At 38.5% G+C, this 72,089-nt stretch overlaps 2 protein-coding genes across 4 annotated transcripts; one reads left to right on the top strand and one right to left on the bottom strand.

The window, feature by feature from the left end:
- Nucleotides 1–30,889: 30,889 nt before the first annotated feature.
- On the top strand, nucleotides 30,890–32,815 carry LOC103999639 (transcription factor ILR3). Of its 2 annotated transcripts, XM_009421441.3 has the most exons (6): nucleotides 30,890–31,307; nucleotides 31,552–31,690; nucleotides 31,831–31,893; nucleotides 32,049–32,126; nucleotides 32,199–32,361; nucleotides 32,432–32,815. In XM_009421441.3, exons 2-6 carry the CDS (start codon nucleotides 31,569–31,571, stop codon nucleotides 32,651–32,653), a joined length of 648 nt encoding a protein of 215 aa, XP_009419716.1. In that variant the 5' UTR covers nucleotides 30,890–31,307; nucleotides 31,552–31,568; the 3' UTR covers nucleotides 32,654–32,815. The 2 variants fall into 2 exon arrangements, with proteins under 2 accessions (XP_009419716.1, XP_009419715.1); XM_009421440.3 differs by lacking the exon at nucleotides 30,890–31,307 and having other exon boundaries at nucleotides 31,426–31,690.
- A 780-nt stretch (nucleotides 32,816–33,595) lies between these two features.
- Nucleotides 33,596–54,706, bottom strand: LOC103999638 (delta-1-pyrroline-5-carboxylate synthase 1). Of its 2 annotated transcripts, XM_009421439.3 has the most exons (21): nucleotides 54,550–54,706; nucleotides 52,879–52,950; nucleotides 52,657–52,760; nucleotides 52,458–52,560; nucleotides 52,195–52,356; nucleotides 49,570–49,847; nucleotides 47,016–47,166; nucleotides 46,746–46,910; nucleotides 46,461–46,538; nucleotides 46,284–46,373; nucleotides 44,925–45,011; nucleotides 44,706–44,792; nucleotides 44,520–44,616; nucleotides 44,284–44,387; nucleotides 43,436–43,511; nucleotides 40,030–40,180; nucleotides 39,839–39,907; nucleotides 38,482–38,548; nucleotides 38,328–38,398; nucleotides 34,968–35,042; nucleotides 33,596–33,893 (listed from the first exon to the last, which is right to left on the bottom strand). In XM_009421439.3, coding segments are annotated over exons 1-21 (2,139 nt in total). In that variant the 5' UTR covers nucleotides 54,601–54,706; the 3' UTR covers nucleotides 33,596–33,892. The 2 variants fall into 2 exon arrangements, with proteins under 2 accessions (XP_009419714.2, XP_064941919.1); XM_065085847.1 differs by lacking the exon at nucleotides 46,746–46,910 and having other exon boundaries at nucleotides 33,662–33,893.
- Nucleotides 54,707–72,089: the final 17,383 nt, after the last annotated feature.

Raw genomic sequence — 72,089 nt, 5'->3', positions numbered from 1 at the left:
AGAATAAAGCAATAAAGAAATCACCAACTACATACTAATGGCCATCAGAGATAAGGTAAGTGGTTCATTAGATGTAAATTTATCTTTCAATGAGCTTTTAAGTACTTTTCATGATTTGTTCGATGAATGTAGAATAATGAGCAAAAACTATAATTTTTTAAAAAAGGAGTATACCCTTTTAAATAATAAAATTAAAAAACTTAAGCATGATAATATTTCATTGCCTCAATGTACTAAGTGTGAACACTTAGAGACACTTGAGAAGGAAAACTTGCTACTCAAAGAAACTCTAGAAATGTTTAAGGTTGGTAGCAAATCCTTGAACATGATCCTTGCTAATAAGGGTCACATTCATAGAAGAGGCAGAATCGGATTTGTGAGTAGCTCTCATTAAAATCCAACCACCTTTATTAAAGGTCCTAGTAACATCTCCCATTTTTAAAAATTTAGTAAAAGATTTGTTTGTAAAAATAAGGATTATTTAATAATTATTTTATATTAAATGATATTATATTAAAAGTTTATGGCTAGGGACCTAAGAGTAAATATTAGAAGTTTGATATAATTTATGATGACACCTAGCCCCGTTCATGCATGCATGACACCTTGCAACTTTTGCATTAGCCAAAAAAAAAAAAAAAGAACTAGATGAAAGGTTAAAGAAAACAAACATGAGGAGTTGCAGCCAACGTGAGTTTGAGAATAGAAGGGAAGAAGAAGAAGAAGAAGAAGAAGAAGAAGAAGAAGAAGAAGAAGAAGAAGAAGAAGAGATTGAGGTTTTTCATCAATTTTCCCACATTTGGGATTCAAATAATTTTAAGGCAAGTGTTCTAACCCCATCCCACAGTAACCTTAATCTCTATTTCTATTTTTATTCTGCAAAATTTGAGAGATTTTAACTGAGAACCAGACCTTCTTTCATTTTGATACAAAGCCATGAATCTGTAATTTTTCGGTAATCTGACCTCTATACAATGTTTCGGTCATAACATTTTGTAATAAACTCTGATTTAGACAACAGATTCTACGAAACAGGGACTGAAATTTCTAACCTCTTGTTGCTTAACTACTTATAACTTTCTGCTGTGAACTCAGATTCATACAAAGTATGATTTATTCGAAGCTAGACTCAAAATGGTTTCTGTATATATCTGATTTGAAATTTTTGGAGTACAATGGCTAACTAAAACATCTGCTTTCATCGACCCTATGGATTCAGTAAAACATAGCTAATATTTTCAGACCTTTCGCTATGAAATTATCTATAACTCCCTGTTGTAAATTCCAATTCTTGTAAAATTGATTTTCCTAAAACTAGATTGACAAAGCTTTCTAATGACACCTATTTTGTATAAATTGGGGTATAATTGGTTATCCAAATAGTTCATACAATGTTCCTATCAAATTCCGCTAGAATCGAGCTTTGGTCGATTTCGACTTTCCTTGTTTCTTCTCTTTGGAAATCGATTTCGACAAAAACTCTTACTTCAGTTAAGCTTTACATTATTACCTTAAATTCCTGTATACTTTTGTCCTTTATTTATTTGTACATTTGCAGCTATCATCTAAAGATCATGTTTGCATCGTAATGATTCGGCACATGCATCCCATTGTTCCGCATTTGCTTTCGATATGTGCCTCTTCCAGTTTTATTTCTTTGGACATTGAATTCATCTAACTTTCTTATTTTAATTGAGCTATATGTGATTTCTTAAAATCCTTGTATGCTCTTGCTTTTGTTTCCTTTCAAATCTGAATACATTTGTGAAAGATTATGTTTGTATCGTATTGACTCGAAAGACATATATACATTTCGTTGTTCCGCATGTGCTTCCAATATAAGCTAATTTCATTATTCATACTGTCCCTTTATACTATAGTGTTTGTGGGATAAATGTGAATCTTTGCCAGAAATGATAAAGGGAGTTATGCTTAGAGCCCGCGATGCTCTACCGGTCCCCTATGATTTCACTCAGACGTGGGTGGATAGAGCTCCCAGACGTGGGAGACTTATATTTGGTGGTCATTCAGAAATGGATGGACCATATTATGTTATGATCCCACTTCACCTTCTATGTGTTTGATATGATATCTAAAGCTTTGGCTATGTTTCTATGCATGCTTTGGATAAGAATGAAATGAATGCATCGTCATGTGACATTTGAGCTTCTATTCATGTTTTGTTCTTTGATATGTTTCCGAAATGTTATAAGTCTTTGTTATACCTTGAAATTACCATATGCCATGGATATGCTCCTTATGTCATTGATATGCTCCAATTACCCTTCCTCGATTATATAAACAAAACATGCTTCGAACGAAATGACATCGTAATTCTGCATTCAAACAACACATGCTTCTGTTTCATCTTGTATCTCTACTTTGTATTTTTGATACCTTATTTGTTTGAAAAACTGTCCTCTTTGCTATGGATATGTTAGTCGCTTGCTGAGCTTTATATGCTCACCCTGTTGATATATAAATTTTTCATGATAGCTTATCGCTCGCTAAAATATATAGTTTGGGTTGAGGCAGTGGGAAACTAGAAGATTTTGGGGCAAATCTTTCGTACTTGATATGTTGATGTTGTATAAGTTCCTTTTGTGTGTATCAATGACAAATCTAGATTGATGTATCCTGTAAATATTTAAAAAGTACCTCTCATGTTATGATTTTGGGAATGTTTAGTTAAATTTATGTAATGAATGATATAAACATGTGGTACATGTTGGTTTTGTAAATGTATAGATTCTCACAACTATGGATTTATGATGTGGTTATGGTTTAGTTAAGTTGCCTCTGGATTTTAAGAATCATCTAGTGATATGATGTATGATTATAAACTGCACAGGTTTTGTGAATTGTGGATTGTAAAGGTGAATGACTTGAATGTTTTTTTCTTAGTGACCTCAAATATGTGATTGGATCCTGGATTGTTTGTTAAATTATAATATTATTAATTTTGAGTTAGGTTCACACCTCCTGAATGAAAATTAAATTCAAGGGGGCGTGACATACCTTGCATGTATCACTCTACATCAAATGCAACTTTTGTTGCAAATTGGATATGTTGCTTATAAATGTCCATTTAAGAGATATAGTCTACACAAATTTATTTGGGTTCCTAAAAGAAACTGCAAAGAATTCCATACAAAACGATTAGTTGAGTAGATCGATTTTTGAAGCACCCAAGGTCAAATGGATACCTAAAAACATATTTTTTTATAGAAATATATACCATCACAAACTATGAGCAAGAGATAGTACCTTGATAGTGGATGCTCAAGGCATATGATTGAAGATCCATCTAAATTCTCTAAGCTCACTAGCCTAGACGAAGGTTATGTCACATTCAGAGACAACAATAAGGGTAAAATCATTGGCAAATGAACCATAGGTAACAAATCCAACTTTTTGATTGAAGATGTGTTGTTGGTTGATGGCTTAAAGCATAATCTCTTGAGCATTAGTCAATTATGTGACAAAGAATATATCATTAGATTTGAATCCAATGCTTGTATTATTAAAAAACCACACAAAAATATATCTATGATTGCCTTCAAATAAAATAATATATACACTATTGACATTGATGATCTTTTAATGAAATGTGTTTTTTGATTTTGAGAAATGATGCTTAGCTTTGGCATAGGAGATTAGGTCATGTTAGCATAAAACTAATCTCTCAAATCTCATCTAGAGAACTTGTAAGAGATATTCCTAACATTCAGTTTGTTAAAAATAATGTGTGTGATGCATGTCAACTAGGAAAATAAATAAAATATAGTTTCAAATCAAAAAATCAAATAAGCATCTCTTAACCATTATAATTGATCCATATGGATTTGTTTGGACCAATTGATACAACAAGCCTAGGAGGTAGCAAATACGCCTTTGTAATTGTAGATGATTATAGTTGATACACTTGGACATACTTTTTGGCACACAAAAGTGATTGCTTTAAGTGTTTTTATAAGTTTTGTAAACTTATTCAAAATGAAAAAGGCTTTATGATTTCATCAATTCGGAGTAATCACGGTGATGAATTTCAAAACTATGATTTCTGAAACTTTTGTAAATATAATGGATATAACCATAATTTCTCTACTTCGAGAAATCATCAACAAAATGGAGTAATAGAAAGAAAAAATAGGAGTTTACAAGAAATGATAAGAACTATGTTGAACGAATATAGTCTATCCAAATATTTTTGGGCCGAAGCCATTAATATGGCATGCTATGTCATTAATAAGATTATAGTAAGATCATTACTTTGTAAAACTCCTTATAAATTATGGAATAATAAAAAACCCAATGTTTCATATTTAAAGATTTTGGTTATACATGTTTTATTTTGAATGAAAAAGATGTCTTAGGAAAGTTTGATGCAAAATTCGATGAAGGTATTTTTCTTGATTATTCTTCTATTTCTAAAGCCTTTTGTGTTTTTAATAAAAGAACATTAGTTATAGAAGAGTCTATTCATGTTGTCTTTAATGAAGTTTCCGAATTGAAGAAAAACGATTTTGATGATGATCTTAATTTTGATGCTTTGAATTTGAATGAAATCTCTCATCCAACTAGCAACTTGGATACATCTTCTTCCAAAACATCCTTACCTAAGGAATAGAAGTATGTAGATGCTCATCCTAAGGAGCTAATCATAGGAGACACATCAAAGGGAGTTCAAACTTATTCTTCTTTTAAAAATTTTTGTGTCAATACCGCTTTTCTATCTCAAATTGAACCGAAATGTATTGATAAAGTCTTGAAAGATGATTCATGGGTTATTGCAATACAAGAAGAGGTAAACTAATTTGAGAGAAATGAGGTGTGGAAGCTTATTCCGAGACCTAATGACTATTTAGTTATTGGTACTAAATGGGTCTTTAGAAATAAGTAAGATGAATTTGGTATCGTGGTTAGAAACAAGGCTAGATTAGTAGCCAAGGGTTTCAACCAAGAAGAAGGTATCGATTATGAAGAAACCTTCGCTCCTGTGGCAAGATTAGAAGCTATAAGGATGCTCATTACTTATGCTAGTAGTACTAATTTTAAGTTATTTCAAATGGATGTCAAAAGCGCTTTCTTAAATGGGTTTATTTATGAAGAAGTATATGTTGAACAACCACCAGGGGATTTGAGAACTCTCTTTTTCCAAATCATATGTTTAAGTTAACTAAAGCTCTTTATAGATTAAAACAAGCCCCAAGGGCTTGGTACAAGAGATTTAGCTCCTTTTTTATTCAAAATAATTTGTTAAAGACAAGGTCGAGACTATATTATTTATTAAAAATTTTGAAAATAACTTTATTGTTATTCAAATTTATGTCGATAATATTATTTTTGGTTCTACAAATGAATTCTTATGTGAATCGTTTGCCAATAGTATGAGCCAAGAGTTTGAAATAAGTTTAATAGGTGAACTAACTTTCTTCTTAGGCTTGTTAGGATCAAGAACGACACTAAGTGTCACGCCTCTCAAATATATCCATAATTTTTAAAACAATTTCAACACAGACCAATCCATCCAGGATCCAAACTAACGTTTGAGGACACTGAAAAACATTCAATCAAATTCACATCCATAAAACCTGTGCATTTAAAAATCATATATCACATCACTCGATAATTAACATTTATGGCAACCCAAGCCAACTTGACAAACATGAACAACATTTATAAATCCACAAGCTAAATAAATTATACAATCAGAACTCCAACTATTCACCACAAGTTCATATCGTCATAAATTAGACTTAATATTCCGAAATTCCAAATAAGAGAGATCTTCTAACACTTTTACACAGTATATCCATTTCGATTCATCGACAACATTTCATTACATACAAAACATACTTATACAACAATATCATAATAACCACCCAGACTTGCCCATAATTCTGAATAGCTATCCACTGCCTCAGCCCAAATCAACCTCTCGAAGAGTGACAAGCTGACCTGAAAGATTTATATAACAACGGAGTGAGCCAAAAACGGCTCAGCAAGTGACAAAGCATATTCAGAACAAAAGGAACGGTTTCAAACGAGTAAGGTATCATAATGCAAGGCAGAATACAAGAATTCTCAAGGATACCATCTCAATAGATACCAAATCATACGTATCATGTCATTCAAAACATATTTGATCCGTAACGAATGGAGCATAGAGTAATTGGAACATATCAATGGCAGATAGGATATTTCAGAACATATCAGTTCATAGCAAATGGAGCACAGAGTAATAGGAGCATATCAATGGCAGATAGAACATTTCAGAACATATCAGTTCATAGCAAATGGAGCACAGAGTATTTGGAGCATATCAATGGCAGATGAAATGTTCCGGAGCATATCAACGACATATGGAACATTTCGAAGCATATTATCAGTGAATGAAGCATTTCAGAGCATAACAAAAACAAATATCGTACAGAAGCTCAAACGTCGTCTTTGACGTTGCAAACATATCAATCTTATCCAAAGCATGTACAGAAACACATAACCAAAACTCTGGATATCATATCAAACATACAGAAGGTGTAGTGGGATCTCAGTCAGAATGTGATTCATCCATTTCTGAATGACCACCTGACAAAAGTCTCCCACGTCTGGGAGCTCCATCCACCCACGTCTAGGTGAAGTCAAAGGGGGCCGGCAGAGCATCGCAGGCTCTAAGCAATATCCCACAAAGCGGGACCCCACAAAGCGGGCAAATAAGCGCATACTAGAATATCCCACAAAGCGGGACCCCACAAAGTGGGCAAATCAGCGCATACCCTTTACCATTTCTGGCAAAGGTCCAGACAATCCCACACACCAGAGTACAAAAGGGCAGTTTCAACAATAAGTAGCATATATCGAAAGCACACGCGGAACAACGAAGCGTACATGTGCCTTTACGAGTCAATCCGAAGTAAGCAATAATCTTTCACAAGTATATTCAGATTTGAAAGGAATTGAAAGCAAGGGCACATATGGAATCCAAGCAATCACATATAACTCAATTCAATAAGAAGATTTGATGAATTCAATGTCCAAAGGAATGAAACTGGAATAGGCACATATCGAAAGCAAATGCGGAACAATAGGATATACATGTGCCTATATGAGTCAATACGATATAGCATAAACGTTACACAACAGTTTTCAAGAATGCAATAATTTTAAGGACAAGAGCATACAAGAATTCAAAGCAGTAATATAAAGCTCAATTGAATAAGAAAGCTAAAGGATATCAATTTCCAAAGGAATGAAACCAGAATATGAGAAATCGACCAAAGCTCGATTTCGGGCAGAATACAGAAGGCACATTGAACAAATGATTCAAACTATCAATCGTGCTCCAATTTACTCAGAAATAATCATTGGATAATACTTTCAGATAAGACAGGCTTCATATGTATTGAACTGTCCAACAGAGAGAGTTACAAATAATTTGGTAAGCAAGTGTCGTAGAACAAAATCTCTGTTGGCAGAATTCATAATGTCAGATTCAACAGATAACTGGACAGGTGTTTGGATTCCAAATCTTTCAATCCATATATCAAGGAAAGGTCTACGAGTCTAGTTTCCAATGAAATCAGTTTTGAACAAATCAGAGTTTCCAACAAAGACTTATAGGCAGCTCGGTATCAAAAGGTCAGAATCTCAGAAGTTGCACAGATTCGAATCGTTACGTCTAAACAGGAGATATAACAAATGCAAGGCTAGAACAATTCAAAGTTCCTCATATTCAAAGCAAATGTAGAGATAAAAATGGCAGTGAGGAAAAGATCAGGATACTTGCAATAAGACATATCAGAGCAATTATAGGAGAAACGATCAGGGAACTTGCAATAGAAAGGATCGAAACATTTGCAATAGAAAGGATCGAAACAAGCGGGAAACTTGCCTTTCAAAGATTTCGATCCGAAGATCCAAAGAAGGTGCCAGCCCAAATCCTTCTACTTTTCCTCCGTGTCCTCTCTCTGTTTCATTTTGTGCTCCCGTTTTCTTCCTTTCTTCGCAACTACACCACGTGTCGAACATCGAGGCACAGTCACCTGCTCTCTCTTACTCTCATTCCTTCTTTTTCTTTCCCAAACGCAGTTGCCACAGCCGCCGCCGTTGCCGCTGCCACAATCGCAGCCCCTTCCACCGCACTATCTTCCTTCCTCCCTTCTCTCGCAGACATAACTGCTGCATACGCAGTCGCTGCCGCTGCGGCCGCAATCCCGTCCGCAGCCCCTTTTTCCCCCTTTCCTTTCTTTTCTTTCCCAGCTGCAACTGCCGCAGTCGCAGTCGCAACCATGGCCGCAGCCACCACAGCCGCAGCCTTTTATTTCTCCCCTGCTCTATTTCCTCTCCTTCTCTTCCAGCTGCAGCTGCCACTGCCACAGCTGCCTCTCCTTCTCCTCTTCCTCTCTTCTTCCCTTTTACTTTCTCTTCTTCTTCCTTTCCTTCTCTTCTTTCCCAGCTGCACTGCTGCAGTCGCAGCCTCAGCCACGACCACAGCCTCTTCTTCCTCCCCTGCTCATCTTCCTCTCCTTCTTCTCTTCCAACTGCAGCTGCCATCGCCGCAGCCGCAGCCCCTTCTTTCCCTTCTCTTCTTCCTCTCCTTCCCTTCTCTTCCTTCCTCTTACTCTTTCCCTGCCATAGCTGCAGCTGCCACAGCCGCAGCCGCAGCTACTTCTTTCCCTTCTCCTCTTCCTTCTCCTTCCTTTCTTCTTCTTCTCTTCTTCTCCTTCCTCCCCTTCTTCTTCCCGGCGTCACACACACCCTCTCCTCTGTTTCCTCTGCAGGGAACAGAGGTATCACAACCTCTTCTCCTGCTTCCCCTTCTTCTTCTCTTCCTCTTCTTCTTCTTATGCTCTTCTCCTACCCGACACCCCACACGTCTCCTCTGTTTCCACCTGCAGGAAACAGAGGTGCTGCAGCCCTAGCTGCTGCCACCTCTCGCTCCTCTCCGTCTTCCCTCTCTTTTCCCTCTTCTTCTCCTTCTCTTCTTCTCCTCTTCCCTTTTTCCTCCCCAACGCCACACACCTCCTCGCTGCAGCCTTGCCGCAGCTATCCTCCTCTCTTCTTCTTCTTCTTCTTCTTCTTCTTCCCTTTTCATCCTCAACGCCCCACACATCCTCTCCTCTGTTTCAACCTGCGGAAAACAGAGGTGCTGCAGCCCTAGCTGCTGCAGCTGCCTCTCTTTCTCCTCTCCATCTTCCCTCTCTTCTACTTCTTCTTTTCTTCTCTTCTCCCTCTTCTTCCTCTCTTCTTTTCCCTCTTCTTCTCTTCTCCCACTACTTCTCTTCTTCTCCCCACGCCCCACCGCTTTTCTCTGTTTCTCGAAGAAACAGAGAGAGCGTGGGAGGCGGTGGGATAAAACCGAAATTTTCGGTTTTCTTTATTTTCTTTTCATTTTGCAACTTAGCAATTTAGTCCTTGAAATTTTCATATTTACATATAGGTCCCCCGATTTATAAATAAATCTTTATTAATAATTTTCAAAAGTGAGGGATATTACACTAAGAGGGGGAGGGGGGGGCGGTGTGGGAGGGTGAATTAGTCAAGCGGATAAAAATGATCAATTTAAGTGATTTTAGAAAATTTCGTACGATGAAAAAACATTAGTTCGAGGAGAACCGTTTTGAAAAGATGTTTGGCTCTAATAAGTTTGTAAGTGAGTAGAGAAGAGGGGATTGGACAATTTGTAATGAAGTAAAACAAAATACAACACAAGTAAAGAAAATAAGCAGTAAGGAAAGAACACATCGAAATTTATAATGATTTTGTCGTTGTCACCTACATCCACTTTCGATTCCTCCTTCGTTGAGGTCACCGACATCCATTAATGGTCTTCATTCAATAGGTAAAGACCAATCACCTCTTTACAATGCTTTCTCCCTTTCACAGGTTTAGGAGATGACCCTTACAAGCCTTACACCTCTTCTTAGATGATTACAAAGCTAAAGAGAGGTAGGAGGAGGACTCTTTACACTTTTATAATACTTTTATACCCCAACACTTAAAGATTTTTTAACACTTTAATTACATTTTGTTACCCTTTCATGCAGAAAAGGGTGGGATATTTATAGGTCCTAATGACTTCAAAATTGGAGCAAGAAAAGTGTCTCATCTCAGGTTTTCAGAGTATTGGCGGTACCATCGCTAGTATTGGGTAGTACCATCGCTTGACACTCTTAACACTAGATGGTATCATCGCCCAGTCTGGTGATACTACTGCTTGACAGAGTCTAGGAGATTGGGCTTTGGTGGTACCGTCGCTTGACAGGGTGGTACCACCACTTGACAGTAATAACTACTAGTGGTACCATCGCCCAGACCACTTGGGAGGTCGAGCCTCAGGCAGTTCCACCGCTCACCTTGGGCGGTGCCACCGCCTAACAAGGTTCAACAACCTATTTGAGCCTTGAATCTGGCCTAAACCAATCCAATTATGGGCCCAATTGGCCCTTAAAAGGGTTAATGTGATTAGCTCCCAAACCTAACCCTAATTGTGTGCTAACTTTGATTTTTATGGCATACACTAAATAAAACAAGTCCGATAAGTCTAGGTTTCTTCCGACGAGCTTCCAGCGATCTTCCGACGGACTTCTGATGATATCTCGACAATCTCTCAACGGACTCCTAGCAAGCTTCTGGACTTCATGATGATCTTCTTGGCAAGTTCCGACAAGGTTCTTCTCAGTCAATTTTGGCAGTATTTCCGACGAACCTCCGAACTCCCAACGAACTCTCGAACTCCCAACTAAATCTTGATCTTGACTCCGGTACTTCGTTTTGCTTTATGCTTTAATCGCTATTGTAGTTAATCTTGCATACTTTTCTCAACATATAGATTGGATCAAATAATTTACCAATTGATTTCATCATCAAAATCCGAGATTCAATAATCTCTCCCTTTTTGATGATGATAATCATTTGATGATAGAGTTAACCTTAACTCTCCCTATCTATATGCCATACTTGAGAAAATATACTCCTAAATTCAAGACATTTGAATTCAAGTATCAAACCGATAAGTTATATACATTTAAACCTATCGACATGCACATCATGATACTAGTCATAATTTACATCTCAAAATACGATACCATGTATTTATCATAATACAAATGATGTTAAGGCATGACATCCATTTTTAAGTCCAATGATGATAGACAATTATCATTTTCAAATATAATACGAATTTCAAATATGAAATTTAGCAAAATTCAAATTTCGATAAAATATGATAATTCATCAATCCGAGGTATGATATCAATTGTAAGTAGGAAATTAAGTGTGATAATCACAATGATAGATATTATCATTTTGATATGAAATCAAGCATGATTTTAAGAATGAAACATTTTCAAATATTCATGCCACATTACGATACGTTTCAAGCATTCATACGTTTCAAGCATTCATGATACATTTCAAGTATCTATGATACATATGATGCATATGCAATATATTTTGATATTTTTTAAGTATTTGCAATGTATTTGATGATTCCAATCATATTTTAAGCAATCACAAAACATTCAAGCATTTACGATAAGATACATTTGGTACATTATTTTAAACATTCATAATGTCAATTTATCATCAATTTACCATATTTATCTCCCTTTGTCATCAACAAAAAGGGAATGAGCAATCGTCTCAAGCAAAGAGAAGGAAAGGTTCATGAATAGTGCATTTATCAAGAAGAATCAAAATATTGAAGGTTCATGAATATTTTATGAGATAAAATCCATCAACAAAATCCATTTCTCAAAAACAAAATTTGCAAGAGTGAAATCCGTGAGAGATGTATTTGTCAATGAAATCTATGAGTGAAGGAACTAAGTGTATAAAAAATCATTAAGTGATGGATCAAGGGTATGAAGTAAATTTGATACATAGTTAAGAAGAAGATAGAAATTTTGAATTTCATTAAAGATTTATTTGTGAAAAAAATGAGAAAGTCTGAAAAAAATATACAACAAACTCACGCATTTGGATAATTTAACATCCCTAACTCTCTTATAATAAAATCAAATTATTCTTCATTTAAAGGTTTTATAAATATATCGACTAATTGATATTTCGTATCAATTAACTCTAAAGATATGTCATGGTTCTTAACATGATTTCTTATGAAATGATGCCTAATGTCAATATGTTTAGTTTTAGAGTGTTGAATAGGATTTTTTGTTAAACATATTATACTTGTGTTATCACATTTTATGAGAATATTCTTAAGGTAAATTTTATAATCTTATAATATATTTTTTCATCCATACAACTTGTGCACAACATGCACCAGTTGCTAGATACTCACCTTCGATTGTAGATAATGCAACCGAGATTTATATCTTCGAAGACGAAGAAATAAGTGCATGACCTAAGAATTGACATGTTCCGGATGTGTTTTTTCTATCTTCTCTACATCCAGCAAAAGCTACATCGGCATAAGCAATTAATTCAAAGTTTTCGGATTTTGGATATCATATTCCTAGATTAGGGGTTCCTTTAAGATATCTAAAAATTCTTTTAACGACTTTAAGATGAGATAGCTTAGGATTAGATTGAAATGTAGCACAAAGTCTTACGCTAAACATGATATCCGGTTTAGTTACGGTACCACTGCGTAGTCTAGTGGTACTACTGCTTGATAGAGTCTCAAAGACCTCTAACGGTACCACCACTTAGCAGTAATAACTACTGGTAGTACCACCGCCTAGACCACCTAGGAGGTTGAGCCTCAAGCGGTTCAGTACCACCGCTTGACAAGGTTTAGCAACCTATTTGGGCCTTGAATCTAGCTCAAACTAATCCAATTATGGGCCCAACTAGCCCTTAACAGGGTTAATGGGATTACCTCCCAAACCAAACCTTAATTGTGTGCTAACTTCGATTTTTAAGGCATACACTAAACAAAACAAGTCCGGTAAATCTAGGTTTCTTCTAGCGAGCGTTTGACAATCTTCCGGTAGACTTCCGACGATCTCTCAACGGACTCCCGGTAAGCTCCTGGACTTTACGATGATCTTCTTGGCGAGTTCCGATGAGCTTCTTCTCGGTCAATTCCGCAGCATTTTCGACGAATCTCCGGACTTCCGATGAACTTTCAAACTCCCAATAAAATCTCGATCTTGACTCTAGCACTTCGTTTTACTTTATGCGTTGATCACTATCATAGTTAATCCTACATACTTTTCTCAACATATAGATTGGATCAAATAATTTATCAATTGATTTCATCATCAAAATCTGAGATTCAACAATGCTTACAAATCCAACAACTTAGTGATGATATTTTTCTTAGTCAAACCAAATATACATTAGAATTGCTAAAACAATTTAATATGGATGATTCAAAAGCTATCAACACTCCTATGAGTACCTCCACTAAGTTAGACATGGACGAAAGTGGAGAAAGCTTTGATAAAAAAACTTATAGGGGTATGATAGGTAGTTTACTATACCTCACCGTAACTAGACCAGACACCATGTTTAGCATAGGACTTTATTTTAGATTTCAATCTAATCCTAAGCTATCTCATCTTAAAGCTATCTCATCTTAAAGCCGTTAGAAAAATTCTTAGATATATTAAAGAAACCCCTAATCTAGGATTATGGTATCTAAAATCTGAAAACTTTGAATTAATTATTTATGTTGATGTGGATTTTGCTGGACGTAGAAAAGATAAAAAAAACACATCCAAAATATGTCAATTCTTAGGTTATGCACTTGTCTCTTAGTCTTTCAAGAAACAAAATTAAGTTGCACTATCTACAACCGAAGCTGAGTATATAGTAGCCAGTGCATGTTGTGCATAAGTTGTATAGATGAAAGATACATTAGAAGATTATAGCATTCACCTTAAGAATATTTCCATAAAATGTGATAACACAAGTATGTTTAATAAAAAATCCTATTCAACACTTTAGAACTAAACATATTGACAACAGGCATCTTTTTATAAGATATCATGTTAATAACCATGATATATCTTTAGAATTCATTGATACGAAATATCAATTAGCCGATATCTTTACAAAACCTTTAAATGAAGAATAATTTGATTTCATTAGAAATGAGTTAGAAATGTTAAACTATCCGAATGCATGAGTTTGTTACATATCTTTTTCGGACTTTCTCAATGTTAAACTATCCGAATGCATGAGTTTGTTACATAGTGCAGCGATAAAATCACGTCGGTTCTGAAAATTCTTCCATATGTTGAAAATCGATCCTGAAAATATGCTTAACTTGAAAGCGTGTTCGTAAATATATTGAAAGCAGTAAGCAAGTAAAGTGGTTTGCAGTTAAAGTAAATTGCTCAAAAGAAACATAAACCAAATTTTTATAGTGGTTCGATCGTCGTGACCTACATCCATTCCACCTATTCCTCTTCCGTCGAGGCCACCGGCATCCACTATCAGTCTTCCTTCAATAGGCGAAGACCAACCACCTTTTATAGCTCTTTCTCCTTTTACCGGGTTTAGGAGATAACCCTTACACCCTCACTTACTCCTCTCTCAAACTATTCTAACACTTAGAACTTTAAGAGGAGTTCACACATAATTAAAATAGAGTTTTCTTTCCTTTTTTTTGCTCTCAGTTGTGTATTTTAATGAGGGATGAGAGGGGTATTTATAAGCCCTAATGGCTTCAAAATAGGAGCCAAAAAGTATCACAATCCTGGATTTCGGGATACTAGCGGTACTACCATCGTTGGTTTGACACTTGGCGATACCACCGCCTGACAGGGGTGGTACCACCACTGGTAGCATTCATTGCCGGTGGTACCATCGCCCAGTCTACGCGGTACCACTGCCTAGACAACCCGGGACACTATCTCCCAAATGGTGCCACCATCGGTTGAGCTTTCAAGTGCTGAATGAGTTGTTTAATCCGGCCCAATTCAGCCCTGTTAAGGGCCTAGTTGGCTCCTTAAGTTAGTGAGATTACCTCCCAATCCTGTCTCTAGTTATGTGCTAACTATGAAATTTAAGATATTTACTAAGCTAAACAAGTCCGTAAGTCTATGTTTCTTCTGGCGAGTATCCGATGATCTTCCGACGAACTTCTGATGATCTCTCGACAATGTTCCGGCGGACTCCCAAGAAGCTCCCGGACTTCACGACGATCTTCTTAGCGAGTTCCGATGAGCTTCTTTAGCAAGCTCCAAGACTTCTCGTTTAATTCCGGTAGAACTTCCGACGACGCCCGAACATCCGACGAACTCTCGAACTCCCAACGAAATCACGCTCTTGACTCCGAGACTTCATTTTGCTTTATGCCTCGCTATTGTAGTTAATCCTGCACACATAAAAACTAATTTTGATCTAGACAATTATTACAAAGCTTGAATCATGTTGTCCGACATGTCATTGGTTTATCGACGCGTCGTCCGATTATTCAGCGCATTGTCCTCTCTTGCAGCCTATTGCCCAATCGGCCAGTTGACCTCCACAACTATGATATCCTTGGCACAATATCCACTCTTCTTGGCCCGATGCCCGAATTCACGGCCCGAAGCCTTTTGTCGATACGTCGATCAATCCTTTGGCCCAACGTCCAATCTTTTGACATGTTTACTCTGGCCCAACATGATTCTTCCTGCTTCAATTGTCTCTCCTTGATTGAAGCTTCCTGCGTTGCTCAAAACGCATATCAAATCATAAACACTATTAATTGGTTTTATCATCAAAATCCGAGATTCAACAATCTCCCCCATTTTTATGATGACAACCAATTGATGACGGAGTTTAAACAAACTCTTGAAGTTTAACTAAACTCCCCCTATCAATATGCCATATTGATAGAACTCTTGGATTTAAAAATCCAAGCAATACATTATCATAAACTTATGCATAACATCATAATTCTCCCCCTTTGTCAATAACAAAAAGGAGAAGTGCAACTTTAAGTGTTTAGACATACAAGATCAAATCATTGTATTATAAATATAATATTCAGATTTATCATCATGCAAGCTAGCAAAAATTTGAGTTTTATATGTTTGTAAATTTTGCTATATGTGCAAATTTAGCATGTTTTGTTTCTTGAGATAGGCAAGATAGCACTATTGCTTCTCTTGAGATTGTAAGATAGCAAGTCTTCATGATATTCAAGATAGCAAGTTTTACATTATGCAAGCTAGTAAATTTATATCATTTTAGAGTATGCAAGCTAGCAATTTTACATATATGAAAGTTAGTAAAATTTTACATCTTTTGAGATGTGCAAGATAGACTATTTTTTACATTTTCTTGAAATGTATAACTTAGCAAACATTGCTTCTCTTGAGATTTGCCGGATAGCACTTCTTGCTTCTCTTTTGAGATGAGCAAGCTAGCAAGTTTGCCTCTATTTATGATGTGCATGCTAGCAATTCTTTCTCCCCCTTAATCATTAGCAAAAAGAGGGGAATAATAATACAATATTGTAATTCATTTCCCTTTACTATAATCTTCAAATCATGACAAGGATAAATAACATAGATGAAAAATCAAATCATGAATGTCAAAACAATTTTTCATCATGAATATTTCATCATTGCATGCATCATTATCATAAGTTGAAGTATTACATTTATAATACCAAATCATCATTCATAATTGCATCAATATTCCAAGCATTATTTCAATCATCAAAAAATGAAGGATCAAGTCTAAAATTTGAGAAATCAAAATCATTATCCGAAAAATATATAAGAAAAATTTATGCATTTGGGAGATCTAACATATCTAAGTTTATCATTCAAGCTAGCAAAATTGGTTCTCTTGGGATGCGAGCTATTTTCTTTCCCCCTTTTGTCATTATAAACAAGAAAGAAGAAGGGAAGAACATAATGGTGTAAATATTCAAGTCATCACAAAAATACAAAGGTGTCATATGAAAATCATGACATGAAAGATATTAATAGCAAATCATGAATGCCACAAGACATGATTTATTTCAACAAATCTCTTCTTTTTATAAATAGAAAGCATGATAGGAAACAATCTTGATTAAAAAAGAAAGCTCAAGTTATAATTCCAAGAATTCACAAGAAAAATCATGATTCATTTGACAAAAAGATTGTTGATTTATGTATTTGAATAAATATTTTTAAACCAACATCACTTCAACTCATCATGCATTATTTCAAAATGTAAAATCATCATGATACAAACATTTGTTTTCAAAACCTTCATCATTACTTCTGATACTAAAGCATTCATGATACCAAATATTAAATCAACATCTGTAAGTATTTATCACTTAATGATTGTTGGTACCAAACATTCATCATTTATTTTCTCCTTTTTAGTAAATGACAAGAAGAAACAAGGAGAAGAAAAGATCTCAATTCGTAGAAAGATCTCAAGTTATAAATCTCAAAAAATCAAGATAAACCTCATTCAAATTCAAATCGTCAAATCAAAATCATTTTCAAGAGATTCATAAAAAGGACATAGATAGATTCTTTAATCTCTCATTTTTAGAAAAATGGTAAGAAGAAACATAGGAGTTCAAAACAAGATCTTGATTAATAGAGAAATCTCATGTATCAAATATCAAGAAATCAAGATGATGATTCATAAAAAAATATCAGAAGTTATAATCAAGAGAAAAATCATCATTTATCAACAAAGTAACTTTTAAGAGATTCATAAAAATGATACAAATAGATTCATCAAGATCAATAAGATAGAGAAAAAAAAATTTAAAAAAATGTTTTCCTCGTTTTAGATGTTTCAATTTAAGTGACTGATTTCATATAAACATGCTCAAGTTTTTCGTATGAAAACCATACATCATGGTTTAAGATCGAAAGAGTAAATCTTATCATTGAAATCATCATGCTTAATTAAATATAAAATCGTCAAGCATGAAACTTACATTATTTCATATAAGCATGCCTTTGTCATTTATGCCAAATCAAGACACGTATCATTTTTAAAATCGAAAAAGCCACTTTCATTATAGTAAAAATCGATAATCCATAAATCGCAAGAATCATCATACATAATTTCGAAAGATAAACTCATTAAGTAAGATATCAAATCATTACTTCAAATCAAACATGATTTCATTAATCATTGAGCATCTTTAATCAAATTTGAGAAACAATATAATTAATCTTGTTAAGCGTACAAGCATTAGATTTATATCTAATATTTTATTACATCGTTAAAACATTAAGCATGATTTCATAAGGTATTTTTAATCAAAATCATTTTGTTTGTTTATCATAAAACATGTTATTTTCATTATCATTTTCAAAATTACTAGCATGATCCAAATTTTTTTTTAAAATATTTTCATTACATTATTAAACATATAATTTTCAAAAAAAATAATTAAATTAAAAATAACTCATGAAAAGCATAATGTAATTTCGAAATAAACTAAGGAGATTTTGATTACCTCGTCGTCAAAAGCCATTAAGGCGTAGTTTGCCACATCGTCTTTGTTGATTTTCTCCTTGTCTTCAGATGAGCTCGATTCGTCCCAAAGTGGTTCCCTCTTCTTGCGTTCATAGCAACTAGTTACATTCTTTTTATTTTTTTAATTTTTATTTTATAAACTTTTTAAATTTCATAGTGAGGAGTTTAAGTTTACCATCACTTGAGCTTATGCTCGAGTGGTCTTCAATTGTTCTAAGTCTGAAATCCTCCCTATTCTTTGGAAGATTATCCTCAAGTTCATTTTGTGCCACATTGGTAATTTTGTAGGTCATTAAAGACCCAATTAGTTCTTTGAGTGGAAGCTTGTTTAAGTCTTTTGCCTCTTGTATGACAGTTAATTTTGAATCCCAATTCTTATGAAGAGAACATAAAATTTTGTTTACAAGTTCAAAATCCGAAAAAAGTTTATCAAGTACTTTTAAACCATTGACAACATCTATAAAACGGGTGTATGTGTCTCCAATGGTTTCGCTTAGTTTCATATGAAACAATTCAAAGTTATACATTAAAAGATTAATCTTTGAAACTTTTACTCTACTAGTGCCTTCGTGTGTGGTTTCAAGAATGTGCCAAATATCGAAAGTCATTTCACACATAGAAATTCGATTGAATTCATTTTTGTCCAAGGCACAAAATAAAGCATTCAAAGCTCTAGCATTTAAAGAAAAAATCTTCTTCTCCAAATTATTCTATTCGTTCCTTGGTTTAGAAGATTTTTGAAATCCATTTTTAACAATACTACATAAATTTAAATCCAAAGAAACCAAGAAAACTCTCATTCGAGTTTTCCAATATATGTAGTCCGTCCCATTGAACATGGGAGGACGAATGAGAGAGTGGCCCTCTTGAAAGCCGAAAAAAACTATTTCTCTTTGGGTGTTAAACCAAATGAGAAAAACGTGACTCTGATACCAACTGTTAGGAACGAGTCACAGCACTAAGGAGGGCCATGGTGGGGGGGGGGTGTGAATTAGTGCAGTAGTAAAATCACGTAGGTTCTGAAAATTCTTCCGTACGTTAAAAATCGATCCCGAAAATATGCTTAACTTGAAAGCGTGTTCGTAAACATATTGAAAGCAGTAAGCAAGTAAAGTGGTTTGTAGTTAAAGTAAATTGCTCAAAAAAAACGCAAACCAGATTTGTATAGTGGTTCGGTCGTCATGACCTACATCCACTCCACCGATTCATCTTCCGTCGAGGCCACCGACATCCACTATCGATCTTCCTTCAATAGGCGAAGACCAACCACATTTTACAGCTCTTTCACCTTGTACCGGGTTTAGGAGATAACCCTTACACCCCCACTTGCTCCTCTATCAAACTATTATAATACTTAGAACTTTGAGAGGAGTTTACACACAATTAAAACAGAGTTTTCTTTCCTTTTTTTTGCTCTCAGTTGTGTATTTTAACCAGGGTTGAGAGGGATATTTATAGGCCCCAATGGCTTCAAAATTTGAGTAATAAGTGTCACATCCCTGGATTTCGGGGTACTGGCGGTACCACCACCGTTACTAGGCGGTACTACCGTTGTTGGTCTAACATTGGGCGGTACTACCGCTATTGGTCTGACACTAGGCGGTACAACCGCCATTGGTCCAACACTGGGCGGTATCACCGCTGGTAGCAATCACTACTAGCGGTACCACCGCCCAGTATAAGCGGTACCACCGCCCAAACAACCCGAGACACTGTCCCCCAAGCGGTGCCACCGTCGGTTGAGCTTTCAGGTGCTGAATGGGCTATTCAATCCGACTCAATTCAGCCCTGCTAAGGGGCCAATTGACTCCTAATTAAGTTAGTGAGATTACCTCCAAATCCTATCTCTAATTATGTACTAACTATGAAATTTAAGATACTAAGCTAAACAAGTCCGTAAGTCTAGGTTTCTTCCGGCGAGCTTCCAGCGATCTTTAGACGAACTTCCGATGATCTCTCGGCAATATTCCGACGGATTCCCGACAAGCTCCTGGACTTCACGTTGATCTTCTTGGCGAGTTCCGACGAGCTTTTTTAGCAAGCTCCAGGACTTCTCGGTCAATTCCGGTAGAACTTCCGATGAACGCCCGAACATCCGACGAACTCTCAAACTCCCAACGGAATCGCGCTCTTGACTCCGAGACTTCATTTTGCTTTATGCTTTGCTATCATAGTTAATATTGCACATATAAAAACCAACTTCGATCTAAACAATTATTACAAAACTTGAATCATGTTGTCAAGCATGTCATTGGTTCATCGACGCTTCGTCTGATTATTCAACGCATCGTCTTTTGCGGCCTATTGCCCAATCAGCCAGTTGACCTCTGTAACTCCGATATCCTTAGCGCAATATTCGCTCTTCTTGGCTCGATGCCCGAATTCACAGCCCGAAACCTTCTACCGATACGTCGACCGATCCTCTTGCCCGACGTCTAATCTTTTGACATGTTTGCTCTGGCCCAACATGATTCTTCTTACTTCAATTGTCTCTCCTTGATCGAAGCTTCCTGGGTTGCTCAAAATGCATATCAAATCATAAACACAATCAATTGGTTTCATCATCAAAATCTGAGGTTCAATAATCTCTCCATTTTTTATGATGACAACCAGATGACAGAGTTTAAACAAACTCCCAAAGTTTAACCAAACTCTCCCTATCAATATGCCATATTGATAGAACTCTTGGATTCAAAAATCCAAGCAATACATTATCACAAACTTATGCATAACCTCATACTTCTCCCCCTTTGTCATCAACAAAAAGGAGAAGTGAAACTTTCAAGTGTTTAGACATACAAGATCAAATCATTGCATTATAAATATAATATTCAGTTTTATCATCATGCAAGCTAGCAAAAATTTGAGTTTTGCAAATTTGTAAATTTTGCTATATGTGCAGGTTTAGCATGTTTTGTTTCTTTAGATAGGCAAGATAGCACTATTGCTTCTCTTGAGATTGCAAGCTAGCAAGTCTTAGTGATGTTCAAAATAGCAAGTTCTACATTATGCAAGCTAGCAAATTTATATCATTTTAGAGTATGCAAGCTAGCAATTTTACACATATGAAAGTTAGCAAAATTTTACATTTTTTAAGATGTGCAAAATAGACTATTTTTGCATCTTCTTGAAATGTGTAACTTAGCAAACATTGCTTCTCTTGAGATTTGCCAGATAGCACTTCTTGCTTCTCTTTTGAGATGAGCAAGCTAGCAAGTTTGCCTCTATTCATGATGTGCACGCTAGCAATTCTTTCTTCCCCTTAATCATTAGCAAAAAGAGAGGAATAATAATATAATAATGTAATTCATTTCTCTTTACTACAATCTTCAAATCATGACAAGGATAAATAACATAGATGAAAAATCAAGTCATGAATGTCAAAACAATTTTTCATCATGAATATTTCATCATTGCATGCATCACTATCATAAGTTGAAGTATTGCATGTATAATACCAAATCATTATTCATAATTGCATCAATACTCCAAGCATTATTTCAATCATCAAAAAATGAAGGATCAAGTCTAAATTTTGAGAAATCAAGATCATGATCCGAAAAATGTATAAGAAGAATTTATGCATTTGGGAGATCTAACATATCTAAGTTTATCATTCAAGCTAGCAAAATTGGTTCTCTTGGGATGCTAGCTATTTTCTTTCCCTCTTTTGTCATTATAAACAAGAAGGGAAGAACATAATGGTGTAAATATTCAAGTCATTACAAAAATACAAAGGTGTCATATGAAAATTATGACATGAAAAATATTAATATCAAATCATGAATGCCACAAGACATGATTTATTTCAATAAATCTCTTCTTTTTATAAATAGAAAGCATGATAGGAAACAATCTTGATTCAAAAAGAAAGCTCAAGTTATAATTCCAAGAATTCACAAGAAAATTCATGATTTATTTGACAAAAAGATTTTTAATTCATGCCTTTGAATAAATATTTTTAAACCAACATCACTTCAACTCATCATGCATTATTTCAAAATGTAAAATCATCAAACATGATACAAACATTTGTTTTCAAAACCTTCATCATTACTCCCACGCATGATACTAAAGCATAAATGATACCAAACATTAAATCAACATCTTTAAGCATTTATCACTTTATGATTATTGGTACCAAACATTCATCATTTATTTTTTCCTCTTTAGTAAATGACAAGAAAAGGAGAAGAAAAGATCTCAATTCATAGAAAGATCTCAAGTTATAAATATCGAGAAATCAAGACAAAGCTCATTCAAATTCAAATCATCAAATCAAAATCATTTTCAAAAGATTCATAAAAAGGACATAGATAGATTCATTAATCTCTCATTTTTAGAAAAATGGTAAGAAGAAACATAGGAGTTTAAAATAAGATCTTGATTCATAGAGAAATCTCATGTATCAAATATTGAGAAATCAAGATAATGATTTATAAAAAAATATCACAAGTTATAATCAAGAGAAAAATCATCATTTATCAACAAAGTCACTTTTAAGAGATTCATAAAAATGATACAAATAGATTCATCAAAATCAATAAGATAGAGAAAATTAAATTTTTTTTAAAATATTTTCTTCGCTTTAGATGTTTTAATTTAAGTGATTGATTTCATAAAAGCATGCTCAAGTTTTTGGTATGAAAACTATAAATCATGGTTTAAGATCGAAAGAGTAAATCTCATCATTGAAATCATCAAGATCAAATCATCATTTCTTCAAATCATCATGCTTATTTAAATATAAAATCGTCAAGCATGATACTTACATTATTTCATATAAGCATGTGTTTGTCATTTATGCCAAATCAAGACATGCATCTTTTTTAAAACCGAAAAAGTCACTTTCATTATGGTAAAAATTGATAATCAATAAATCACAAAAATCATCATGCATAATTTCAAAAGATAAACTCATTAAGCATGATATCGAATAATTACCTCAAATCAAACATGTGTTCATTAATCATTGAGCTTCTTCAATCAAAATTGAGAAACATTATGATTAATCTTGTTAAGTGTATAAGCATTAGATTTATATCTAACATTTTTTTGCATTGTTAAAACGTCAAACATGATTTCATAAGGCATTTTTAATCAAAATCATTTATTTATTTATAATAAAATATGTAATTTTTATTATCATTTTTATAATTACTAGCATGATCCTAATTTTTTTTAATAATTATTATATTATTAAACATATAATTTTTAAGAAAAATAATTAAACTAAATTAAAAATAACTCATGAAAAGAATCATGTAATTTTGAAATAAACTAAGGAGATTTTGATTATCTCATCGTCAAAAGCCGTTAAGGCGTAGTTTGCAACCTCACCTTTGTTAATTTTCGTCTCGTCTTCGGATGAGCTCGATTCGTCCCAAAGTGGTTCCCTATTCTTGCGTTCATAGCAAGTAGTTACGTTCTTTTTATTTTTTAATTTTTGTTTCATGAACTTTTTAAATTTCATAGTGAGAAGTTCAAGTTCACCATCACTTGAGCTTATGCTTGAGTGGTCTTCAATTGTTCTAAGTTCGAAATCCTTCTTATTCTTTGGAAGGTTGTCCTCAAGTTCATTTTGTGCCACATTGGTCATTTCGTAGGTCATTAAAGACTCAATTAGTTCTTCGATTGGAAGCTTGTTTAAGTCTTTTGTCTCTGACAGTTACTTTTGAATCCCAATTTTTATGAAGAGAAAGTAAAATTTTGTTTACAAGTTCAAAATTTGAAAAACTTTTACCAAGTACTTTTAAACCATTGACGATATCCGTAAAATGGGTGTACATGTCTCCAATGGTTTCGCTTGGTTTCATATGAAACAATTTGAAGTTATACATTAAAAGATTAATCTTTGAAACTTTTACTCTACTAGTGCTTTCGTGTGTGGTTTTAAGAATGTGCCAAATATCAAAAGCCGTTTCGCATATAGAAATTCGATTGAATTCGTTTTTGTCTAAGATACAAAATAGAGCGTTCATAGCTCTAGCATTTAAAGAAAAAATCTTTTTCTCCAAATCATTCCATTCGTTCATTAGTTTAGAATATTTTTGAAAGTCATTTTCAACAATACTCCATAAATTTAAATCCAAAGAAAGCATGAAAACTCTCATTCAAGTTTTTCAATAGGTGTAGTTCGTCTCATTGAACATGGGAGGACGAATGAGAGAGTGACCATCTTGAAAGTCGAAAAGAGTCATTTCTCTTTGGGTGTTAAACCAAATGAGAAAAACATGGCTCTGATATCAACTGTTTAGAATGAGTCGACACTAAGAGGGGGGGTGAATTAATGTAGCAATAAAATCACATCGGTTCTGAAAATTCTTCTGTACGTTGAAAACAGATCCCGAAAATATGCTTAACTTGAAAGCGTATTGGTAAACGTATTGAAAGTAGTAAGCAAGTAAAGTGGTTTGCAGTTAAAGTAAATTGCTCAAAAGAAACGCAAACCAGATTTTTATAGTGGTTCGGTCGTCGTGACCTACATCCACTCCATCGATTCCTCTTTCGTCGAGGCCACCAGCATCCATTATCGGTCTTCCTTCAATAGGCGAAGACCAACCATCTCTCTTTCTCCTTTTACTGGGTTTAGGAGATAACCCTTACACCCCCACTTACTCCTCTCTCAAACTATTCTAACACTTAGAACTTTGAGAGGAGTTCATACACAATTAAAACAGAGTTTTCTTTCCTTTTGTTTCTTCTTAGTTGTGTATTTTAACCAGAGATAAGAGGGATATTTATAAGCCCCAATGGCTTCAAAATTGGAGTCAAAAAGTGTCACATCCCTAGATTTCGGGGTACTGACAGTACCACCACCGTTACTAGGCGATACTACCGTCGTTGGTCTGATATTGGGCGGTACCACCGCTAGCAGCATTCATTGTCGGTAGTACCACCGCCTAGTCTAGGCGGTACCACCACCCAAACAACCCGGGACACTGTCTCCCTAGGTGGTGCCACCGTCGGTTGGGCTTTCAGGTATTGAATGGGATGTTCAATCCGGCCCAATTCAGCCCTGTTAAGGGCCAATTGGCTCCTAATTAAGTTAGTGGAATTACCTCCCAATCCTAACTCAAATTATGTGATAGCTACAAAATTTAAGACATTTTCTAAGCTAAACAAGTTCGTAAGTCTAGGTTTCTTCCAGCGAGCTTCCGGTGATCTTCAGATGATCTCTCGGTAATGTTCCGGCGGATTCCCAATAAGCTCCTGGACTTCACGACGATCTTCTTGACGAGTTTCGATGAGCTTCTTTGGCAAGCTCCAGGACTTCTCGGTTAATTTCGGTAGAACTTCCGATAAACGTCCGGACTTCCGACGAACTCTTGAACTCTCAACAAAATCACGTTCTTGACTCCGGGACTTTATTTTGCTTTATGCTTTGCTATCGTAGTTAATCCTGTACACATAAAAACCAACTTCGATCTAGACAATTATTAGAAAGCTTGAATCATGTTCTCCGGCATATCATTGGTTCAACGATGCTTCGTCAGATTCTTTAGCACATCGTCCTCTCTTACGACCTATTGCCCAATCGGCCAATTGACCTCTGTAACTCCGATATCCTTGGTGTAATATCCGCTCTTCTTGGCCTAATGCTTGAATTCACGGCCCGAAGCCTTCTGCCGATACGTCGACCGATCCTCCGGCCCGACGTCCAATCTTCTAATATGTTTGCTCTGGCCCAACATGATTTTTCCTACTTTAATTATCTCTCTTTGATCGAAGCTTCTTGCGTTGCTCAAAATGCATATCAAATCATAAACACTATCAATTAGTTTAATCATCAAAATCCGAGATTCAACATTGCGAATGCTTGAAATATGATTGATGTCGTCAAATACATCGTAAATACTTGAAAAATAGCAAAATGTATCACATATGCATCGTATGTATCATAGATACTTGAAATGTATCATGAATGCTTGAAATGCATTGTAATGTGGCATGAATACTTGAAAATGTTTCATTCTTAAAATCATGCTTGATTTTGTATTAAAATGATAAATGTCTATCAATCCGATGAGGTATCAAACTTATCATGCTTAATTTCCTACTTTCAATTGGTATCATACCTTGGATTGATGAATTGTCATATTTTATCAAACTTGAAATTTGAATCTTGCTAAATTTCATATTTGAAATTTATATCATACTTGAAAATGATCATTCGATATTGGACTTGAAAATGGATGTCATACCTTGACATCATTTTTATTGTGATAAATACGTGGTATCGTATTTTGATATGGTAAATCATGATTAGTATCATGATGTGCATATCAATAAGTTTAAATACATATAACTTATCGATTTGGATTTGAAAATGATCATTCGATATTGGACTTAAAATGGATTTCATGCCTTAACATCATTTTTATTGTAATAAATATGTGGTATCGTATTTTGAGATAGTAAATCATGATTAGAATCATGATGTGCTTGCCAATAAGTTTAAATACATATAACTTATTGATTTGATGATTGAATTCAAAGACCTTGAATTCAAGAGTGTCTTTTCTCAAGTATGGCATATAGATAGGGGGTGTTAAGGTTAACTCTATCATCAATTGATTATCATCATCTAAAAGGGGGAGATTGTTGAATCTCGGATTTTGATGATGAAATCAATTGATAAATTATTTGATCCAATCTATATGTTGAGAAAAGTGTGCATGATTAACTATGATAGCGATCAAAGTATAAAGTAAAACGAAGTGACAGAGTCAAGATCGAGAATTCGTTGGGAGTTCGAGAGTTCGTCAGAAGTCTGGAGGTTCGTCGGAAGTGCCATCAAAATTGGTCGAGAAGTCAAGGAACTTACTAAAGAAGCTCATCGGAATTCGCCAAAAAGATCATCGTAAAGTCTAAGAGTTTGCTGAGAGTTCGCTGGAAGATTGTCGAGAGATCGTCGGAAGTCCGCCGAAAGATCGCCGGAAGAAACATAGACTTACCAGACTTGTTTTGTTTAGTATATGCCTTAAAAATTGATGTTAGCACATCATTAGGGTTAAGATTGGGAGGTAATCCCACTAACTTAGTTAGGAGCCAATTGGTCTAAAATAGGGCTAAGTTGGGCTAGATGGAAGGCCTACTCGGCCACGTGGAGCCTTGCCAAGCAGTGGCACCGCCTAAGGTGGCCGGTGGAATCGCTTGAGGCTCAACCTCCTAGGAGGTCTGAGCGATAGTACCGTTAGCCATAAATGTGTTAGGATCGGAGCGACACTAAGAGGGGGGGGGGGGGGTTGAATTAGTGCAGCGGATTAAAACTTATAAGTTCGAAACCGAATTCGTAAATACGAGGAGATTTCATTTTGATAGTAGCTTGAGTAAAGTAAAAAACGAAAACTTGCTGCTGTGTAGATAACGATTGCAGAAAGGTAAGTACTCACACATTCAATGAGCACGCCAATTTAAAGTGGTTCGGTCAAATGACCTACATCCACTTGCGAAGCCTTCTTCAATGAGGCTCCCTACTTCCACTATCAAATCTCTTTGAAGGGGAAGGACAAATACCCCTCTTACAACCTTTTACAAGTAGTTCACACTCTTACAAATTTTTTGAAGAGAAGAAGGAGGTGAACTCTCAAGCAATTGCAAACAAGACTTGCTAAAGACTTTTCTAAGACTTTTATCTCAATCTATTGCTTTCACAAAAGTTGTAATCTCAACTGAGAATTGAGGGATATTTATACGCCCCAAGAGGATTTAAATTTGGGCTCCAAATTTTGAATTCTCTTGGGTTTTCGAGGCTGGTGGTGCTACCGCCTGTCAGTGGCGGTGCCACCGCTTGTCAGTGTCTGACATTGACAGTGTACCGGCGGTGCGACCACCCAGTCCACTAGTGTCACCGCCCGACCTCTCGAGCTTTGGGCGGTGGCACCGCCCAACCTTACGGTCACTAGTTGGGCTTCAAGTTCGGCCCAAACCGAGTCACATTCGGGCTCAATTGGCTCCTAACCAGGATATAGGATTATTCCTTAATCCTAACCCTAATTACATGCAAACTATGTAACTGAAAACATAGTCCTAAGCAATTTTTAAATGGCAAGTGTCGAGTCTCGTTCCGGTGAGCATTCCAGCGATCTTCCAGCGGACTTCCGATGCACCTTCGGATTTCTTCTAGCGGACTCCCAGCAGGCTCCCGATCTTGTGGCGAGTTCAGTGAGTAGCCGAGCCTTCTCGGTGATCTCCACGAACCTCCGACAATCTCTTTGGCGGACTTTCAAAAACTCCGACACGTCCCCGATTTCTTCTCGGTTGGCTCCGGCAGTATCTCCGACGAATCTTCGGACTCTCAAACACCCATCGAACTTGACTCTGGTTTCCTTGCTTTATGTTTTTAGGCTATCGTAGTTAATCCTATACACTTAACTCAATAATATGGATTAGATCAATTAACCCATCAATTGATTTCATCATCAAAATCTGAGATTCAACAAAAGGTTGTCAAGTAATGGTACCGTTAGAGCCCAGTCTCCGAGGCTTTGTTAGGCGGTAGTACCGCTAGACTAGGCAGTGGTACCACATAATGTTAGTCTGTTAGCGATGGTATCGCCCAATAATGGTGATGGTACCATTAGTACCATGAAAACTAGGGATGTGACACTTTTTGACTCCAATTCTAAAGCCAATTAAGGGCTATAAATACCTTTTACTTCTCAGCTAGTAAAGCATAGAGAAATGATAAGAATTGAATTGAAACTATAGTGAAATAACTTACAAAAGTTGAGAGTTCACCTCCATCGATTTTAAGTGTGAAAGTTTGTAAAAGGAGAGTGAGCCACTTGTGAAAGTTATGTAAATGAGTGATTGATCTTTGTCTTTCAAGAAAGATCAATAGTGGAAACTAATGACCTCATTGAAGGAGGTGTGGACAATGGATATAGATCGGATGACCGAACCACTATAAAATTGACATGTACTTTACTTTTGTTACATTCTAGTTTACTTTATTGCAAACCATCTAATCTCCTTCTCTCTACTCACTTACAAACTTATTCGAGTCGAACGTCTTTTCAAAACGATTTACATCAAACTAAGAGTTTCATCACATATGAAGTTTTTTAAAATTATTTAAATTTATCAAGTTTTTTAAAATTATTTAAATTTATCAAGTTTTTTAAAATTATTTAAATTTATCATTTTTATTCACTGCACTAATTCATCCTCTCTTATCTCTCTTAGTGCCGTTGTTGATTCTAACATAACTCATTTTCGATAATAATCTGCCCCACTTATAAGCATATAAGATTTAGTCCCATGATAATTTTATGTTATAACGTGTCTTCAAACTCTATATTACATGAGCCCTCTTTTTATGTTCTCGTTAAGCAGATGATTTGAATCCAAGATAATAACTTATTAATTTTATGAAACCTAAAATACTAGCCTAAAATACTTAAGAGTAAGTTAATTATAATACATCTATCAAAATTTTATAAGTCAATCTGACTTGTACCTCATTTTTGATGGGATGTTTGTTATCCCATCAGATGAGGGCACGATAATTCGTATCAAAATATAAAGTATTAGGTAAAATGAGAGAGTAAGTCTACTAATTGATGACATCGTCGGATATGAAATCACCAGTAGATTAAACCTTACATACACTATTCTAACTTCTGATTTTGGTTATATTATCTCAAGTCTTTAATAAGAGAGATTATGATATTATAGTTTAGCCCCATATCAAATATCAACAATAAGTTAAATTAACTTATAATAATCATAACGATTAATTTGAATTTAAATATTTTAGGTCAATGATTCATACTCGACGTGACAATTTATATCATATTTTTTTCGATCGTCAAAGTTTAAAGTGAGTTGTACAAACCATATGATATTAGCACTCGGTCATATTTTCCCTGTAAGGTTAAATTTTGATGTGTAACCTTTATAATAAATATTCCACTCATAAATAAACTATATTACACTTAATTCTAGAGTAAAAAATAACTCAATTCATCTTCATCTTGATCGTGAAATTATAACATAGTTCATAACACCATAAAGTTTACCCATATTATTTTTATATATGAGATAAATAGTAATTTTATTAATTATAATTTTCCAAAATTCTAATTTTAATTTTTTAAATAAAAATAAATAATAAAATCGAGATTCGTGTCCAAAATCTTGAATTATATTGTCAAAATATTTACCAACTAAGTTAACTAATATTTTTGATATAATATCATAATTAATTATCTATTATATTATATTTTTGATATAAAAAATAATTCTTAATATCTTTGGGTTTTCTTGACCTATCAACCTTGCATTACCTGTTATTGAGGTGATACGAGTCGTTTATTCGTCATGAGATTAGTGCAAAAGGTTCATAGATTGTCTTGTGATGTCGACACGAATCAATCCTTGTCCCCCACCCCATTCTTCTGCACGCGAGGTTCACCTCTTCCTTGGAAGCACCAGCAATCCTTTGCGTCTCTTGAAAGCACGATGTTGTTCTTCTTTGGGAGAGATTGAGATTGAGATTGAGATTGAGATTGAGAGAGAGAGAGAGAGAGGGGACGAAGTTGACAGCCGGCTTTTGCAGATCTTAATCTACTTGGGTCTTCGCGCATGCCTTCCTCCCGCAAGATTCTCGTGCCCCAAGGCGCGTCTCTTCGCTGTGTCCGGCAGCCAAATCCATCCGCCTCCCTTCCGCAAGATTCTCGTACCGTAACGCGTGTCTCTTCGTTGTCTCCGGCAGCCACTTGTCCATTGCAGCAGAATGATGCTGCTGTCGTAGCTTCTCCATCACTGGATTCTAAGATCCCATCCACCATATCCGACGCCGATCGAGCCGAAGTCACTGTATCGCACTCCCATAAAGGCTGCTCATCGAGTGCTTCATTCGGATTTCTAGTAGTAATCAATCACGATTGGTGAGTGGACTGCGGTCAACGTGGAACCAAAGAAAAAGGTGGTGCTTTTGGGGTCACTTCCTTTCGCCAATGGCGACTCTGTTGTGGGCAGTGGCAGACGTCTCTATCCGCCATTGTGCGCTCGGCGCTATCCGACCCCATCGGCATCGGCATCACATCATTCGATGCCCTTGCGGATGTCTCGTTAAGGCATCGCGTGGTTCTCCCTGGTGATGTGGTCATCTCTAGTTCTTTGTTCGTGCAGGGAGTTGTTTTGGGAAGATGATGAGCTCCAACGAAGACAACGGAGGAGGATGGCTTATGGATTACGGGCTCCTGGACGACTTCCCGGCCGCCGACTACATCTGGTCTCCTCAGTTCCTTCACGATCCCGCTGCCTCGAGGTTATGCGAATGTTGTTCTGCAAGGGATAACATGACGACCCATTCACCGCTCAATCCTTGAACGCTTTATGTTTGTTGCAATGCTTCTGACAACTGCTAAAGATCCATGATGTTACTTACTTGTGATCATATATGTACAGCGCGATCCTTGGGCTTGAGGTCGAGGTTCTGCAGGACGAGGAGGATGCTCCCCTGGAGAAACGGTAGGTATTGAGTTCATTCAACATGTCCTGTCCATGATCAAGGTGGATTAAGAACGCTCCTTACTGTGCATGTTTCTTTTCCCTATTTGTACAACCAATTATATTTCCATTGGAAAAGACATCAAGAACATACAAGTGTTCTTCCTGTTTCGCAGAGCACGAGTGGAATCATCTGCTGCACCACGAACCAAGGCTTGCCGTGAGAAATTGCGGAGAGACAGACTCAACGACAGGTACAACGATCGGTGTAACTACATGCGTTTACCTGACTGCTGATGGATGATGTTGCTATGAACGTTGGTCAGGTTCAGAGAATTGTGCTGTGTGTTGGATCCCGGGAAGCCTCCCAAGGCAGACAAGCTTGCCGTTCTAAGAGACGCCACTCATCTGCTAATCCAATTGCGTGTTGAAGCAAAGAAGCTGAAGGAGTCGAACGAGGCACTGCAAGATGCGATAAAGAATCTAAAGGTAAAGCTTTCCTCCCATCTTTCTCTGTTGTCTTGTTGCTGTTATCAGAAAGGTTGGGATTGGATTGCAGGCGGAGAAATCGGAACTGAGGGATGAGAAGACGAGGCTGAGGTGTGAGAAGGAGCAGATGGAGCAAATGCTTAGAGGCATCAGCTTCACAGGTCAATCTGCTGCGGTGCCTGCAACGAACGACAAAACCTTTGCATATATGCCAATTTGCATGTGGCAATGGGTACCTCCGGCAGCTTTGGACACTTCTCAGGATCATGTGCTACGCCCTCCTGTGGCGTAGTGCTCTAAGAGTTCTACGAGTTGATTGCTCGGAACTCGGAAGGAATCGAGCATGTAATTCCATTCAAAGTCTGGGATCACTTGATGTTGTAGTGAGGATTAAAGATGTCGAACGATTGCCCAAATAGAGTAATAGCATAAAAATAAAACACCAGCTTCTACATCTGTGCATGAAACTTGTTTTGTGTGTTATCTCTAAAGTTATGCGGCTGCAGGATCTCACACCTGTGTGCATGAAAACAAGTAGCTGCTGAATGGATACGTAGAAATTGATTACTGAAGACTACCAAATCGATGTTTCAGCTAAAGAACAAAAGAACATAGCACTGACAAGGTCAGAATAATGAGTCATACTCATGCGATCAGAATCCAAAAGCAATTAAGTTATGTGATGAAGACAGAATGGTTTACGACGAAAAACCATGCCCAAAATAAAATCCAAGTATACAAAAAAATAAATACTTCTGGAGGCATCCACATTTCCAGGTGTACAACTATCGATTAGAAATCAGATCAAACAATTCATATCAACTTGCTGGGCAAGAAATGAATGACAATTGATGTAGCAAGAGAGACAATATGGCTCAACCAAGATTTATAGAAAATCTGAAATCTGAATATTCACATAATCAGTACCTGGAAAATCTTTTTGAAGAGCAATGAGGGAGGTAAATAAGGGAACAAAATAGTTACATCCTTTCTACTCTACTCAAGCAATTTCCAAAAGAACAATATTTCAAGGTAGTATCCGGATCAAATGATTATGAAGTAGAAAGAGTAGATCCCAAAGTCTAGTACAACCCAGAAAAGAGCTGCTCTAGATTCTAAATCCCAATACACTTGCACTTCACGGAATGGAACAGTATGCAAGTGTTCCTTGATAACAGCAGCTGAGACTAGGATAGTAGAAGATAACAGATAAAATAATATATGACACAAGATATTAAAACTGCCACGAGCTCACCGAATATCATTTTAAAGTTCTAGAAAAGATTGACACTGTATCAAATAAAAAATCTCATGATAGCAGAGGCAACAAGCATTTGATACATCAACCACATGGAGTGGGGACGTGACCTTATTCAGAAAGGAACCTTAGCCATAAACAACAACCATAAACTGCTGCTACAACTTCGAAGAGTTCCTACAGTACAGACACGCAAATACTTTGGGAATGCTGGAACCAACTCTCATCAAGTGAACCAAATCCCCATCCCTTCAAAGCTCAAGTTCTCATTTGCCTGTAAAGAAAATTGAATGAGGAAATAACGTAAAACAACTAATAGGCAATGTAGATAGGAGCACTATATAATCCTTTTATGAAATTCAAATGAACTATTATGAAAATCCTTTTAGTGCACTTTATTCCTACACTTTACAGGACATTAAAGAAGTTCATTTGTATGTAGGTTTGTCAATAGTCCAGATGTGAAGCAGGTTCGAGGTCTAAATCTCAAATTTGAGCCCAACACTTTACAGGACATTAAAGAAGTTCATTTGTATGTAGGTTTGTCAATACTCCAGATGTGAAGCAGGCCGGAGGTCTAAATCTCAAATTTGAGCCCGACATTGCTGAAACAAGAAAGGGTGCCAGGTCAGATATGGTCCATCCGTAAGTCAGGTCTGAAGCACAAAGGGTATAAATCCTACAACCCAATATTTAAACCTGCAGCAGGTAAAATTCATTTTGGGCTCAATATGACTCTGCAGTTCCTACGTTGACCTAACCCCAATGAGATACCAAACTGGTAGAGAATTTCATGATGAAAAGAAAACTCGATATTTCCTACAGAGTCATTTTCAGAAATGTTTGATGGTTGGATCTAGTGCACGAACTCTATAGGGGTCTTAAAAAGGTAACAGTGTTTTGTACAATGGTTGACGGAGAAGAATAGGATGTATTCACCATTGTCATGTAATGGATGAAATACAGAAAAAGAGAGATTCACCACAATGGGAACCAGATAAATAGATACATCAGCATTAAAAGAAGGGTCATTAAGAAAGGTTATATCAGCCAGACTGCTCAATGTTCAACCAGAAAGATCAAAACCCTATGGCCATTAAACTCATATTCTCTTATCCTTGCCCTTGACCTCTCCTAGCATCTTATAGCATCTTCCTCTTCACCTTCACCTCCCAAGTTTAGATGTGGTGTAGACAAATTTTATAAAATACAACAGCAATAATGCCATCAAGTCCCAAAAAAGATACTAAACATAGTTAAATCTTAACCAGAAATAGTTAAATCTAATAAGTAAACATACTGAACTTTACATAAGATTTGAAAATTGACATTAAATTCCATAACTTACTACAATGGAAGATTCCGGTGGGTGTACACTACCCCTTTATCACCATCCACAACTTGTCCATTACCTCTCAAAATCCTAGATGTAACCAAAAAAATAATTCACAAGAAAGAAACACAGAATTCATATGATAAACAGCAAGAGTGAAATATGTATTAGATGCGAGAAGTCATGAAAGCAAAGCCAAACCATTGAAGTAATGAATGTGCAGTGCTCTACTAAACAATAAGAAGGTATAGAAGCAACATTACAAACAATGAAAATTTCTCTCTTGCACATCAATGAGACATAAACAATGCTTGTGATCAATAGGTGCATTTTTGTAGCCCAAGATCCGTTTGGGTTCTTCAAAGATCAGTTTAATTTAATGTCTTTGATTATAGTTGTAGATGGTAATTAAATGAACCAACAACAGTTCAAAAAGATTCTTCTTCTGGCTAGGAGGATTGTGATACTTCATGCTTCCCAATCACTAAAAGAAGTGCCAAAAAGGGGGTTATTTACATATTACCCCCTGTACTTGGACTCTCTTAGCATTGCAATCCCAATAATTTAAAATTTTACATTAGAATCCCCGTAGTTCTGAAAGTGAAACAATTCATCCCATTTTTCCAAACGCCATCGGCTGTATTGATAGAAGACACAACACATAACATCACGTGCCGGATTGGCACCAAATCGATGGGCAAAATGGTCATTTCAACTTTTCTTTTGTTAATCGACTCTAATTTGATTGAAAACCTGGAGCAACTAGAGGGCCCCAATAGCCCTTATAGATCCACTACAACAAGTTCTCCTCAATGGCCACTAAAGTCGACTCTAACTCCTCCGCTCCCTCGCCCTAGCCCTCGCCATCCATTGTCGTTCCCTTGATCCTCCCATCACTAGGCTCTGCACCTAGAGCGATATCGTGGCCACCTCCGCGGCCCTCCACCAGCTAGTCACTAGTGCCGAACTCCTGCTCGGCTCTGGCGCCCTCCTTGACTTGCTGTCAAAGGCAACGGGTAGGAGCTCCCACCACGAGTCTGTTCGGGCGAAGACCAGAAGCCTCGTGATCCGCCTCCAGATCGAGAGATCCACTTCGATGATTGCTTCGTTGGATTCTCTACTCGACTTGCTCCACGAGGACAACAAGAACACCATATTCGCTGTCGCCAATGGGTTGGTACCGATGCTGGTCCGTCTCATCAACTCTGTTGTTGGTGTTGCCTCCTGCCATGAGGCGAGGGAGAAGGCCGTGACAGCGATCGTGAGGATCTCAACCGTGCAAAGCTATTGCCACCTGTTGGCAGAGGGCCCACTCAACCACCTCTCCCGCATCCTAGAGTCTGAGGGAAGCATCGCAAAGGAGAAGGCTTGTGTGGCCCTCCAAACCCTAATGTTAACCAAGGAAAACACAATCATCATCCGGTCCTGCAACAAGATTGTAGCCCTCCTTGAGATCTATCACAGAGGAATGCCCTCCGCCCAAGCCACCACCGCCGTCGTAGTTCACAAGAACCTCGCAACAGTTCAAGCCCTCCAGCAAAACTTCCTGGAAGAGAACGATGTCCTAGTCCACTAGGGAGAACTCATTGTAGTGGATCTTGTAGGGTCCACCGAGACCTTTCGGCTACTCCAAGTTTCTGATCAAACTAGAGTCGACTAATGAACTTTAATTTGGGCAAGACAATAGGAAATAGAAAAAAAAATTGAAATGACAATTTTGCCCATTAGGTTGGCATCAATCCAGTATGTGATGTCACATGTAGTTTTTTCGGTCAGAATAGCAAACGATGTCAGGGGAAATGGGTGAATTGTCTTACTTTTAAAACTATGAAGATCCCAATGTACTTCCACTATGCTACAAGGGTCCAAGTACATGGATAATATGTAATTAGCCCTCGAAAAGGCACTTACTATTACATGCTTTACTAAGATGGTGAATTTCTTGACCAAGCTTTACATTTTGCATAATAAGTTGTAGTACTAAGTGCTTTCTTTGGGAGGTTTGCAACATGAAACCAAAAAATAGGGACGGAAGCCCAGAAGGTTTTGATTGACCTGATGGACTTATGTATTGGAGCATTATGCTTGAATATTACATTTTTTTAATGAAATTCAGTAATACTTTTCTATTGTTTTCTTTTTATGTACCTAGTAAAGTAGGTCTGATTTCATCAATTTCAGTACTCCCTATAATATGTTGGATCATATACATATTTTCTTCCATGCAATACCTAGATTATTGCGCTAATGCACCCATTTGTGTTCTTCTAGTTCAGTGTTATCCATTCAGCTCATTTTGCAATTTGAATATAATGCGAGTATTATTGCATTACCTGTGTATAAATAAAAAACTTAAAAGTCCATGTGAGCCAAAAACAAAAAGAACATATGGACTGACACAGGTTTGCAATTTCAGTTACTTAATCCATAGCTTCTTATAGCAAGGTTTGCAATTTTGATTACTGGACTGACACAGGTGCAATCTGTTCTGATGTACCAACATATGATGCGCCGGAATGTAATGTGATAAAAAGGCAGGGAGGTAAGGGGAAAGAAGAGGCGGACATAGGAGAGGAGAGGCACGGAGGAGAGGAGGCGTAAGGAGAGGTGACAGTGGAGAAGGAGCAGAGGAGATACAGCATGGAGGAGATGTGGGAAGGAGGCATCAAGGAGTGGTGAGGAGGCAACATCAGTCAAGGAGGGGGATATGAGGCAACCGAGAAGGGAAGAATGCGGTGAAGAAGAGGAGGGAAGGGGGTGATGGGGGATTATGAGGAGGAGAGGTAGGAGATGATGGTTGCAAGCAGAGAAGGATGCAGGCTGCGGCAGACATGAACATGAACAGTGGCAGCAGTTTAGGTTTTTTAATTATATATATATATATATATATATATATGTATGTATATATATATATATGTATGTATATATATATATATATATATATATATATATGTATATGTATATGTATATATATATATATATATATATAATGTAAATACAAAATCAGGCTGGGTTTACCGTCTGGTCCAGACCCATTATCGGGCCTGAACTGGGCAATAAGTGCAGTTACAGCCCTTACCATCTGGTTCATATGGTCATCTGGTAAGCCTTGTATCACACATGAACCACCTGAAATTTGGAGGTCCGTGTGCCAGTTGACGGTCAAACAGTTAAAACACCAGTTGTACCATACCGAACTGGATGAAATTGCATTCCTTGCCTTATAGTATGTCAATCGTCGAATACTCTTCACAAAATATCATAGTTTATCAGAAGTATGTCTTGATCACTTAAGTATAAGGCCATGTAAAGTTGTTCATATGAGAGCATTCAATTTTGTTAAAAGGAACAGGAGTAATTTAACAATCAACTTACCATCGAGTGGTTAATAATCCTTCGACACCAACTGGGCCTCGAGCATGAATCCTACTTGTACTTATACCCACCTTGTCAAGCCATAAAAAATAGTATGACGATCAAATAAGGTAATTGAAATGTATGCAGTGCAAGTTATTTTTAGACAAGTTACCTCTGCACCAAGTCCAAAACGGGCTCCATCACAGAAGCGTGTGCTGGCATTGTGAAACACTGCAGCACTGTACAAGGAAAAAAGATCAAGCAGTGTGCTATATTCAAAATGCACAAATATTGGAGCTGCCTAAGAGATAAATAGACCTTACTGTTCATTATATATAGTGGTGTTCACAACCAACTTAAAACATGAACATTGAGAGAGTTCAACTCACTCGATGAAAAATTATTAACTTAACCTAGCTATATTAGCAGACATGCAGACAGAATGTCTGCCCCTTGGAAACAAGTTAATCAGACAAACCGTTTTGCCCGGAAATCAACCAGATTTGTATCCAGTGGAAAGCACACTTCACGTCAGTTCAAAGGGTCAACTTTTTAATCCCTCATAGGGACACTAATCCCCTGCTATATCCAGGATTCATTCATGCTATATGCATGCTTATCCCTGATTGTACTCTATGGGTTTTGTGGCTCACATGAGATGATGACTGTTTGTCGGGCCCATTCCAGGGTTGGCAGCAGAATGAGTCATGGTAACACAGTGAATAGTTGACCAGTATTGCATGTAATGGTTAGAATCCAAATAAACTAGCAATATCAGACAATTTTTTTCTTTCCTCTCCGAAAGGTTAATGATCATTACTATGACTTTGTTATATCTCAGGACTTTGCAAAAAAAGATCGAAACTTACTGTCTTCCAGTTATTTGACAAGGAATTATCAAAGTTTAGATTACCATGTTGTAAAAGCTCCTATGAAATTCAAATGCAAATTGCATAAAAGCTACATCAGCCAGGAGATCTGATGCTACAGTAACCATTTCAACCACAGACTGACTGCCTAAATCTGTGGAAAGCACCATATGTATTATGTTCCATATCCTAAAAGCATTTAGCAAAATCAGCAGAAAACCTCTCCCTGATTTCTCCACAGCAAGTGAAAGAAAGAGGCTGTCAAGGAAGACAAACTGGCATGTTGACTGACAATTCAAAATCAAAATTGTAAGTTCAGAGAAAAAACTGTGAAGGTATTTTTACTGCTACTACTTTATCACCTACTCATCCTAAAAGAGAAAGATATTAGTCAGTTCTAGAAACATTGCAGTGATGTTTGAATTAACACAAGATTTTATCTTTCACCTTCTTAATCCGAGTTTGACATAGCATTCCTCTTCTGAAAACTTAATGACAGGTTCCAAATTGTGAAGTTTACTTTTTACGTGACTCTTGGGCAGTGCCAAACAAAAAGAACCAAGAAAGAGATCAAAATTTGCAGTGATTAAAAATTACTCCTAATTACATGACTTTGTAAAATTATTCCTAATTACACTACTGAAAACGGCAGAAAGATACCTGTCAACTTGATGGAGAAAGATCTCTGCAGCTGCAAGATCCTCGGCGACTATGCAGTCAGTATGTGCACTGAGAAAACAAAGCACAAAAATAATTTTTAGTACAGTTGATTTTCACCATTCTTTCTTGCTAATGATGGAGATCTCAGCAAACAAAGATGAAATTGGAGGTGACCATAAGTCAATTTAAACCTTCCATATTGATGTATATGGTCAATTGCACCATGTATATCATCAACTACTTCAATTGTACAAGCCATTGAATTGTACTCGTGATGAAATGATGGTGCTTCAGAAATACCGTACTCGAGACTTACTATAGATCCACCATATAAAGCAACCCCTGCAATTGGACATACCAGAAATCTCATTGGCATTTTTAATAATGCATGCATTTATAGCAAGACTTTGGATAGGACAAAAAGGAGATTCTTAATTCTGCAAAGGTTTACTTTATAGTCTTTTTCCCTTTAAATCCATGAAAATTCCATCAAGAATTAAACTCCCCACTGATCATACAAAAGAAATGAACTAGTGAAATAACAAATCCAACTGAGTAGGAAGATGTAATCCACAAAAAATCTGAATAAGCAATTGATCAAAGTATGCTCACAAGCTTTTTCTATAATGTTCCTTATAATTTAATATACCAGCAGCTTCACCAATCAATGAATTAATGATCCAAGTAACCTACTAGCCCATTAACCTGTACTGAATGAGCCTCGCCACATCATTTAAAATGCTTAAACTGAAATTATGAAATATCACGATCAACTCAATTCAGTATTGTCAATGTTGAGCAATTAGAATATTACAATCACCATCATTATAACCTTCATTTTCCAGTGTTTTTATAAAGGCATTACTTCACAAAGAACAGTATGATACGGTGATTAAACATTCAAACTTCGATGCCTTAATATGCACATTCAAACCCAAGACATCCAGGAAACTTCACTATTCCTGCCCAAATAAGATTAAACAGATCCCCAATGTTGCTACTCCTACCTGCTGCACAATATCCCAGATTATAGATTCTATTGCTAAACCTATGCAGCTATCAGCTGATAGCTGAGGAAATTTAACTGGGAATAGAAGCCGCAAAATATGATTGGCCATCACTGATGAAATGAAAGTCGGCCTTGGTTAGTCACCAATCTAGTGCAAACAATCTAAGCATACAATCATCCATGCTGCATTTGATGGGCTTTCTTCGACTGGCCAAATGTCTTATGCAAATTTTTTTTTGCAAACTACTAAACTCTTACCAAATCATGAGACTCCCCACATCATGCATTTAAGATAATTGAGTACGGGATTTTATGACTAGGGAAGTCCAACCTTTATTACCCAAAATCTATGAAGAATGATGTACATCCCACACTAAGGAAATGTTAGATGGGCATAGGGCTAAGTTTTGTGGCTCATACATACGCTTCCCTGTTCTAAGTTGCTCTCAATCATAGTAAGAGTTTCAATGCTTAGAAAAATGTGACGCACTTGGCCATGATCTGTTACTCCTAATCACATCCATTTTAGACCACTAGCTTACGTTTGGGTTATGTTATTCCTCTCTCAGAAAGTTTGGTCCCCATAATTCATATACCATGCTTTTGCTGAGCCAAATTAACTTATCTCCATCAGAATCACCAGTGGACACCTTTTAATAATTCTCACAATCCTAAGCACCTAAAATCCTACACATCCTCAAATCATGTTTAGATACCATTTTATGACTGCCAAGAGCTTCTAGGACAAAGAAGCAAAGCAACTGAAGAAAAGAAGCAAGCTAGGCATGTCATGTAAATTTGTTTTGCCTAATAGCAGCATACCAGCAACAACAAACTGAGAGCAATAGGCAGGTAGACTGGCATAATGCAACTGTACCTGGATGCTTGAATCCATAACGAGAGAAAACTTGGCACATTCGATCACGTCATATTTTCCAACAAGTGAAACTAGAGAATCATGATTCACAATGATGCAAGAGGAGTGCATAAAAGGGATATCAAAGAGGATTAATGCATTTATTTGGGTAAAGGATAGAATATCCTTCTTGAATTCATTTTTTTTGGGGAAAAACAAAATAAAATTGGGAATAGTATAGGAAAAAATTAAATATTTTATAGAGAAAAATGGAGATCAATTCCATATTTTAGCTTTTAACAAAATTTTAGTCCTCAAGTCAAGGCCAATCGATCACACCCATCTTCCATTTAGAAGAGGATCCTTATTTACATGATACCTTATTCATGTTTTTCCATTTTTCTTTAACCTCTTGTCTTTTATGATAATCTTAGCAGTTGGCATAGGCATATAGAATAATAATCATGTAATAGCTTATTATATTTGAACCAAAGAAAAATCTAACTAACAAAATACAAGTTCTATGTCCCTCCACCTCCCCACCCCTCACCATACACAAGTACACAACAATGCAGAGTAAATTAGAAAATAAATAAGAACTAAAATAAGATGACACAATTCAATTGAAGTCTAATGGAAAAATATTAAAACACCAGTTTATCTAATATGACAAAGTTGGAAGGGAAGTTTGTTGAACGGCAACCTCCAGATCTATTGTGAGAAGCTTGCTCCAATAATCCTATCCACATTCCGAGACATAAAACCAAAATCCTACCTCAATATTTCCTTCGACATTAACTAGTGCATCTGATCTCTACATAACTCTACCATCTAGTCCTAATAAAGATAGAATCCCAAAATAGTAAATTTAATTTTTTATTCTTACTACAAAAATTGTTTTCAAATGAGGTAATGGATGATATAATTTTGGCTTTTTTTGTTAACCTCTGTACAGATAAGAGAGGTTTTACTAATGATTTCATTTAATTAGATCATTTAGTTCATGTAAACTTAAATAGACTTAAAATCGATATAATTAAATATTTGCTTTAATTAAATAGATAAATAACATGATATTAGATCAGGAGAAAAATTTTAAATAGGTTAAAAATTTGCTCCTTAAATGTTTGCCTTTTTTTTGTAATTTTGGTTCTTGATTTTTAAAATCAATACCATTCCCATTACAATATTATATATTTATATGAATTACAATGATTAAAGTAAAACAAAAGGTTCCTGCATCACATAAGCACATAACAACTTAAATTTATAGAATATAAAAAGAAGATGGTAGGCTTCAAAAGAAATGGTCATTAGATAAAGACCAATAGACCATGAAAAAAGAACTGTCAAAAGGAGACCGATGCCGATTTCTTGCTCATGCTTTTGGATCAACTGTCCTTTTCACTTCTCAACTAACTTTCATGTGCTTGTAATATTGCAAAATAATTTACAAATGTTACCTCTGTAACAAAGCTATTGGATTTCTATAAATGCACACATTTTCATCACTCTTTTTCATTAACAAGATGCTAGAAATGTAAAATGCATGAGGCAACTAGAAATTCTATGCAAAAAGAAATGATAGTCATGAACTTCCACTTTGCAACAATACGTTAGTGAACTTGATCCTTCAACGTTGCATAATATAATCCATCTACCAGACACCAGTCTACACAATACTTGCAACTTAGCTTATGAAAAATATGTAATTTAAGGGTAATGATCAGACCTTCATTTTTCAGCTCCGTTAACAAATTATTAAGCCCCTCAGTCTTCAAGAGATCCTTGTGCACAAGAAGTGTTTCCTGCAAATAATAGATGCCAATTTCAAATTAATTATCTATTAAATACACACATTAGAGACAATGAAGTATGCTAGTTACGGACAAATTGTAATTGACCAAACAAAGGATCTTAAATTTGAATTTAGTGGAAATTGAAATTGAGAAGAGTCTAGAGGATAATGACAAGTAGCATTAGAACCAGAGTCAATAGCGACTTCTCAACATTTCTCTTGATTCAAACGAAAAGAAATAATAGCAATTAATAGAGTGACATCTTGGATGGAATAACAAGCTCTTGACTGCTTTTCAATTGCCAATTCACACATTGGAGATGATAAATAATGTTCTAGTAGCATAGAAGTGCAATAAAGCAGACTGATGCACTAGGCTCTCGCCAACGAGTCTGGAAGGGTAAAAAATTACCAACGTATAGATGCTTATATAGTTCAGAATTATTGAAACAATAGCCCAAAAAACAAAGACCAATGAGGCAAAACTGCTCCTTATACAGTGTGGCAAAAAAGAGAATAAACTAAGAATGGACTGGAATTGCAGAAAGGTTAAGTACTGAAGAAATATTTTTAGTGTAAAGAAATGTAGAAAGGGTGCAATAGGCAATTGTAAGTAGATAAAGCATGCTTACAATGACCACGACAAGGAGTATAAATGGAAGTTTTCAAAAAAAATATCGAAAAGCTTGAGGAGAAAAAAAGCTGAAATAAGTCCACTCTCGAATGTCTTAAAACTAATGATAAACACAGAATATGATAAAATTCAATGAGATAAGAAATACCATAGCATTACAAGCTGCTGGATAATCAGTCTTGGCATCCAACACGATGCGCTTTGCCATTTCGATGTCAGCAGATTTGTCAATATATACATGACAAATGCCATCTGAAGGGCAAACATTAAGACCTAATTTAGTCTCTAATATAACATATATAGAAAACTAATGCATCTTAAGTAGGACTCAGATTCAAAGAGCAAAAATCAATGAGCAAATACAGTATGAATTGTTTACAATACCTGCATGACCTAGTACAGGAATCTTGGTGGATTCCTTAATTTGCGTAACAAGTTTATTGCTACCTCTTGGGATAACAAGATCAATAACATCATCAAGCTGGAAATGTTGTTATGAGTGAAATTTTGGATCTTACAAACAATATATTTTAGAAAGGACATAGGGTTCTTCCTCTAATACAAGCTCACCTTTAGCAGATCCGGAATCTCATCTCTTGATGTGACAAGCCCAATAAGCTTTTCACCTACAACATCTGGAATTGCTCCTGTAATGACCTAACAAAGCAACACAAGAGTTTTAAAAACTGGTTTTGTACTAAAGAAAAAAAAATTTAGGATCAGAAATATGTATATGAAACCTAAAAGAATCCATATTTCTAGAGGTAGAATTTGCATGAAGGAACAAACCTTATGCAAAATTGCATTAGATCTCATGGCTTCTTTGCCACCTTTCAGAAGAAGGCCGTTCCCACTTCGAACAGCTAAAGATGCAATCTACAAGAGAAAAAAGAAAGTGATAAAAGGATAAGAGTATTCACCATCATAAAAGAAGAGGCCATATATTTTCTTTATAAGGTTTAGAAACACAACATAGTACTAATTACAAATAAAATCCATGATGATGACAGTGACACCAATGGTGGCAGTGGGGATTACAGTAGTGCAATGTTGTAGTGATGGTGGCAATGCCCGTAAAGTCGATAAAAGTAATGATGATGGAGGTGACATTGGTGGCTTAGTAGCGTGGCACTAGTGCTTGTATTGACAATGATGGTGGTGGCAAAATTTATAATAATTAAAGCTTACTTTAGTACAGGAGAGTTGTAGATATTTTGGAACACTACTTTTGTAATTTTCTGTAGTCTATACAAAATTGGGAAATTGGAAATAAGTTTTCCAAGAAATTGTTTTCCATTTTTAGTCAGAGCATGTTCTTGTAGTTTTCTACATTCTCAAAACTTTTTTCTTGGAAAAATGGAATTTCATTTGTAAGTTATTCCCTTAGTGTTTCATGGATTGGATAAATATGATAATTATACAGCAATGAAAATATATAAATAAATGACTGAGGAATGACAACTGAACAACAAAAAAGACTAAACAAGAGCAGGAAGATAGGATCAGAATAGACATTTCAAAGCGGCATTCAAATATTACCGAAGCTAATTAAACTTTTCACAATGAAAGTGTAACAATGTGACCTAAGTTGGCAAAAACAATACATTCATGTGCTCATTCAAATAATACTATAAATGCAGCAAATACAATTACTTTCACATAAATGCATGTCTTAAGATAATTGTTCCCAAAACAATTGAAGAAGCACATACAAGCTCTTTCCTCCAAACTTGACTTACAAACAAAAACTTTTGCTCCTTAGCACTTGCTTGTTACATTCTTTAAATTATTAAAAAGCTAATAATCAAAATTTTCCCAAGAATTCTCTTTAAATTTTTGCTATTTCCCACTATCTCTTAAACTGGGATGTTCAGAATTGATTCACTGTTTAGTAAAACTTTGATGAATGCAATGAAGCATATACCATGAGGGATAAAAAACATCACATCACAATAGCCTCAGGAGTTACATGCTTATTCATGATGGTCAATGCTCAGAACGTGCCATGTTGTAACTAAAAGCTGCCAACTGACACTAGCTAAACGACAAAGCATAATTTTGTGAAGTAGGAAGACAATATGGTGCCAGTGCCAGTAGCCTTGATAATGTGGTATGCAAGAAAAAAAATAACTAAGAATAATGTTTTACTTGAACTAAGGCATCAGGCCTCGACTCAAAAACAATGAGAAGAACTCCCAAGGGGCAGGATGTCTTTTCTAAGATGAGCCCATCAGCAAGCTGAATAAATATCATAAATCAGATTCTTAGAACAACCAAGGAAAAATCAAAAGAAATATTTAGTATTCTTTGGCCAAGATTCCTGACCTCTGTTCTTTTCAAGACTCGGCATATCGGATCTTCCATATCTGCAAGTACACGAATGGAGTTTGCAAGACAAGATATCTGTCAAACAGTGAATAAGTCAATTGCAAATAACATAAATGACCACAAGGAAGATAGTAGTAAATAATAAAAGAGAGAATCTGCTGCATCAGGAAGAAAACTTTTGAACCAACTCATAAAGTTACTCAAGCTAGAAATAAATGTGAGCGACGATTCATAACTACAATGCTGCCACAAGGGAAAAAACATAAATTCATAATCCCTTGCCTTGCCTGGCTTCAGAGTCAATCTAGAAATTAATGATTTTTCATATCCAGCCTGTTGTGCAGCAGAGACATCAGCCTCATTTTCAATTCTAATTAATTTCTCATTTGCTTCTAAAGCATTAGCAATGTCCAACAAGATCTTCTTGCGTTCCTCTGACGATAAACTCTGGTGAGGAGCCCAAATAGGATGAAGCGGAGTTTTATTAAAATGAAACAATAATGAATCAAAAATTCATAAATTTTTCTAGGTTCTCACTATCATGTATAGTACCTGAAGTCGCCTTGAACATTCTCTTGCTGACACTGCCATGCAACGTGCACTAACTTCTTTCGGCAATGCCCACTTACTTGCGTCCTGATGGAAAAGGGTACCAACTCTCTCACCTTGAACTACTTTAATGATGCTATCAGTAGTGAAACCACTTCAATGAACATAAAAAGAGTGTTAAAATTTAATCTACTTGGCAGGTAGTTGGATATAAAGTAGAAGAAAGAATCAACTAATCATAGTTCTGCTCATAATGTATATATAAAATAAATATTCAATTTCTAAAACTGACACATGATCAACCATACAACAAATCCCATTGCACTCCCTAAATAACAACAAGCAACATTTTCATCTTTGCTGTATAACAGGGTGCCTTATATGTACCATCATATGACCAGAACTTTCCTTTTCTCGCAATTTTTTTAGGTCAAAACAGGTCGAGTTTTGAACCAACTGAACTGGTCTAAAGTCTCAAGTTTTACTTTAAAGCTAAAACCAGTTTGAATCCTTAGCTTTTAGGGCATTAGAGGCTTAAGATATTGAGGGACCAAGTGACTCTTCCACGTTGGCAAGGACCCCCTTGGCAGGCCTGTATCTGACATGAAATCAAGCAGCTGCATTGAAAAGCAAACTCACTGGAGCTGAAGAGGTAGCAATGAAGATAGCTCCACCTAGAAACTAAAAAGTGCATTAGTTTTCATGAACATGCCAAAGTATCATCATACCATAACAGAGTGCCAAAACTCTCTTCATCCACAACCATTGGGTTCCACTTCTGTATCTTAATAAGTACAGTTCTTAACAAAAATCAGAGTGGCCACATGAAGATCATAAAATTGCTCTTATTTTAATATCATCATACCATAACAGCACCAAGTTTCAAATGAAATACCATAATCAATGGAAGTTTTGACAACTGACATTGCATAAGCATCTGATGAACTTCACATTATTATCAATAGTATTTGCATATTTAGGATCTGCATTCTCACTTCATCACGCTGTTGATGATACTAAACATTAACATGAAAAATTGACATCATAATTAGAATTAATTTACAATAGATGTGAACACATAAATAGGAGTTCACAAACAATTATCATGCAACAATTGCTTTGTAAAATCCAATGAAACTTTGATCATCTTTTTAAGCTATAGTCTAGCCAACGTCCAAATATGCTTTATAAATATTACAACAAATAGGAAACAAACAAATAAAACAAACATGCAACAAAAGGAAATGTCTTTCTTTTCACAACCTAAGAGGATTGGCATGTAGTTAGGCAGCACCAATAGTTGCAGAATCTAACAAAATACGCAGTCTCAATCAGTGTAGTCAAAAGTGCTAGGTGCCAAAAGGCGCCACAGTCCCAAAATTCCCAAGGCGCTAGGTGCTCGCCCGAGCGAAGCTAGACACTCTCAGATATTATAATTTAAAAATTATATATCATGATTAATAAAAATAAACTAAAACAAAAATAACACATCAGACTTTCATTCATTTAAAGCACCAAACTACATTGTCCATATTCAATAACAAATGACAAAATAAAACAAGATTAACTTCAAAGATCATTAAAATCCAGTTCATCATCTTCAATCTTGTCACCATCTAAAGTTGCAACGACAATCCAAAACACTAAGAAGTAGCACTAATCACTACAGCAATAGCAATAATAATCAACATTTTACTACTGATTCACTATAGCAGGCAGCAGCTGCTATTCTCACAAACATAAACCAAAAACAAAGACTAACAGCAAAGCAGTCAGCTATTCTAAGATTAAATTGACAAACAGCACTGAAGTGGCAGCAGTGAACGGGGAAGAGGGAAGAGGCTGTACGATGGCTGCGGTGAATGGGGAAGAAGGCAGCAGTGAATGGGGAAGTGGGAGGGGAAGAGGAAGAGGCTGTAGGAGGGCTGGGGTGAATGGGGAAGAAGGCAGCTGTGAAAGGGAAAGAAGGCACCGATGAATGGGGAAGGAAGGGAAGAGAAGAGGGAAGAGGCTGTGGAGCGCTATGGTGAATGGGGCAAAGGTAGTAGGGAACAGGAGAAAGAGAAAGATATACCAAGAGGGAGGGGAAGACGCCGTGGCCACTGCCGCCGGAGGAAAATGCCACCACTACTGTTGCTGATGAAGGAAGACGTTGTCGCTGCCGCTGCTGCCATCGTTCGCCAATGGGACGAACTCCACCACCATGTAGAAACGAAGTGAGAAAGGGTTTCTGCATTAGGGCTCGCGTGTGGATAGGCCTCAATTGAACTCCGTGACCATCAACTCAAGGTCTAACTGGTTCAATTGAACGAGATACAATGGCTCGAACTAGCTTGAGTTAAACCAGGCGTCCGTCTGGTCGACCAGCGCCTGGGCCACGCCTAAGTGAAGACGCTCGCCCAGTCCATTAGGTGTGTGCTCGGGCCTCACCTCACCAGGGCACCTAAGCGAGTGCCCGAGCGCCCGGTGACTTCGCTAGTCTCAATTTTCCAGGACTCATCAACAATAAAAAATCATTAAGTATATACTGTTGTAGATAGCAGGGCACAAGGAATACCTTGTAATCACAACAGGGGTGCCTGCATAAGCAGCATACACTGCAGCCTTCACTTTAGCAGTCATACCTCCTCTTCCTACTCTGGACTTGTCTCCAAAAGTTATCTCACCATGATGCCTTTCTTTCACATAGGTATGTATTAACTTTGAATGTGGTTCACCAGGGGGACCACTATATAGACCTTCAACATCACTTAGCAGAACAAGAAGATCAGCTTTCAGTTCCAAAGCTAATAAAGCCGCTAAACTGTCATTATCCCAAAAGATACCAGAAGAATCCTGCAAATTATGTTAATTAATAGACTGAGAGCCAAATAATGAATGTCATGGGGCAAAGAGACTAAGAATAACCAAAAACAGCCTCGATCAACCAATAATAGGCTTACATACTATGACAAGCTGCATAGAGATTTTGATATAGCAGAACACAATACTAGTCTCTTTGGTTTCAATAAAAAAGTTCTAGCCTCAAGAGGACTGTAGATGAACTGACAACTATATTAGTGTGCATAGCCACAAGGACTGTAGATGAATTGGCAAATATATTAATGTGCAAACATCACAATTGTCAACAATCTAACAATCAATACCTAAAGACAAGAAGAGATTTTTCTACATATATAAACCACTTAATTATTTTGCAGGAATTGCATGTCAAATTCCATATCAAAATCTTGATTTAAAAATAATGCAAAGACCGAAAAACTAAAATGCTCTGCATCATGTACAAGAAAATATTCTGAATTCCAAGAAGCTTTAGAAGTTACTAAAAGAATATTCAAAACCTGGCTGCCATGTGTTTCACATATTACTAAAACATATCCTTGAAGACCACATGTGTTAACATTGACAGGCATTTTCATGCTCATCAAAAATAACTCAAATCTTCTTTCTTCCACATCCTAACAGAAATTAGCAAAAATTTTGTTGTTACATTTGTGTGCTAAACTTCCAGAAATCTGCCTCAGCTTCTCTAAAGAAACTTCCAGCAGTTGTATGGTCAAATCTTATAAACCAAATATTGAAGTTCCAAATATTGAACTTTGATGGCACTATCTTAAAAGAAAAAGGAGCAGAAGGATTAGTTCAATCATTAACCAAAATAGGAAGAAAAATAAATTAGTCATTCAGTAATTTTTGATCAGATGCCAAGCTAGTTGAACCACCTTGTTGCAACTAATCCAAGTTAAAGTTTTTTTGTCTTGTAAAATTATAACTCGCAACATGATTCTACAAGACTACAACCCAAAACTAGGTGATAAGGAAGTTATGATGTCAATGTATCTGCAGTCACTCAAGAGCAGCAATTAAAAAATTCCAAATAGGCACTTCAAGTCTTCATATCTTGAAAACTAAACTATTACTTCCAATCCCCAAGATAACAAAACTTACACATGGATTTAATAGTTAGGGATATTGCGTCAAATTTCAGCGATTTAAAAAGGCGCTTGGGCGCTCGCCTAGGCGCTCGGGCGAGGCGAGGCGAGGCCCGAGCGCCTCGCTAATCTCCCAAGCGGCGCGCTTCAAACAGGCGCCGCCTGGGCGCTCGCCCGAAGCGCCCAGCGCACCTGAGCGCTCGCCCGAGCCCAGGCGCTGGGCACTTCGGGCGAGCGCCTGGGTTAACCAGGGGGACCGAACCAGGATTTTAGGTCTGGTTCGGTCCTGGTTCGGTCTCTGATGGTTAGTTGGTTCAATCGAACCAATTAAAACTGCTATAAGTGACAACCGAACCCTAACCCTCGCCGCTGCCGCTCCCGATCCCGATCCCGCTGCTCGCCACTGTCATTGCTCGCAAATGCTGCCGCTGTCGCTGCTCGTAAACGCTCTCGCTATCGCCGCTCGCGCCTCCCGCTGCTCGCTGCCGCTGTCGCCGCTCGCGCCTCCCGTTGCTCGCCACTCCTGCTCCTGCTCCCGCTCCCGCTCCTGCTGCTCGCCGCTGTCGATGCCGCTGTCGCCATTGTCGTTGTCTGCCGCTGCCGCTGCCTCCTTACACTCCGCTGCCGCTGCCGCTTCCTCTTTTCTCAGTCAGCAGGCTCAGCACCCCCTTACACTTCCTTCTTCTCCTTCTGTTAACAGTATACAATATACTGTTAACAGTATACTGTTAATATTATTAGGTTTATTTGAAATTATTAATTTTTAATACTGTTAATAGATTTTCTTAATTTAATAGCATATTTTAATTTTAAATTTTAAATAATTATATTTATTAATTATATTATATATTTTTATATTTTAGCGCCTCGCTTTGCTCGGGCGAGCGCCTAGCTCCTCGGGCGATTTTGAACCTTGACGCCTAGCGCTTTTTAAATCACTGGCATCAATAAAATGACAATGGTACTTAACTAGGAAGCATGTACATAATGATCTAGCTTCCAAAGATATGCACAAGCTAATTAGTATTTTATAAATATGAAAACTAAAACAAGCTTGGAAATGGTTGTTATAACTAAAACAGAAATCAAAAGATGATAAGGTATCAACGATTGTCATTCAAAACTTGAACTAAGGAATAGCAAGAGGCAGCAGAACATGCTTACGATTGATAACTTCACACAGTGGCATTTACCAAACAAGATATCAACCACAAATTGACATGGTTATCTGTAATGGTCATAATTCATACCTCATATGGAGCTCTCCTAGTACTTACTGCATCATTTTCATTGAATACAGGAATAACTTTCAAAGCTAACAATGATTTCACAGTCTGACAGAGTTGCATCCGGAAATTTGGATCCTTAAAGTCGCTATCGGTGACAAGAAGCTGAGATGATGTCACATCCAACTGCATTCAAAGTTATATTCCATTGTAGTGAACTAGTATACATTTTACCATCCAACGTAACAACTATAGATATGTGCAGAAAGTGAAGCAAAAAATCATGCCTGACTAAATAAGGCATCATACAAAGCCATTAGCCCACTTTGACCAACAGCGGCACAAGCCTTCCCATCTAGCTCCACTTGGGGTTTCTGGAGATCAGCAAAGCTGCAAAAGAGCTAATCAATAATCAGGATACTTGTTATGTCAATGCATAATTTCCCTAATAATATTGCTTTAGTGAAAGCCAGATTATGTTTGCACCTGCTGTTGACCAGTTTCCTAAATCTAAGCCTTTGCCGGCCAACACCAACCGCACCTGAAGTAACCAGGATTACTTCAAAACCACTATAATTAAGTTCTTTAACCTGCATATATCTCATTTCAATTTGTAAGAAGTCATAGGATTCAAAATTTCATCAGTAAAGAACATCTAATACTACCTGGAAAGTGGAAACAGAAAAAGGAACTTCGCTAATTATTTACCTGCTCGCAAAGGGCCCCCAGTCTTCCAAGAGCTAATCTCCCATCTGCCCTTGTGACAACTGCAGTCCCCACCTAAAATAATCATAGACAAAAATTGGAAGTATGCTATCATCTATGACCAAAATCCAAGAAGACTCCAACAGTTACCAGACACTAGTGACCTGAAAGCCTAAATGATACAACACTTGTTGGTAATCACAAACAGCAAAGAGTAGGAAAACACAATTCATTTAGGTTGAAGCTAGCCATCGAACCAGTAGTCCATGCATACTGTGCAACAATGTGGAAGAAACAAGAGATCGCCTATTTTTAAATTGAAAAGTTGCAGATTCTCTATTGATTTTTGAAACCAAGTATTCCAGCCTTGGCATTCAAATGATATATTTAGTTATTTACACAAATTAACTTGTTCAGCCTTCATAAAATATCACATATTGAAGAAGACAAATCATAGAAGAGCTGTCAGATTGTTCAAGATACTACTACTTTCGATCAACTAATGGGTGGGTATATATCAGAGCTGGACTAATTAGTTACTGTGTGTTGCAAATGATCCAAATAATGTCATATTATGCCAACGATAAGGATTGAGCTTTGAGTTGCTTGCTCATTATTTAAGTTGTACGTCTTAAGCTGTTCTATTTTGCTCTGTTTAGAGGTGCTGCTTTGTCGCAGCTTAGTGGATGTATTCTTGCTCCCTTCTAACGAAGATTATTATTACTAAAGAAGAACCTAAAGAACAGACAGACATTTTGCTAGATACACATTGGAACATTTCCTACAAAAGAACACTAAGATAGACAGACAAACATACATACACATGAATCTCGATTCTCTTGATAGCACAAGGATCTAAGAAAAAGTCACCTTTCAGAAACGAAACGAAATTGAACGTCTAGCAATGTTTAAGATTTCAAGAACACAAGAACTCCTACCAAACCAGAGACAGGGATACATTGCTAGGTTCTCTCCCTACATACACAGCATTTTAGGAGAAAAAAGTGGTCCTTTCACTATACCCAAGAGTGGAAGAGCTCCAGAATGGAGCACAGATGAAAGGATGGAGAGAATCTACCAAATCAAAGACCAACATTTAGAAAATAGATTCAATCCCCTTGTACACAGCACTTACGGGCAAAAACGATTCTTCGTTTGCTGTTTTACTGAGAAAAGAAGGATCAAATCACACAGCAATAACCGCCTTTAGACCAGGCTTGTATCAGTAAACCCAAGAATGGAAAAGCTCCAGACTGAGCGTGCAAAGAAGGACGAAGAAGAGGTCTTCCGAGACCGAGCTTTAGGAGTAAAATCGATTTTCCATTTGTTTCTTTATCAAGAGAAAACGGACGAAATCACACATTAACAATCGGTTTCCAGACCAGTTAATGGTTTTAGTAAACCCAAGAACGGAACAGCTCCGGAACGGTGCACACAACAACGGACGAAGAAGGGATCTAGCAATTGAAAGACCGAAATGCTCTGAATAGATTGTATTATTGTCCATCTGCTGTTTTATCGATGGAAAAAGGGATCAGATCACGCATCAAGAACCGATTCTTAGACCGGATTAGGGTTTTACTAAACCCGTGAACTGAAGAGCTCCACGACCTTGCGCGCATGGAAGGACGCAAAGAAGATGGAGGTTGATGCGGGAGAGCGAAAGGAAAGCACCTTTATGATGATCCGCTTCACGTCTTTGATGAAAGATCGAGATGGATCCATGGCGGCTGCGCGCGGCGAGTAGACCGGACGGCGAGCACTCGAGTAGGAGACGAGAGATACGTGACGGCCTGCTCTGCTAGTTGTTGTTTTTGTTGCTGTTGTTGATGTGTCTGTCGCAACGTTTTTATCTTATCATTCTGTTCAAATTTTGGGTCTTTGAAAAATCATATATCCCCTCCAATATTAATGATATTTATATTGAACTTTTACAAAAAATATTTAGCTTTTAAATTAAAATTTAACACACACATATCATTTTTAGATAATTTTGGTCAATTCACTGCTGGCGTGTTGAATCTATATTAATGTCTCTTAAAAAATGTTGAGAAATATAATGCATAAAATATTTGATGAAAATAATAAAAGTATTTTAAATACATAATATTTTGAATTCATGATTAATAATATTGAATAATATAATGCATGCACTTATCAAATATTAAAAGTTTAATATTTCATTTAATGAACTAACTACAAGGATTATCAATTGTATTATTGCTTCTACTGTTCTCCCTTTTCTGCTTATTGTCTTTTAAGTCCCTAAACAGTGATCGAATATCAAATCTCCTTCTATAAGTCAAACTTAACGTGATTTCTAATAATTTTAAATATCTACTTAGAATTTAATCGATTCTGTCTTATTGGGTATTGAATCTTTATCTAATTACTTAAGTCTTTTATTGGATCTCATCTATATGATACGAGCTTAATGGATATCCAATAATATTTTATTAATTTTTATTGGATTTAGATCCAATAATTCAGGGACTTAATAGATATCCAATAAGATATGTGTTCTGACTCGTCATAATACCTATCATATGTGTATAACTCTATAGGCTCAATATCAAGCTAATCGTGAGTCATACATATCATAATTCTATTATGACCCTTTTATTTTATGAGCTTTGAATAATGTTTATTGAGTCTATTTAGTTCAATTAGAATCGGATAGAAGTTTATTTAATATTTATTTATTATTAAGAGTCCAAGTCCTAGTGGACTCTAGGTGAAACTCTATAAATAGTGGTGTAACCCTTTCTTTCAATCAATCAATCAATGAAGGAAATATTATTCTAGTCTGTGGACCAAACCTTAGGAGGTCGATCCCCTCGAAGTGATTAAGGAGGTCGTTCCTCTCAAAGCGATCAAGGAGGTCGATCCCCTCGAAGTGATCATCCCCTTTTCTTCCATTTCTTTTACGATAAACCCTTAGGGTTCTATCATTTGGTATCAGAGCATTTTACGATAAGACTTTAGGATCTTATCATTTAGTATCAGAGCTAGGTTACGGTTGGGAGGCGAATCGAGCGATCGGGAAGCAGCGGTGGCGGTGGAGAACGGGTTGCCCTACAGCAATGGTGGAGAAGGGGAGAGGGGTTGAGACGGGATGGGACACTGGCAGCGTCGTCTCCTGGCAGCGGTGGTGGCTCGGGTGGGAGGCGACGACCAATGATGGCCTCTGGTCGGGAAGCGAGGCGATGGTGGTCGCTGGCCGGAGTGCAACGGCGGCGGGTGGGCTGGCTGGAAGCAGGGGAAGCAGGCTGCGGCTTCTTCTTCTTCTTCTTCTTCTTCTTCTTCTTTTTGTAAAGATGAAGATAACTGCAGCAAGGGGGTAGTGGTGACGATGGTGGCTGCTGGCTAGGCAGCAACAATGGTGGTGGAGAAGGGGCAATGGTGATCGTTGGCCGAGATGCAGAGGTTCCTTCTCGATTAAGAAGGATTAGCGTTCTGTCATGGCCTTAGCTGGAATTACCTAAGGCGTGAGGTACCCTTGCGGCAAAGACGCGAACTTAGCTTGCGTTGCCTAAGTCGCGAGGCACTCTTGCGGCAAATATGCGAACTTAGCTTGCGTTGCCTAAGTCGCACTTCGCCCTTGCGATTTGCGTCCACAAAGATCAGCCCACTTGCAACCTCTCACAGGTCCCGAATGACCTGTAAAAGAGAAAGTTGATTAGTTCAAAGAATGAGCGACGGACAAGTCCCGACGTCTCGCAAAAAGGGGAAGCTTTACAAGCAATTCAACGAGCACCTTGCGTGCACAAGAGAAAAGAGGGAGAGGGGGAAAACAAGGAATTTAGAAGGTTGAACGGATAGCTGCAAGTCCACAAACAGCTACTCACCGAGTGTCGGGCACGACAATAATTTCCCGTCAAGGTAACGTGCGAACTTATGAGTGTTCAACACCCGACACTATACCAAAGCCCCATCTAGCCATATGCCATCCGGGTGGTTCCAAGGTGCTGAGATGGCTAACGTTTTGCATGCAGCAGCGGGCTACAGAAATCAACTCGTGGCACGTGAAAACGGAGCTGTTTTGCTCAATTCGGTGAGTGGTCGCACTGTAGCACTATAACTTATTCAAACTTATATTTTTATAAGCAAAAGGACTTAAAACCAAGCCAAAATATACTGCCAAGTAGTTGTACATGTAGATTAGAGTGACGAATGGTTCGTTAAACGGAGTTGTTGTGGGTCCGTGACGACCGTTCGTGACATTCTCCCCCACTCAAACTATCGATGCCCTCATTGATGCTTATTGATAGTTGTTGATGATTGCTTCTTCATGTCGTAGGGGGTCTTCAGGCTCCCAACTAGCTTTAGTTCGAAGAAGCTTTCACCACTTCACCAAGTACTCTATCTGCTCAGCTCTAGTGGGTAGCTTTATCTTGCGGTTCACTAGAATAGTTTCAACTCGCTTCTCGTAGGAGGCTGTGGTGGGGGGTAGCCGAGTTGGAACACTTCGGGAAGCATCTTGTGGATCCGAGTGGTAGGCTTTCAAGTTGCTGGCGTGAAGAACATTGTGAATTTTGAACCATGCCAGTAGTTGTAACTTGTAGGAGATGTTGCCCACCCTACTAATAATTGGGAAGGGCTCTTCATACTTGCGCACCAATCCTTTATGTACTTTGTTCCTAAAGAATTGGAGTGATGCTGATTGGAGCTTGACCAACATCAAATCGTCGATCTTGAATTCTTGCAGTCACCTTCCCAAGTCTGCCCACTTCTTCGTTCTTTTTGCCACCTTCTCTAAGTAAGCCTACGCAATATCTACATTTTAGTGCCACTCCCTTGGAAAGTGATAGGCTGATGGACTACTCCCAGTATACCCAATTACCATGGTGTGAGGAGTTGACGGTTGTTGCCCTGTAATAATCTCGAAGGGGCTCTTGTTGGATGCAGAGCTCCATTGCAAGTTGTCGGAGAATTAGACAATGTCCAACAACTTCACCCAATCTTATTGGTTGGCACTCACGTAGTGCCGAAGATATTGCTCTAGGAGTGAGTTTATCCTTTCAGTCTAGCCATCCTCTAGGGGTGGAGACTTGTGGAGAAGTATAACTTCGACCCCAACAATTTGAATAGCTCGGTCCATAATCGTCCCAGGAACCGAGCGTCTCGATCACTGATGATATATGCGGGACTCCCTAATACTTCACCACATCCTTCATCATCAGCTTGGCCGCCTCCTCTGCTGAATAGTGTAGGGGAACAGCAATAAAAGTTGCTTACTTAGAAAATCGATCGACCACCATGGGTATCGATCCAAGTCTCCCTACTGCGGGCAAGCTTGATATGAAGTCCAGGGAAATGCACACCCACAACCTTTCTAGTATGGGCAATGGCTCCAAAAGTCCCACCGGCTTTCGTTGCCCCACCTTCTCTTGTTGGCAAGTGAGGCACGTTCAAACATATTCCTCCACATCAGTCCCCATCTTCGGCCAATAGAAGGCCCTCTCCATGAGAGCCAAGGTTTTATGAATGCCTGAATGTCCAGCCTAAAGGGAATCGTGACACTCTCTTAAGAGTTCACGTCTTATATTATCTACTCGAGGAACATAGACCCTATTCCCTTTGGTGTAAACGAGTCCCTCCTAGACCCAAAACCGTCGTGCCTTACCTTGTTTAATGAGCTGTATCAAGGCTTCTACCTGGGGATCACTACACAATCCATCCCTGATCTTGGAAAGGAAGTTGGAGTGCAACTGACTTGCTTGGCCTCTGCCCTCTAATTGTACGACATTCACATGCTCCACTTTCCGACTCAGTGCATCGGTCATGATATTCGCCTTTCCGGGCTTATACTTTATTGCCATATCAAACTCAGCTAGGAAGTCCTGCCATTGTGCATGCTTTGGGGAGAGTTTCTTCTGAGTTTGTAAATAGCTCAGAGCGATGTTGTCTGTTCTCAGCACAAATCGCGATCCAAGGAGGTAGTGTCGTCAAACTCGTAGACAATGGATCACTATTGTCATCTCCTTCTCAAGCACTGGATACCATCGTTCGGTCTTGTTGAGTTTGCGGCTCTCGTAGGTAACCGGATGACCCTCCTGCATGAGTACTCCCCCAATAGCGAAGTCTAAAGCATTTGTATAGACTTCAAAGGGCTCCCCATAGTCCGACAATTTGAGCACCGGTTCTTCCAAAACGGTAGCCTTCAGATCTTGGAATGTAATTTCACACTTATCAGACCACCTCCAAGACTGCTCCTTCTTCAACAACTCCGTCAGTAGAGTTGCACGCTTCGAATACCCCGCTATGAAGAGTCGATAGTAGTTGACGAAACCAAGGAAGGATCTCAACTCTGGCACCTTCTTTGGAGTTCGCCATTCTGCAACTGCTTGCACCTTCGATTTATCCATCTAAATGGAGCCATTATCGATTCGATGCCCCAAGAATAAGATCTCTATTTGAGCAAAGTAACATTTATCCCTTTTCACGAACAAAGTGTTCTCCCTGAGAACCTTGAAAATTGTCCGAAGGTGCTTGACATGCTCCTCGAGCGTTTGACTATAGACAACGATATTGTCCAAGTAGACGACCACGAACTTATCCAAGTACTCTTTGAATAGTTGGTTCATGAGAGTGCAGAACATGGTCGAAGCATTGGTTAAGCCAAAAGGCATCACCAAGAACTCAAACGCTCCATACTTGGTCACACAGGTCGTCTTCGCTTCGTCACCTTCATCAATGTGCACCTGCCAATACCCTGACCGAAGGTCGAGTTTTGAGAAATACTTGGCTTTGTCCAATTGGTCGAATAAGTCTGCGATGAGTGAGATAGGATACTTGTTCTTCACCATCACTTTGTTGAGGGCTCGGTAATCGACGCATAGTCGGAGGCTCCTATCTTGTTTCTTTTGAAAGAGAACTGGAGCTCTGAATGGTGCTTTCGAACTGCGGATGAGACCACCGCTTAGCAGTTCACCTAACTGCTTTCTGAGTTCTGCTAACTCTGGCGGGGGCATACGGTAGGGTGGTCTCGCTGGAGGCTTCACTCCTGGCTCCAGCTCGATATTATGGTCCATGCCTCTACGTAGCGAAAGAGTCTTTGGCAACTCGGGTGGCATAACATCAGTGAACTCTTTCAGGACGTTCCCCACCATAGCAGGTTCATGAATGACCTTCTCGTCGAGTGGGTCTAGTTTCATAGCAGCCACGAATGTTAGTTCACCTTTTCGTACCCCCTTCTTCAGTTGTAATGTCGATATCTATTGAGGGTCTTTGGTTCCTCTCCGAGAGACGGGAATCACACGGGGGTCGTCATCCCCCGTCATGCATAGGGTGTTTAGGAATGGCATTGGCACCAACTTCGCCGCGTTCATAAACTCCATTCCAAGGATCACTTGGAAGTCGTCCAATGGCACTACCATCATGTTTGTGCTCTCACTCCATGTTCCAATCTTGATGGGGACTCCCTTTGCCAACCCGGAGATTCGCTTGGCCTCCGAGTTCATCGCCTTCATTCAACTTGGGCTCTTCTCCAAGATCAGCCCAAGTTGCTTTGCTTCTCGATCAGCAATAAAATTGTGGGTAGCACCCATGTCCACCATTGCATGGGTCGTTTGGCTATTTAGCTTGATGTTTACATACATCAGCTCACCACTTCTTGCTTTTTGTATCTTTGTCTTCGTGTTCTCCCCCACTTGACCCCGCATGACATTCAACAAACGCATTGCTCCCATCCGGCGTCCTTGCGACTCCTCGCCATCACTACTGGATTCAGAACTACTCGAACTAAAAGCAATAGCCTTGCCCTTGTCCGATTTGGGGGGATGGATGGAAGCTATTAAAGCATTGAGTGCTTGTTTTTGTGGGCACTCCCTCACCATGTGCGGCCCTCCGCACAAGAAGCATCCGTCAGGTTTTAGGGCCTTGCCTTTCAAGCTTAGCCCTTTGTAGGAACTCTTCTTATTCTGTTCACCCCCGAGCTCCTTCCCTCGAGAATATTTTAGAGGGTGATTGCTTAAAGATTGTTTCTTTCTTCCTGAGTCTTCAGAGGAAACGAAGTCGGTGAGCCTTTCTGCAGTAGTAATTGCCCCGATTAAGTCGGCGACATTCCTTCGATGTAGTTCTTATTGCGCCCATGGCTTCAAATCATTGAGGAAGCTAAACAGCTTATCCTTCTCAAACATGTCCTAGATGCCCAGCATTAGCGCAGAAAATTATTTCACGTAGTCTCGGATGGAAGTATTTTGGCGGAGTTGTGTCAATTTCCTTCTTGCGACGAACTCGGTGTTTTCCGGTAGGAACTAAGTTCTCAACTCCCGCTTCAAGTCCTCCCATGTGTCAACTAGACACTGACCTTGTTGGATCTCCTCCTAATAGGTTCACCACCAAAGTTTTACATCTCCATTCAGATACATGGTCGCTATAGAAACTTTGGTTTCTTCAGAATGAGGCCTCGTAGCTCGAAAGTATTGTTCCATATCGAACAGGAAATTTTCGAGCTCTTTTGCATCTCTAGCCCCTCCATAACCATGAAGCTCGGGTGCCCTCAAGTTTTGTGGTGGCGCAATGCGGGTGTTACTTCCTCCCGCATTTAGTACCCTTGTGAGCATGGTCACCCTCGAAGTGAGTTCCGCCACAACTTCCTATAGGTGTTGCACAGAGTCTTTGGTGTCATCTGATAATCAGTTGACTAGGGCCTCAACCTTGTCGATCCTAGACTCTGCTTCTTCTTGCGAGTTCTTTACCCCAACAATCCTTCGTTGGCCATGGTAGAGTTCCTCCAAGCTCGTTTCGAGAACATCCAAGCGGGTTTCTATCGTTGTGAGTCTCTCATTGTGACTCTTTTTCCCCATTGGCGCTCCAGATTACGCTTCCTCCGCTTACGGAGAGTAGCCAACTTCTCGCTTATCATGTTCGCTGCTGCGCTCCTCTTGAGCGGCTCCAATAGCATGAGAGCGAGTGTGCACTTGCAGCCCACCTGCGGTTGCTTGGGGCAAGAGTCCGGCTTTCCCCGTCTTGCTTGATTCGCCACGATGCTTTGGCATGGCGAAGTTACGAAGTTCCTTCGCTGCTCACTCGAAGTGCTTGCCCACTCTGATACCATAATGTCACGGCCTTAGCTGAAATTGCCTAAGGTGTGAGGCACCCTTGCGGTAAAGATGCGAACTTAGCTTGCGTTGCCTAAGTCGCGCTTCACCCTTGCGATTTGCGTCCGCAAAGATCAGCCCACTTGCAACCTCTCGCAGGTCCCGAAGGACCTGTAAAAAAGAAAGTTGATTAGTTCGAAGAACGAGCGACGGACAAGTCCCGATGTCTTACGAAAAGGGGAAGCTTCACAAGCAATTCAGCGAGCACCTTGCATGCACAAGAGAAAAGAGGGAGAGGGGGAAAACAAGGACTTTAGAAGGTTGAACAAACAGCTGCAAGTCCACAAATAGCTGCTCACCGAAGCCCCATCTAGCCTTATGCCACCCGGGTGGTTCTAGGGTGCTGAGATGGTTGACGTTTCGTGTGCAGCAGTTGTAGAAATCAGCCCATGGCACGTGAAAATGAAGCTGTTTTGGAGCTGTTTTGCTCAGTTCGGTAAGCGATCGCACTATAGCGTTGTAATTTATTCGAACTTATATTTTTACAAGCAAAAGGACTTAAAACTAAGCCAAAACATACTGCCAAGCAACTGTACATGTAGATTAGAGCAACAAACGGTTCGTTGAACGAAGTTGTTATGGGTGCATGACGATTGTTCATGACAATTCGTGGCTGCTGACTTCACCCTTCCTCACACAAATTTTTTTTTTTATAGCTCACTGTAGCAAGAACGCCAAGGGCTCACCACCGCGGTAGTTGTGACTGTGCAGATGGGAGGCAACAATGCTTGTTGCGGTTGCTACGTGGAGGGATCACTGCTACTAAGGACTAGGAGGCAGCGATGGTGGTGTTGCTGGGGGCAGCGCTGCTACGGTGGCTGCGACGATGCGAATGGAAGGCAGTGTTGCTATGTCTCTGTCGCAGGGTTGGGAGGCATTGATGGTGGTGTTGTTGGGGGCAGCACCGCTACGGTGGCTACGACGACGCAAATGGAAGGCAATGTTGCTCTATCTCTGTCGCACTGTGGAAGGAGGCACTAGTGACGTTGAGGAACACATGTGGTTGAGGAAATAGTGGTGGCTACGGCGGTCATGGTTGCCTTATTTTGATCATCGCAAGAACAAATGGTCGAGTGACTACAGCTACGACCCAAGGGGTGGCAGCGATGGTAGCTCGGTTGGGGCAACGCCGCCGATGGCAGAAGCAATGAGGGAGTGGTTTGCTGGCTATGAAGTAGCGACCGTGGCCCTTCTCGCTCGTTTAGGGTGGAGTAGCAAGGAGGGACGGCTGCTGGCCGGGGAGCAACAACGACGGTGATCATTGGCCAAAATGCAGCAGCTACGATTGGGCTAGACGAAAGCAGGGGACGCAGGGGCCCCTTTCAACCAGATGGGCTTCAGAGGGGAGAAGATGTGGTTGTGGCGGTTACGACATAATGAGGAGGGGAGGTTGCCTCCCCTTGGTTGCAGCTTCGGTCGCGCTATCTATCAGCGTCGTTGTTTCTGTGGTGTGATATAAACAGAGCAGTCGCCGATCCCTCTACTGCTGCAGGTGCGGGTTGCCTCCACCACTGCCGCTGCTTCCCGGTCACTTCAACGCCACCCCCCTCCTTTGTTGCCGAGCCACCACTACTGCCAGCCACTGTGCGATGACCGTTGCTCGCCTCCCAGCCATTGGTCCCCCTTGCTCTGCATCTACAGTGATAGAAACAGGGCAACTCACCGGTTGCCCTTGTTCCTAATCGTGACACCGTCGACTCCTCCTTCTCCACCGTCGCCACTGCTTCTCGGCCACTGGACCACCACCGTCGCTACTCCCTAACCAGCAACCTCCCCTCCTCATTGTGTCGTAATCGCCAAAACCACATCTTCTCCCCTCTGAAGCCCATTTGGTCGAAAGGGGCCACTGCCTCCCCTGCTTTCGGCCAACCCCACCGCAGCTGCTGCATTCCAGCCAGCGACCACCATCATCATTGCTCCTCGGCCAGCAGCCTTCCCTCCTTGCTGCTCCACCCTGAACAAGAGAGAAGGGCCACGACCGCTACTTCATAGCCAACGGACCACCACCTCGTCGCTTCTACCATCGGCGATGCTGCTCCAACCGCACTACCATCGGTGTTCCCCCTTGGGTCATAGCCACAGTCGCTCAATCATCCGTTCTTGCGGCGATCAAAACAAGGCAACAACGACCGCCGCAGCCACCATCATTTCCTCAACTGCACGTGATCCCTCAGCGTCACTAGTGCCTCCTTCAACCTTGCGACAGAGACAGAGCAACACTGCCTTCCATTCGCGTCGTCGTAGCCACCGTAGTGGCGCTGCCCCCAGCCACACCACCATCGCTACCTCCCACCCTCATCAATAGTGATCCCTCCACGCAGCGACCGCAACAAGCATCATTGCCTCCCATTCACACCGTCGCAGCTACCGCGGTGGCGAGCCCTTGGTGGTGCTGCCCCCAGTCGCACCACCGTCACTACCTTCCCTTGGGTCACAACCGTCGCAGCTGTAGCCGCTCGACCTCCCCTCCTCGGCGCGACCACAACAGAGCAACTTTGCATTTTCTACCGCAGCCACCGGTCACCGTAGTTCCCGACCAGCAACCACTATCGCCGCTGCTCCCGGCCAACGACCAACCCCTCGTTCTACAGCAGCCGCCCTCTAGCAGTGCACGCAGCAACCGCAGTAAGTACGCTGCCCTACCTCAACCCTAGCAGCGCACACACCACTGATTCCTCTTCTCAACCCCGACTGCTTCAACGCTGCCTCCCCCTTCCTTAGCATCTTCTGCCATAGCCATAGGTTGCCATCACCGCAGGTTGCAATCACCGCAGCCTCAACCCCGTTGCTCGACGATCACCCCTTCGGTCACAGCAGCTGCAGCCACATCGACGTAATAGCCTTCCAGCCCCGACGCTCTCACCACATGCAGCAACGGAAACGGGGTAGCAACTCTTCCTCCAACGCAGGGACCGCAGCACTACCCTCAGCATCCACTTCCTCGGCAACTTCGCATCAACAGTATTGATGCCCTTGATTGACATCAAAAACAGGAGTTGAGATTACATATTTGCAGTCTTACGCAATGACCACCGATAACTCAGTAAAAGTACAAATGGAAGCATTGGAAATCAAAATTGAGAATCGACTGCAAGAAACACTCAATGATTTCAAAAAGAGCCTATTAGAGAGCTTTAACAAATTTCAACAAAATGGGGGTTCAAGTTCTATGTTGCACAGATTTGGAAATATAGGAAAAGGGCCCCAAGATTGTGACATAAACTACTCACACAGGAAGGTGGAATTTTTGAGATGGGAAGATAGAGATCCGACCAGTTGGATCTCTAGGGCAGAAATTTTTTTTCCATTTTCATAGAATCCCAGAAGAATCCAAGGTAGAAGTGGCCTCAATCCAACTCCATGGAGATACAATCCTACAATTGGTATGAAACTTACCACGGAGTTCATTCGTGGGAGCAGTTTAAAAGAGGGCTTCTTGTTCGCTTTAGCCCATCCAAATATGAGAATATTGATGGCCAGCTCGCCATAATTCGTCAGACTTTTACAGTGTTAGAATATCATAGTAGGTTTGAAAGATTATCAAATCAAGCTAGAGATTGGTCGGAACGATAACTTCTGGGTATATTTATTGAATGACTTATTCTAGAGATTCGATGTGAAGTTAAGGCTCATCAACCCCGCACTATGATAGCGGCAATCTCATTCGCACATTTACATGAGAAAAAAATTAGCAAGGAAAGATCAGTAAGGGATTTGTACTATGATGAAAAGTGGAGTATGGAGCACCAATGTAAACAAGGGCAACTTCTGATGATTGAACTAATTGGAGAGGAACCGAAAGCTAAGAATGTGAACTCTGATCATAAAGGTATAAATTCTAATGAAGATGTTGGACCTACCATACATACAATGCATACATTAGCCGGCTACTCTAACCCGCAAACTATGGAAGTTGGTGGAACTCTAGAACATAAGTATGCTATAGTTTTGATTGATACTGGTAGCATTAACTAATTTATGGACACTAAGACTGTTGACTAATTGGCCTATCACATTGAAGGCTGTGACAAATTCAAAGTAAAGATCGTTGATGGATGTATTTTAACTTATGATATTAAATGTTCAAAGATAAAATTGATTATATAGGGCCCGGAGTTTCTTGCAATACTTACTACACTAAAAGACAAACATATTGCTTACACTATCAAAAAATGGAGACCATACTTACTGTTAAATCTCGGATTTTGATGATGAAGTCAATTGTCATTTGATGTCTAATCTATGTGTTGAGATAAGTGTGCAGGATTAACTACGATGAAAGTAAGACATGCAGCAGGAGTTGCGCCGGAGTCATGACAATGATCACGTTGGGAGTTCGAGAGCTCGACGGAAGTTCGGACAGTCGTCGGAGGTTCTGTGGGAACAAATCCGAGAAGTCCAGAAGCTTACCAAAGAAGCTCGTCGGAACTTGCCAAGTGGATCGTCGCAAGTCCAGGAGTTTGCCGGAAGTCCGCAGGAGTATCACCGAGGGTTCATCAGATGATCAACGGAAGTTCGCCGGAAGAAGTGATTGACGCACCGGAGCAAGCTGCAGAAATTGTCTTAGGATTTATCGTAGTTAGCACTAATGATTAAGTTGAAAATGGGAGGTGATCCCATTAGCTTAATCTTGGGGCAATTGGGCCCCTGAAAAACCCAAATTGGGCCGAATGGATCAACCCATTCGGACCCTGGTTGCTGTGGGAGGTGCAACCGCCCAAACCAGGAGGTAGCACCGCCTGGGCTAAGTCTCCCAGGGAGACTAGGCGGTGCAACCACCCCAGCCAGGAGGTGCAACCGCCTAGGCTCAATCTCCGAGCGAGACTGGGCGGTGCAACCTCTCCTGACAAGAGGTGGCACCGCCTGAGCTCAAGTTTCGAGCTTTGCCAGGCGGTGCAATCGCCCCAGTCAGGAGGTGCAACCGCCTGAGCTCGGTCTTCGAGCTCTGGCAGAGAGGTGTAACCGCCCCTGACAGAGGTGGCACCACCCAGAGGCTCAGTCTTCGAGCTCTGCCAGGCGGTGCAACCGCCCCAGTCAGGAGGTGCAACCGCCTGATCCTGGAATTCCGGGAATTGATAGTTTTGAGCTCCAAATTTGAACTGGGTTGGGGCCTATAAATACCCCACCCATTCAGCACTGAAAGGTAGCAACTTACACTCGAAATCTTGATATCTTTCTGTGATTCTTAGAGCTCAAAATTGTTGTAAAGACCAAAAGTTCTCCTCCTTCTGTTCTTCAAAGTTTGAGTTGTAAAGACAGGAGAGAAAACTTCTGTAAGGGTTGTCTCCTGAGCCCATCAAAAGGAGTGAATCTGTAAAAGGGTGGTTGGCCTTCGCCTATTGAAGGAAGGCCTCTAGTTGACGTCGGTGACCTCGTCGGTGGAGGAAGCCAAAAGTGGAGTAGGTCAAGATTGACCGAACCACTCTAAATCTCAGTTTGCATTTCCTTTGAGCATTTTACCTTCACTGCAAACTTCTCAATAGCTTACTACCTTCTGCGATTTTACGAACGAGTTTCTAAGTTCAGAACTTTCCGAATCTGCGTTTAGACGTAAATTGACTTTTCTCGTACGATCATCATATTTCAATTTACATTTATGTTTTGATTTCAGTCATAACTGTTTACTGCCTTCTGCGATCTTACGAACAAGTTTCTAAGTTCAGAACTTTCCGAATCTGCGTTTAGACGTAAATCAGCTTTTCTCGTACGATTATCATATTTCAGTTTACGTTTACGTTTGGATTTCAATCATAACTGTTTACTGCCTTCTGCGATCTTACGAACAAGTTTCTAAGTTCAGAACTTTCCAAATTTATGTTTAGACATAAATCGGCTTTTATCGTACGAACGTCGCATTTCAGTTTGCGCTTGTATTCTGCTTTCCATCATAAACTGCAAACTGCCTTCATAGATCTACTTTAACGTCTTCTCGCTTAATCTCAAGTTAAAGTAATCTTAGAATCGGCTTTCACATCGAAATCGTTTTTATCGAACGAACGGAGCTTTCGTTTTAATCGCTGAAAAATTTCCGCTGCACTAATTCACCCCCCCCCCCCCCCCTCTTAGTGCTCTTGATCCTAACAATTGGTATCAGAGCCCGGTTAACTCTCAAACGGATTAAAACCCAAGAGAGATGGCTTACGCCGGAAACCAAGAGGGCCATTCTATTACACGTCCACCCATGTTTAATGGGACGAACTACACCTATTGGAAGACCCGAATGAGGATCTTTCTTATTTCTATAGACTTTGAACTTTGGAATCTTGTCGAGAATGGTTTTTCGAAGTCTTCTCTTCCAATGATCGATTGGAATGATTTGGAGAAGAAGGCTTTCGCTCTTAATGCAAAGGCTATGAATGCCTTATTTTGTGCACTTGATAAAAACGAGTTTAATCGTGTTTCGATTTGTGAAACCGCATTTGATATTTGGCACACACTCGAAGTGACTCATGAAGGCACAAGTAGAGTGAAAGAGTCAAAAATCAATCTTTTATTACACTCTTTCGAACTTTTCCGGATGAAACCGAGTGAGACTATTGGCGACATGTTTACCCGTTTCACGGATGTCGTCAACGGTCTAAAAGGACTCGAAAAAAGTTTTTCGGATTTTGAGCTCGTAAATAAGATTCTAAGATCCCTTCCTAAGAGTTGGGATCCTAAAGTCACTGCTATTCAAGAGGCGAAAGATCTAAACAACTTCCCTCTTGAAGAACTAATTGGGTCATTAATGACCTACAAGATGACTTGCAAAGCTCATGAAGAGCAAGAAGACATCCTTCCAAAGAACAGGAAGGATATGGCACTTAGAACTTTGGAAGACCACTTGAAAGAAAACTCAAGTGATGAGGACTGTGACGATGACTTGGCACTTCTAACAAGAAAATTTTAAAAATTCATTAAAAGAAACAAGATTAAGAATGACACTAAAAATAAACTTGAACCCAAGAAGGACCAAGTTATTTGCTATGAGTGCAAAAAGCCGGGACACTACAAGAGTGATTGTCCCCAAGCCAAAAAGAGAACAACAAAGAAGAAGGCGCTCAAAGCAACATGGGATGATTCGAGCGCGTCCGAAGAAGAGGAGTCCAACACCTAGCAAGTTGCTCATTATGCCTTAATAGCCATCGGAGAGGAGGTAACAAATTTATTAGATGCAGATTTATCTTTCGATGAATTATTAAATGCCTTCCATGACTTATTTGATGAATGCAAGATTATCAATAGAAAATATAAATTGCTAAAAAAGGAGCACGATAGTCTTACTTGTGATTTTGATAAGTTAAAAACTGAATATCATGATAGTTTAGATCCATGCATCAAATGCCATGATCTAAAAAATCTCCAAAAAGAAAACTTGCTACTTAAAGACACCTTGAAGAAATTCAAGGTTGGTAGCAAGTCATTAAACATGATCCTTGCAAACAAGGGTCACGTTCCAAAAAGGAGTGGAATTGGATTTGTGAGAAGTTCTCACCAAAATCCAACCACCTTCATAAAAGGCCCCATCTTACATGTTCAACACCAAACCAAATGCAACTTTTGTTGCAAACTTGGACACAATACGCACTATTGTCCATTCAAGAAAATTAGTCCAAACAAATTGATTTGGGTTCCTAAAGGAACCATGATAAATTCTATGCAACATGATAGACAATGTAGATCTATCTTTGAGGCGCCCAAAAGCAAATGGGTACCTAAAAATCATCCTTTCTTGTAGAAACACACACCATCGCAAGCTAGGAGCAAGAGATGGTACCTTGATAGTGGATGCTCAAGGCATATGACCGGAGATCCATCTCAATTCTCTAAGCTCACTAGCATAGACGAAGGCTATGTCACCTTCGGAGACAACAACAAGGGTAAAATCATTGGCAAAGGAACCATAGGTAACAAATCTAACTTCTTTATTGAAGATGTTTTGTTAGTTGATAGTTTAAAACATAACCTCTTGAGCATTAGTCAATTATGTGATAAAGGATACACTGTCAAATTCGAATCTAATGCTTGCTTCATTGAAAAACCACATAAAAACATGTCTATGATTGCATTAAAACAAAATAACGTATACACTATTGACATCAATGATTTGTGTAATGAAATGTGTTTTTCGGTTTTGAATGAGGATGCTTGGCTATGGCATAGAAGATTAGGTCATGCTAGCATGAAACTAATCACTCAAATATCATCTAAAGAACTTGTAAGAGGAATTCCTCATATCAAGTTCATCAAAGATAATGTATGTGATGCTTGCCAATTGGGTAAACAAATTAAGGGTAGTTTTAAAACTAAGAATCAAATAAGCACCTCTAGGCCCTTACAATTGATCCATATGGACTTGTTCGGACCAATCTCTACATCGAGTCTAGGAGATAGCAAATACGCCTTTGTCATTGTTGATGACTATAGCAGATATACATGGACCTACTTCTTAAAACAGAAGAATGAATGCTTTAGATATTTTACCAAGTTTTGTAAACTTATTCAAAATGAGAAGGGTTCTATGATTGGGTCAATTAGAAGTGATCATGGTGGAGAATTTCAAAACCATGATTTCCAAGAATTCTGTGAACTTAATGGATACAACCATAATTTCTCTACTCCAAGAAATCCTCAACAAAATGAGGTAGTAGAAAGAAAAAATTGAAATTTACAAGAAATGGCAAGAACCATGTTGAATGAACATAGCCTACCCAAATACTTTTGGGCCGAAGCCGTAAACACTGCATGCTATATTTTGAATAGAGTTCTAGTAAGACCCTTACTCACCAAAACTCCTTATGAGTTATAGAATAACAAAAAACCCAATGTTTCATATTTTAAAGTCTTTGGGTGTAAGTGTTTTATCTTGAATGAAAAGGATAACTTAGAAAAATTTGATGCTAAATCCGTTGAAGGAATCTTTCTTGGTTATTCTTCGGTTTCTAAAGCTTTTCGTATCTTCAATAAAAGAACTTTAATTATTGAAGAATCCATTCATATTGTTTTCAATGAAATTTCCGAAATTAGGAAAAATGATCTTGATGATGATGTTAATTTGGATTCTTTGAATTTAAACGAAACCCCGTCTCCAACTAGCAACTTGGATGCATCCACTTCCCAGATTTCCTTACCCAAGGATTGGAAGTATGTAGATGCTCATCCTAAGGAGCTAATCTTAGGAGACACATCAAAGGGGGTTCAAACACGATCTTCTCTTAAAAATTTTTGTGTCAACGCCGCTTTTCTCTCCCAAATTGAACCCAAATGTGTTGATGAAGCCATGAAAGATGATTCATGGATTATCGCAATGCAAGATGAATTGAATCAATTTGAGAGAAATGAGGTGTGGACGCTTGTTCCTAGGCCAAATGACCATTTAGTTATTGGTACTAAATGGGTCTTTAGAAACAAGCAAGATGAAAATTGTATCGTGGTTAGAAACAAGGCTAGATTAGTGGCTAAAGGTTTCAACCAAGAAGAAGGTATCGATTACGAAGAAACCTTCGCTCCTGTGGCTTGATTAGAAGCCATAAGGATGCTCCTTGCCTACGCTAGTAGTAATAATTTTAAGTTATTTCAAATGGATGTTAAAAGCGCTTTTCTTAATGGCTTTATTTCCGAAGAAGTCTATGTTGAACAACCTCCTGGATTTGAAAATAATAGTCTCCCTAATCATGTGTTTAGATTAACTAAAGCTCTCTATGGTTTAAAACAAGCTCCAAGGGCTTGGTATGAGAGACTTAGTTCTTTTCTTATTGAAAATAATTTCATAAAAGGCAAGGTTGATACTACATTATTCATCAAGAACTTTGAAAATAATTTTCTCATTGTTCAAATTTATGTTGATGATATTATCTTTGGTTCTATGAATGAATATCTCTGTGAATCTTTTGCTAAAACTATGAGTCTTGAATTCGAAATGAGTTTAATGGGAGAGTTAACATTCTTCTTAGGTTTACAAATCAAACAACTAAGCAATGACATCTTTATTAATCAAACTAAATATGCTATTAATTTACTAAAGAAGTTTAATATGAATAACTCAAAAGCTATTAACACTCCTATGAGCACCTCCACTAAGTTAGAAATTGATGAAAGTGGAGAAAGCTTCGATCAAAAAACTTATAGGGG

The sequence above is a fragment of the Musa acuminata genome, chromosome BXJ1-10 (genome assembly GCF_036884655.1).
Source record: "Musa acuminata AAA Group cultivar baxijiao chromosome BXJ1-10, Cavendish_Baxijiao_AAA, whole genome shotgun sequence".
In the NCBI taxonomy this organism is placed as follows: domain Eukaryota; kingdom Viridiplantae; phylum Streptophyta; class Magnoliopsida; order Zingiberales; family Musaceae; genus Musa; species Musa acuminata.
The sequence above is the reverse complement of the archived record's forward strand: the minus strand, read 5'-3'. Positions and strand labels throughout refer to the sequence as shown.

Coding starts and splice junctions, on each gene's coding strand:
- LOC103999639 (XM_009421441.3), top strand. CDS start 31,569: ATGATGAGCTCCAACGAAGACAACGGAGGAGGATGGCTTATGGATTAC. Junction 31,691..31,830: donor CACGATCCCGCTGCCTCGAG/GTTATGCGAATG, acceptor ATATATGTACAG/CGCGATCCTTGGGCTTGAGG. Junction 32,362..32,431: donor ATGCGATAAAGAATCTAAAG/GTAAAGCTTTCC, acceptor ATTGGATTGCAG/GCGGAGAAATCGGAACTGAG.
- LOC103999638 (XM_009421439.3), bottom strand. CDS start 54,600: ATGGATCCATCTCGATCTTTCATCAAAGACGTGAAGCGGATCATCATA. Junction 40,181..43,435: donor AACGGAGCTGAAAAATGAAG/GTCTGATCATTA, acceptor GTCCAATTGCAG/GGGTTGCTTTATATGGTGGA. Junction 39,908..40,029: donor CATATACATCAATATGGAAG/GTTTAAATTGAC, acceptor TTGTTTTCTCAG/TGCACATACTGACTGCATAG.